The 72,089-nt window shown below is 39.4% G+C and overlaps 1 protein-coding gene and 1 pseudogene across 1 annotated transcript; both read right to left on the reverse strand.

Annotated features, from left to right (window-relative positions):
* Positions 1–16,316: 16,316 nt before the first annotated feature.
* On the reverse strand, positions 16,317–19,779 carry NDHL (inorganic carbon transport protein-like protein). The gene is made up of 5 exons (XM_089987384.1): positions 19,390–19,779; positions 18,408–18,497; positions 18,228–18,332; positions 17,691–17,785; positions 16,317–16,597 (listed from the first exon to the last, which is right to left on the reverse strand). Exons 1-5 carry the CDS (start codon positions 19,696–19,698, stop codon positions 16,483–16,485), a joined length of 714 nt encoding a protein of 237 aa, XP_089843510.1. The 5' UTR covers positions 19,699–19,779; the 3' UTR covers positions 16,317–16,482.
* Positions 19,780–21,717: 1,938 nt separating this feature from the next.
* On the reverse strand, positions 21,718–36,651 carry LOC149816984 (sorting nexin 1-like; annotated as a pseudogene).
* Positions 36,652–72,089: the final 35,438 nt, after the last annotated feature.

Below are 72,089 nucleotides of genomic sequence, written 5' to 3' on the forward strand. Positions count from 1 at the left end.
ACATACCCTTGTCGTTCTTGCCTTCTCTGATACGAAGACTCCCGTGGTCTTCCGTTTATGTGTTTCAACAAACACATCCTTATATGGTACACTGCCTCCTTTTTCTGCTTCCTGCGAAGTTAAATGACAAAAGATTTAGTACACAAGTTTGCAACAATACTTATAAAATTAATATTATATATTGATGAGTTACCATTTTCTTCAGGTGACTCCCAAATGTCTTAGATCCACTTGTGTGTAGATGAGCTTCGGGCATCTTCGATCGATTTTGTGCAGCCTTCGCAGAGCGATTTCTAAATGCATCTCCCGCCCACTTATCGCACATTTCATCCCAATAATCTCTCCTGATAGTAATAGGGTCATGGCCCTTCCACAGTAATGGATCATCTACTACGCCAGATGCTTTTTTTGTTGCAGTCTTCATAGTGTGCAGCATGTCTGCAAATCAATTGGCAGCCACCTTCTGCCACACCTTCCTTGCATCATTTTCTTCCACCGTAGTTGCGAAGCGATTCGAAGCCTACAAATATTTTCAGAAAGTTAGTAAACATTACTTAAATAAATTAAATATGAAACACATTAACTATGAGGAACAACTGTATACCATGAATGAGGACCACAATCTGTCTAACACCTCCTTTGGGTACTCTTTCCATTGAGCAACCGGTCCTGGTAGATGTTGAAGAAGTGAATTCCTAATCTCCCATACTACTTCTTGTGGCTCAAACCTCGTGCTGCACATGAATTGTTACACAGTAAATATCAATATAAAATATTTATAAGATATGCAATAATTGAAAACAAAATACTTACGGTTGATTATCGATATACACTATTCGAATGAGTCTTCTTGTGCCAGCCTGAGAAGACCCTGTTTCCTGTGTTTGTTGTTGACTTGTCTGATCAACTGGTGTAGGTGGGTTGTGTACAGGCGCAACATCATCTGTAAAAAAATACATTAGAAATTCTCAGAATGCGCATTTGAACTAATCAAGCATCCAATTAGTTATATGATATACCTATCACAGGAGCCCGTGAAGATAAAGGCTGGGCCTGACTACTACTGGATGAGCGACCACTATAACCTCCACGAACCATATTCTAACAAATAACATATGTCATACAATACATTCAAATAATTCACATCAAGTATTACAATGCATTCAAGTCATTCACATCAAGTATTACAATGCATTCAAATCATTCACATCAAGCATTGTAATGCATTCAAATCATTCGCATCAAGTATTACAATGCATTCAAATAATTCAAATCATTCACATTAAGTATTGCAATAATTCAAATCATTCGTTGCATAAATTATAATACATTCAAATAATTTAAATCATTCACATCAAGTATTGCAATGCATTCGAATCATTCGTATCAAGTATTACAATACATTCAAATAATTCAAATCATTCACATCAAGTATTACAATGCATTCAAATAATTCGTATCAATTATCACAATACATTCAAATAAAATTTTTAATCATTCACATCAAGTGTTGCAATACAACTCATGCATTCGCATCAAGTATTACAATACATTCAAATAATTCAAATCATGCATTCACATCAAGTATTGCAATGCATTCGAATCATTTGTATCAAGTATTATAATACATTCAAATAAAATTTTTAATCATTCACACCAAGTATTGCAATACAACTCACATCAAGTACTGCAATGCATTTAAATAGAGGTTTATAGTATAAGATTTTGCTCACTAGCTTGAGAATTCTTCTTCGTCACTAGTTTGACTTTCTTCTTCTTCTTCTTCTTTTTCATTGTTTGCCCATCCACTTGGTACATCATTTGGATCACATTCCTCTATGAATGTTTCATCGGCCAATGGAGATATGACATGCATATCATGCGCAACATCGTGACCATAAGCGAAGTCATAGACATCATCTGATTGATAGTAATCGCTGTCTTCAGCTAACTCATCTTCCTGTAACTGATCATACTCGGGGTATAGTTTGGACTTCACCTTGCAAACTGCCCACCATTCATTTCTATCTGACTTCTTTATACTCGGATATGAAGTATAATAAACTTGTTGAGCTTGGGAGGCTAATATGAATGGTTCATATGTTCCAAACCTGGATTTATGATTCACCTCCACAATGCCTGAAGCTTTGTCGAGTCTTGTTGCAGTTGGATCAAACCAATGACACTTGAATAAAGTTACCTTGTTATTCATGCCTAAGTAAGTCAACTCCATTATTTCCTCTATAACACCGTAGTAATCATGTTCATTTTCACCGTAGTTGCTACCCTTGACACACACGCCACTATTTATCGTTGATTTGTTTATACCGTAATCTTTTGTATGGAATCGATAACCATTTACGATATACCCGTTGTAGCATTGCAAAACTTTGGTCGGACCATTTTCTAAATCACATATTCCTTGATCTTTAACATCACCATGGAGAACCTACGCACAGACATAAACAATGATTGTGATCACGATCAATTAAGTAACTTAGTGTTGTTTATAAGTAAAAAATTTATGTTAGCTTCTTTACCAACTGTTTCAACCACTCCACAAACTTAGTTTCACGTTCTTTTTGTACTTCTGCATCAGTGAGATGTGAAACTTCGCTTTGCAACTCCAGATCAAATCGTCTGCAAACCACAAATACTTATATTACCGAGCCATGTATCCACATATAGAACATAAAAGGATTTATAATTGAGTTGCATATACATATACTTACTCGATGTATGGGTCGATCGCTGAGCAATTAAAAAGAATATAGATGTGCGTTGCATCTTGCTCTCGATCTGTCAGTAGCCTTGATCGGCAACTACCAAATGCATGCCCAAGTGGTTGAAATATCGACAGCTTGTCAGCTACAGTTACTTGTTCTCCATCATCGTTACGGGGCGAGCATGTGTAACGTGTTGGAATATGAGGTTCGAAGTACATAGATGAGAAATTTGAAATCTCTTCTAAAGTGTACGCCTCACAAATAGAGCCTTCTACTCTTGCTTTGTTACGAACCTTTTTTTTTAGGTCAAACATGCATCTGACAAGAATATACATTTCAAATTTTAAATATCTATCATTAAAGAAACAAATATAAAAAAACATATACCTTTCAAATAGGTACATCCATCGATATTGCACAGGGCCACCAACCCTTAGTTCATATGGCAGATGTATGATCAAATGTTCCATAACATCGTAAAATGCTGGCGGAAATATCTTTTCTAGCAAACAAACAGTGGTGATGACAGAGTCCTCAAGATTCTTTACATTTGATACTACGACCTCCGATGCGCACAATGTTCTGAAAAATCCACTCAACTCAGACAATACCCCCATATAGGTTTGTCTAACATATCATGGAATGCTAGGGGTATCAATCGTTGCATAAAGATATGACAATCATGGCTCTTTAACCCATATAACTGTCCATCGTCAATCTTCACAGCCCGAGCAATGTTAGAGACATATTCATCTGAAAATCTCAGTTGTTTCAACCATTGACATACATGTTTTATTTGATCAGGTCCGAGCACGTACTTTGCCTTTGGTTTCAGTACTTTGCCCTTATACTCTTTGAGTTCCAATTCTGGTCTTTTACATATTAATTTTAAATCCATACGGGCCTTCGGATTATCCTTCATTTTTCCTTTAATATTCATTACTGTATTGAACACATTATCAAACACATTTTTCTCTACATGCATCACATCCAAATTATGTCGTATCAATAGGGTCGGCCAATACGATAGTTCACAAAAAATAGATTTCTTCGTCCAATTGTGATCCTTCCCAAATCCACAGAAGGGTGTAGGACTGCGGGCATCTGTTAATACATCTGGAAAGTATCGCAATCTTCTTAGAATCTCTATGCCAGACAATCTTGAGGATGGACCTTCTGTTTCAGTTGTGCCTGCTTTAAACGCATTCTTTTGTCGTCGGAACGGATGATCGCTGGGTAGAAATCGATGATGGCACTCAAACCAGCAAGGCTTCCTTCCATGCCTCAATCTAAAAGCTTTGGAATCCTCCATGCAGTACGGACAAGCCAACCTCCCATGTGTGCTCCAACCAGATAGCATACCATATGCAGGGAAGTCACTGATTGTCCATAGAACATCGGCCTTCATGTTGAAATTTTGTTTTTTGTGGGCATTATACGTGGTAACACTGTCATCCCACAATACTTTTAGTTCATCAATCAATGGCCTTAAATATACATCAAGATTTTGGCCAGGTGAGGTCGGACCAAGGATCAACAGAGACAAGAAAAGATTTGGACGTTTCATACACAAGCTTGGTGGAAGGTTGTATGGAGTTACAAATACTGGCTAGCATGAGTATGGAGTTGATCTACCCCCAAATGGATTAAATCCATTTGTACATAGACCGAGTCTAACATTTCGCACTTCCATTGCGAAGTTCTGATGAGTATGATCAAAGTGCTTCCAAGCTTCAGCGTCAACAGGATGCGTGATCTTGTTTTCATCGTGTCGAACTTTATTTGCATGCCATCTCATGTGTTTAGCTATCCTTGAAGACATATACAATTGCTGCAATCTAGGAGTGATAGGAAAGTAGCGGAGCAACTTGTATGAAACTTCATTTGATCTCGTGCTACCATTGCCTCTTGTCTTTGGCTTGAACCGAGGATGCCCACATGACGGGCATGATATGTTGTTTTTCTGCTCCTTGAAATACAACATGCAGTAATTTGGACAAGCATCAATCTTTTTGTAACCCATATCTAGAGCGTTGACCATAACTTTCGCATGATAGAAATTTTGTGGCAATTTCTCATCTTTGGGCAACATACTCTTCACAATCATGCACAAACGATCAAAACATGATTGACTCAAATTATACTCGGACTTCAAATTTATTAGTTGAAGAACTGCAGACAAGATAGTGTGACTCTCACAACCGTTCCAAAGTGGCTCATCAGCATCTCTAAGTAAATCATAAAATCTACTAGCTGCATCGTTTGGTGATTCTTCATCTACGGCAGTTCTTACATCACTAAAACTCATAGCAGAACCCAGTTCTGTTCCTACGGCATCAAATATCAAATCTGTATATAGATTATCGTGCACCACATTCACCCGTGCATCAAAATTGTTTCTAAATTCTTCTCCATGAAACGTCCAGTTTGATAATCACTCATAAAACCCTTCCTATATAGGTGATGTCTAACGCCATGAGGTTCTACAAATCGATTATTCTTACAAATCTTGCAGGGACACCTAATCTGACCTATGGGATCTACTGTACTGACACTTGCCGTTGCAAATTCAATAAAACTGTCAACACCATCCATATATTCATGCGATAACACATTGTCCACTATCCTACGGTACATTCATTCACGGTTTGCAGTCATTTTGTCGTATGATGTTACGAATAGTATCCTAACCAGTTAAAAAAGAACCATCAGAATGCTATGATGAAGAAAATATCAAATTTATCATGCAATATATGATGCAATATATCATGCAACAAGAATTATGATGCATGCATTGATAACTTAATACTTTTATGTGCAAACTATTCATGACATGATACATTCATTTGAAGCATGCTTTCAGTATACAATTTCACATGGAAGACATAATCAAATTGAAAGTAACTACATGCAAGCATGGATACAATCACATCAAACATTGCAATACATCAAAATAATTCATATCAAACAAATGTCAAACATGTACCTGCATCAAACACACTTCAATATCCCACTAACTACTACCATGCCTAGCATGGACTCCGTACTCCAAAAATAAGAACACTTCCATATTCATATATTAAAATCATGCTCAGCATGATCTTCAAACTCCAACAAAGTAGTCCTAGATATCAACAACTAAGTGAGTGTGTGAACAATAAAGTGTTACATTCAATAAATTAAATAACATGTGATGCGCTTGCATCACTTACTCACCACGGGTATTTACCCGATTTGCATTGTTTTTGTCACTTATTTACCACGGGTGGTGGGGCACAAGCGAGTTCCGTTGAAAAATCTGCACAAAAAAACACTGTTTTAAAATTAAGTCACCACGAAAAAAAAAATTGTTCTGGCAAGGGGTCGACTCCCCTACTGTTCTGGCAAGGGGTCGACTCCCCTACTGTTCTGGCAGGGGGTCGACCCCCTTACGGAACATAGGGTTAACCCCCTTACGGAACGTAGGGAGTTAACTGACCCCCTGTTCGGGCAGCGGGTCGACCCCCAGCCTGTTACGGCAGGTGGTTAACCCATTGCCGGGGTCGACCCCCTGCCCGGGTCGACCCCCTGCCGGAAAGGCAGGGGGAAAGGGTTCCCTGCCAGAAAACGCAGAGGGTTAGCCCTCTGCAAGAAACGCAGGGGGTTAACCCCCTGCCGGAAAATGCGGGGGTTAACCCCCTGCCAGAAAACGCGGGGGTTAACCCCCTGTCGAAAAACGCGGGGGTTAACCCCCTCCGTTTTCCGGAAGGGGGTTAACCCCCTGCCGAAAACGGCAGGGGACGCAGGGGGTTAATCCCCTGCGTTTTCCGGCAGAGGGTTAACCCCCTGCCGGAAACGGCAGGGGGTTAACCCCCTGCGTGAAAACGGGGGTTAACCCCCTGCCAGAAACGGCAGGGGGTTAACCCTCTGCATGAACCGGCAGGGGGTTAACCCCCTGCGTGAACCTGGAGGGGGTTAACCCCCTGCCGGAAATGGCAGGGGGGTTAACCCCCTGCGTGAAAACGGGGGTTAACCCCCTGCCGGAAACGGCATGGGGGCGTCCTTTACCTTTCTCCGGGCGGCGAACGGTGGGACCGGCGGATGGTGGGACCGGCGAACAGTGGATCGGCGGGAGCGGGAGCGGCGAACGGCGGGAGCAGCGAAAGAAGAAAAGGAAAAGCTACCTAGGATTAGGGTTATTCGAAAGTTAGCGACGGATTAATTCCGTCGCTAAGCCAACGTAAAATCAAATTTACGAAAATAGCGACGGATGATATTCTTTCGCCACATCCGTCGCTATTTAGCGACGGACTAGATTCCGTCGCGAACATCGTCGGTAAATGGTGTGATCGTAACGACAAAACAATACGTCGCAACATCCGTCGCTAATTAGCGACGGACTAGGCGACGAACTATCTTCCGTCGCTATTTTCATAAGATCCATTAATTATAGCGACGGATGTTTGTCGCTCGCTAATCCGTTGCTAACTAGCGACGAAAAAATTCTGTCGCTAACGTCCGTCGCTAACAACGTATTTTCTTGTAGTGTTACCCAACCATGTAGTTCAATAGAATGTGTTTTTGTCTCTTGTGTTCATGAAGATGGACAACGATAACTACCTATTGTGGTGCTCTCAGATAGAATCGATGATGTATAATTAGGATCTCATCAAGTATATAGATAGATTACACCCAACATCTTGTCAATACGTTATAAAAGGTGAGCTACTTAAAATCAATCTTGAGTTTGTTATTAGGAAATGGGCAGATCAACTTGTATTGAGTTGGATTAAGGCCACGGTCAATGAGGATGTTCTGAGAAAAATCGTACGTCCCATTTGTCAGGGGAGCATGGATTGCTTTAAAACAATCATATGCATCACATTTGAGTGTTTGAATTCTTCAATTGAAACATGATCTTCAAAATATGAAAAAGGAAGAAAAAAGCATGGTGGAATATCTGAATCATATTAAGTTTCTTACGGACATCCTTTGTGTTATCAATGAATTTGTGTCTGGTGCAGATTTGACTCAATTTACTCTGAATGGTCACACCTGAGACTACGAAAGTTGTATTACCATATCCTTCCTCAATAAGCTCCCTAAATTTTTTAAGATTTATGATCTATTTTTGAACCAAGAAAGAGACTTCAAATGTTAAATCCTAAGTCTCCTCAGCAAAATAGTGACTTCTACCATTGTCTTCTTTTCTCAAAAAGTGTGTAGTTGAGGCAGTGGTAGTTGTGGTGATAATGTAAACAAGTTTGTGAGTTTGTCTTATAAATAACATAGAGAAAAAAGTGATAGCAAGAGTTGAAAGTACAAGATGAGACTTTAACCATATCACCATCCAATTTTTTATAGGTAAAAGCAATTAATGCCACCCTTCAATTATGGAGCATGGACATGGGTTACCAAGCCAACTCCTTGCAGACAATACTTGGGCCCATGTTTTGGCTTAATCAGAACTTTTTGTTAAGATGATAGACTCAACATCTGATCCAAGATCCAACGTTGATTCAAGATCCAATGTGAGTACAGAAGCCCACATTAAATCAACTTTCAATATGAAAAGTTCCAAGGATAAGAAGACTCCCGGTGGGAAGAAGTCTCTACCTGATAAACCTTTAGTAAAAATTTTATCTCAGGACTCTAAGGTGATAGAAAATTGTAGAGTCTAATTCACTCATGATTGTAATCATATGAGGTTCAATTAGACTCTGAACCTCCCTCATGTAACTTTTATGTAAAGGAAGAGCTCATCTCCTCTCTTCTCAACATCAATTCAGAGTGAAAGAGGGAGAGACTTTTCATGGATGGAGGTCACACCTAAACCGAATCGCTTAAATCATGTGTGTGTACTTGTGTTTGGTTCCTATATTGTGTGTGTGTGTGTGTGTGTGTGTGTGTGTGTGAATCCTTTTTATGGTATCAAAGCACTATTACCCAACCCTGTAGTTCAATAGAATGTGTTTTCGTCTCTTGTCTTCCTGAAGTTGGACAAAGATAACTACCTATTGTGGTGCTCCCAGATAGAGTCGATGATATATAATCAAGATCTCATCAAGTATATAGATGGATCACACCAAGCATCTTGCCAGTATGTTATAGAAGGTGAGCAACTTAAAATCAGTCCTGAGTTTGCTATTTGGAAACGGGCAGATCAACTCGCATTAAGTTGGATTAAGGCCACAGTCACTGAGGTTGTTCTTAGAAAAATCATGTGCCCCAATTGTCAGGGGAGCATGGATTGCTTTAAAACAATCATATGCATCGCATTTGAGTGTTTGAATTCTTCAGTTGAAACATGATCTTCAAAATATGAAAAAGGAAGAGAAAAGCATGGTGGAATATCTGAATCACATTAGGTTTCTTATGCAAATCCTCTTTGTTATCGATGAATTTGTGTCTGGTGCATATTTGACTTAATTTACTATTAATGGTCTCACCTAAGACTGCAAAAGTTTTATTACCATATCCTCCATCAATAAGCTCCCTAATTTTTTTGAGATTTATGATCTATTGTTGAACCAAGAAAACAGACTTTAAATGTTAAATCCTAAGTCTCCTCAGCAAATAGTGACTTCTACCATTGTCTTCTTTTCTTAAAGAGGATGTGGTTGAGGCAGTGGTAGTTGTGGTGATAAAGTAAACAACTTTGTGAGTGAGTTTATCTTATAAATAACATAGAGAAAAGAGTGATAGCAAGAGTTGAAAGTATAGGACGAGACTTTACCCATATCACCATCCAATTTTTCATAGGTAAAAGCAATGAATGTCACCCTTCAATTATGGAGCATGGGCATGAGTTACCAAGCCAACTCCTTGTAGACAATACTTTGGGCCATGTTTGGGCTTAATGAGAACATTTTGTTAAGATGATAGACTCAAAATCTGATCCAAGATCCAACGTTGATTCAAGATCCAAAGTGAGTACAGAAGCCCACATTAAATTAACTTTCAATGTGAAGAGTTTCAAGGATAAGAAGGATCCTGGTGAGAAAATGTCTCTGCCTGATAAACCTCTAGTAAAATTTTTATCTCAGGGCTTTAAGGTGATAGAAAATTGTACAGTCTAATTCACTCATGATTGCAATCATAAGAGGTTTAATTAGACTTTGAACCTCCTTTATGTAACTTTTATATAAAGGAAGAGATCCTCTCCTCTCTCAACGTCAATTTAGAGAGAGAGAGAGAGATTTTGTGGATGTAGGTCACACCTAGACCGAACCACGCAAATCATGTGTGTGTGTGTAATGTGTTTGGTTCCTATATTATGTGTGTGTGTCCTTTACATGGTATCAAAGCATGTTGATTCTTGCAAGATTTAGGGTCTCTGTAGTGTTTTCTCCTTGCCCAATTGAGATGGTGTTAATCTTGTCCTCTTTGTTTCCCAACCTTATAGTTCAATAGAATGTATTTTTGTCTCTTGTGTTCATGAAGTTGGATAAAGATAACTCTTGTTGTGGCGCTCTCAGATAGAGTTGATGATGTAAATTCAGGATCTCATCAAGTATATAGATGGATTACACCTAGCATCTTGCCAATACGTTATAAAAAGTGAGCTACTTAAAATCAATCCTAAGTTTGTTATTTGGAAATGGGCAGAGTAACTTGCATTGAGTTGGAATAAGGCCATGGTCACTGAGGTTGTTCTGAGAAAAATCGTATGTGTCAAATTTGTCAAGGGGGCATGGATTGCTTTAAAACAATCATATGCAACGCATTTGAGTGTTCAAATTCTTCAGTTAAAACAAGATCTTTAAAATGTGAAAAAGAAAAAAAAATATGGTGGAATATTTGAATCACATTAAGTTTCTTACGGACATCCTCTGTGTTGTCGATGAATTTGTGTCTGGTGCAGATTTGACTCAATTTACTTTGAATTGTCTCACCTGAGACTACGAAATTTTTATTACCATATCCTTCCTCAATAAGATCCCTAAATTTTTTGAGATTTATGATTTATTATTGAACCAAGAAAAGAGACTTCAAATGTTAAATCCTAAGTCTCCTAAGCAAACAGTGACTTCTACCATTGTCTTCTTTTCTCAAAGAGGGGCTAGCCGTTTTAACCTCTTCTTCTAAAATTTTTAAAAATTTTGTACTAAGGATAATTAGGAGCAATCAAGGGCACCCTAATGTGATGAGATGGGCAAATAATTTGTTAGTTTTGTGGTCGCAAAAAACATACAGTTTGTATATGTTATGATATCTCCAAAGCATTTTCAACTGTGGTTGTGATTAGTATGCGGAACTCTGCATAGTACCCAGATACATGTGCTACTCATCTTGTTACATCAGATGAACAAAACATAATTAACAAAAGTGAATATCATGGGACAAATGGATTCATTGTTGGCAGTGGCTCACAATTACCTATTTTCAGTTCAGGTAACATATATTTATAACATGAAAATAAGTTTTTTAAGTTGATTGATGTCCTTTGTGTGCCTTTCATTAATCGTAACCTTTTGTAAGTAGCTCAATTTTCTTGAGATAATAATTGTTTATTTCATTTTGATGCTAATAGATTTTGTGTTAAGAACTTATAGAGTGGGACTACTCTCCTAAGAGGACAAAATAAGGGAAGACTTTACATGTGGCCGAATGGACAACGTAGTCAAGAAAGTCAACCTCTTGGAGTTAGTTTTTCTAAAGTTAATCTTAACAAATTTAGATGTTCTAATGAAATTTGGCACTACATGTTGGGGTATCATGGTTTTAAAGTTTTGAAAAAAATAAAGAATAATAAATCTTTTTTATTTTTTAGCAATAAATTTGATTTATGTTCTTTTGCGGTTTGCAAAATTCATAAGTTGTCATTTGATAAAATAAACTTTTCTACGCAAGCTCCATTAGAGTTGATCCATGCAGATTGTTGGGGTCCCACATCTTTGTCATCCTGTGAAGGGTATCAGTTTTACTTGTTGTTTATTGATGATTTTTAAAATTTACAGATATATTTTCGTTAGTAAAAAAAGTTTGATGCTCTTTTATGTTTCATAAATTTAAAAAATATTATTAAAAAACAAATTCATCAACAAATCGAGATTTTTCATTGTGATGATAGAAGAAAAATTGTTAGTGAAAATTTTATGAGCTTTCTAAACAACTGTCAGATCAAACACTGGATGTCATGTCCTCGCACCCCTTAACAGAATGGTGTAGTAGAGAAAAAGCGCAAACATGTTGTTGAAACAAGGTTGACTTTATTATTTCATGCTTCTTTGAACAAAAAATTTTAGGTAGATGCTTTCAAGATTATACCTTGTTAACAGGCTTTTTACTATAAATATTTGCCAAAAATTGGCATATGAGCTTCTTTTAAATCGTGTTTCAGACTATGAGCATCTAAAAGTTTTTGGTTTACATGCTACCCTTGTTTGGTTACCTATGTTAAGTCCAATCTTGATCCTAAATCTAAGTCTTGCATTTTTATTAGATACAGGTGCAACTATAAAGAATACATATGTTATGATCCTATTACCCAAAAAACTTTTATTTCAAGGCATGTAATATTTGATGAAAGTAAATTTCTTTATATAAAGAAGAGAGAGTCAATCATTTTTCAAGAGGCGTCCCATTGAATCTATAGTCAGAAGAGTCCAACCATAACTAAAATTGCTAAGAGTCTTATCTTATTTGAGAGTCCAACCTTATATGAGACTACTTCAATGAGTCATACCATGAACCCAATCTTGTTACCTAATCCTACTGAGATTGTGTCTCCACTTGAGTCCATCGATGAGTCCTCCCTTAAATTGTCAACTCAATCCAATTATCTCCTTTTTAAGTTTGCGCCTGGTTCTTCAGAGGATTTTGATGTGTTTTACACTTCACCTTCATGATTGAACCAAACGCTTCCTAGAACTCACCACATGGTCACCAGAACCCAGGACGAAACCTTAAAACCCAGATTATTTTTTGGATCCAAATAGTCTATTACTCTCTTAAGTGAAATGAGTCACAAAGAGCAAGAATCGTCCTCTTTTGGTCAAGTTGTTGTTACATCCAAGTGACATTAAATTATGAAAGAAAAATAAAATCCCTCTACCAAAATCAGACTTGGATGATTGTTCCTTCTGATAAAGCATCTAATATGGTTGGGTGTAAGTGAATCGATAAGATTAAGAAGCATGAAGATGGAACAATAGCTAGTTATAAATCTTGTCTTGTTGCCAAAGGGTACAATCAACAGGAGGGGGTCGACTATTTTAAAACCTTCAGCCTTGGTATTAAGTTCACGTCTATCAGGATAGTGTTATCTATTTCAATCAGTTTGGGTTGTTTCATTCATCAGTTAAATGTCAATAATGCCTTTATTTATGATATTTTAAAAGAAGTTTACATGAGTCAACCACCAGGCTTTAAAGATAAGAGACACCCTGACTTTGTGTGTAGACTAAATTATGCTATTTATAAACTGAAACAAGCTCCCCAAACATGGTTTAAGAGGCTTCATGTTTATTTAGAAAAGTTGGGGTTTACTGAATACAAAGTTTATTAGCCTATGTTTATCTTATATAATAATGATTTTCATATGTTTATACTCATACTAGTAATTCATATGATAATGTTAAGTAGATTATTCAAATTTTTGGTGGTGAGTTTTCTATGGATCTGGGTTCCCTATACTATTTTTTTTGCATCTAAGTAGTTCATGAATCATTGAGATTATTCTTACGTCAAAAAAAAATATATCTTGGATCTTTTGCTCAAAACAACCTATAGTTACTCTTGTTGCACCAAATGTTCTCATTTTCAAACATGAGAGAAAATTGTTAAAAGATGTCACTCAGTACAGAAGCATCGTTGGGGTTTTACGGTATGTCACCTTTACCATGCTAGATATAACCTACTCAGTTAATAAAGCTTTCTAATTCATGCATGAACCAACCCAAGATCATTGGACTCACGTAAAATGAATTTTGATATATCTTAAGGGAATCATCAACTTAGGTTTGCAGGTCAAGAAATCAAATTTTCTTTGTCTATCTGCATACTCTGATGTTGACTGGGTAGGGTATCCAGATGTTTGCAAGTCTACAAGTGGCTACTTGATGTTTATGGGAACAAATTTAATATGTTGGCGCTCAACCAAGCAGTGCACCATTGCCCAATCCAGTACAAAACTCGAGTATAAGGCAATTGTAGGTGTTATCTTTGAGCTAGTTTGGCTCAAACAGTTGTTAACAGAGTTGAATGTTTTCAAAAAAACTCTTACTCTTTAGTGTGATAATTTGGGAGCCATATATCTTGTTGTCAATCCTATATTTCATACTCGAACTAAACATATTGTGATTGATTATCACTTCATTCGATAAAAAGTTTCTAAAGGTGAAATTGATGTGCAGTTCATTTCTTCTCAAGATCAATTGGTTGACATCCTCACTAAACCATTGGTACGGCCTAAGTTTAATAATTTCATAAACAAGCTCAATCTCGTGGAGATTGGCTTGAGGGGGCATGTTAAGATGATAGACTCAATATCTAACGTCGATTCAAGATCCAACATGAGTAAAGAAGCCCACATTAAATCAATTTCTAATGCAGAGAGTTCCAAAGATAAGAACTCTTGGTAAGAAGTCCCTGCCTGATAAACCTCTTCTAAAAATTTTATTGCAGAACTCTAAGGTGCATAGGAAATTGTAGGAGTCCAATTCACTCATGATTGTAATTATAAGAGGTTCATTTGGACTCTGAACCTCCCTCATGTAACTTCTATATAAAGCAAGAGGTTCATCTCCTCTCAACATCAATTTAGAGAAAGAGAGATTTCTCATGGATTTAGATCATGCCCAAACCGAATCACATAAATCATGTGTGAGTGTGCACGTGTTTGGTTCCTATATTGTGTGTGTAAATTCTTTGCAGTTTTCATGAATCGAAAGCTCGCCTTTCAAGAAGTTCTTTGTGAAAGATGAAACCGAGACTTCATGAGAAGCTCATTTTTATATATTGGAAAGCTTGATTTTATCAATTATGAAATCACTTCTTTGATGTTGAAGAGGCATAAGAAAAAAAGAAGCTATATTTTTTAAAATTTTATGTTTATTAAACCCACATGTATAATTTTTATTTTGGTAAAAAATATTTAACTAAAAATACAAATTTTACTTATCTTTCATGTCACTTTCTACTTGCTTTTCCTTGTCATTTCTTACTAGCTTTCCTTTATGTGTGCCTAAGCACGTCAAGTTATTTCTTACACTTTATGCTTCAAGGATCGCTTCTCACACCCATTGTTGACTCTGGTAACAAGATGGCGCTTGCATGTTGAGTTGAACGCCAAATGATGGCCACATTTAGGTATATATGCTTGAAGGACCTATATTTTAATCCATCCTGGATTCAAAAAAAAAAAATTGGTGTGTGTGTGTGTGTGGTGGGGGTGGGGGGTGGGGGATAGGCAAGGTGCTAATGTCACAAAGATACGTGGACACGAGGACATGAGAAGCCAATTCGACTAGCAAGTTAAAAAATAAATGAAAAATACGAAAGGACACAATTTTTAATAAATAAAAACTAAATTTTATTATTTTAATATTACAAAATACATTTTTATTGAAATAAAATCTTAAAAATAATAAAAAATGTTCTTCATATGTGTCCATGTCCATGTCCATATGATGTCATCAAAGACACACCACCAAAATGACGTATGGCTGTGACATAGGCAAAGCTGGGTTTGGCAGACCCCTAGCGGTACGTTAACTCCCATGTACACAATTTACATCAAAGAACCAAAAGGGTGCCAATCTAAAGGTTTATCCTTACATGGGCTTTCCTCACTCTTGTCCTGTGGGCCAATTTGGCCAATTTACAAGCCAATTCATTAATGAACTTGGACAGCAAAACTAGGGATGGCAGTGGACCGGCCCAGCCCAGCCCCACTTTGCCTCGCCCTGTTTGGACTGGGGATGTGGATATGAAACAGGGATGGAGGTTAAAATCAAAACTTATGCAGGGATGGACTTACGCATTCCCCTGTCCCATCCCTGATCTTTGTTCGTAAAATAATTAACCCTTCAACAGTTCAACCTTCTTCTTTAGAGATGGCAGTGGACCGTAGAAAATGGGGCCCCGCCCCGTTTGGACCGAGGATGGAGGACATGAAACGGGGATGGAGGTGGGGATGGAAGTTAAAATAAAAACCCATGCAGGGATGGAGGGAAGAATTTTGAGACAGGGCAGGAGTAGAGACCTTGTCCCCCGCATCCGCCCTGGTCAACTGCCATCCCTAATCCAAACCACTTCTCATTAGGCAAGACTCATGAGCCCAGAAATCAATGATTCTGGGACCAGATGGTGGCTGCATCTTCCTACCAATCTTTGATTGATCAATCTAGAAACTTTTTTCTATGTTCACTAATTCTGCCTTGTATGATCAGATCTGCATCTGATCTCAATTCCCATCCAACTATATGACTTTCAAAGCTGCATTCAGATCCAATAAGGGCTAAAGTGGGTGGGATGTGTACCCAAACCCACTTTGAAACAAGCCCAAAGGTTGATGCTTCAATTTGAATACAAACTACCTGTCGGAGTAGAGAACATTTGGTAAACTGTCTGATTAGAGATCATCGGCCAAACACCAGCACCATTCGATACAAATGAAGAAAGAAGCAAAAGATTATATAATTTCTTGATGCAATTTTCCTGTACAGGCATTAAATTTTCTATTGCAAATCCATAAGCAAAATCAAATGCCTGAAGGAGGAAATCAAAAGATATTTAATATCAATATACATCTAATTGAAGCAGTGGATGGCCATCAGGAAGAACTTGTGTCCTTCATTGAGGAGCCAAGTGGTGTGGACCATGGATACTTCATCGACGGATCCCGCGGAAATTGCCTGAAGTTGAGAAATGGTGCCCACAGTAGCAAGCTTCACATGGAAACAATTGGTTAAGAGAATGGCAAGATAAACCAACATACATGCAGAACATAATCTTACTAGACTGTGTTTGTGGACTGAGTTAAACAATCCTGTTCTCATGGGAAGCCTTGAATTTAATGGCATCATCCATGCATGTACAAATACCCTTGAACTTGGTTCAGATGGGAAAACTGACAATCATAAAACACCCTTCTGCATGCCGAGTTGTTTAGAAGGCGCTTTCCATCCCTCGGAGCGAAGGGTGTGGCAGGTAGTACGGGCCCTCTGACTTCCAGCATTGTGTTGTGTGGCTCTCCTGAAGCGAATGAAGGGAAGCTTGAAGCTTGGAAAGCCGATTACCATTAGGCTTACTTCATGGTTGGCCTTATAAAGCTTGCTAAGCTTCACTCCCCTCTTTAGTTGAAGATGTAATAATGCAAATCAGGCTCTGTTTGGGAGCCTTGAATAGGATGTGTGCTGCAGTCTTCACAATGCTGTCTGCTGTTTGAGAGCAGTCGTGCCACCAAAACAGTCATTGGAAATGGAATCGGCAGCCTGAAGACCGCATTTCAACACCATTCACAAGAGAATGTTTTTTACAACATCCTCAACACCACATTTTTGGCAAACCCATATTTTGACAGCACATGAAAATGATGTTTCTATCCCAATTCAAGGCTCCCAAACAAAGCCTTAATTATGCAAATACTAGCATAAAACAGTGTGAAAAGTTCAAAACTTCAAACTGCAACACCAAAACACTAACTTAGAACCTAGATGAAGAGGACAGTTGACCACTCAGGTACTAGACTAGTCCTCGTCTGGTGATCAAAGGACTTTTCAGATTCCAATTCAAACTTTAAGGGAGTTGCTGAATTTAAGAACTCAAGGAGAAGGGGAAGGCCACCAAGATTAAACATGAGAAAGCAAGAGTATACAAATATATGGGAAAATATGGCTACCGTTGACTGTATCATACCCTCCAATTAAAACAACCTGTTCTATCACATATTCTTAAATAAAGTGTAGCCAATATATTCCCCAAACATAAGGGAACTCTCAAAAGGTTAAAGGGGAAGCACATCCTTACCATCCTACTTACCCTGGGAAGAAAAGGAAGACACACAGGAACTGTACATACATCTCCAAGAGCTTTCTTTTATACCACCGCAGCCGAAGCCAATTAAAGATGACAGGCTGCATTAATGCTTTATTAATACAACACCAATCTTCACCATTTGAGGAAACAAACAAGAAGACAAATAATACAGCCGCTTGGGTCAGCCGAGTGGCAGCGAGCTTGGGGAAGGTGCTGACCCTTTTGTCCCAAGTTCGACTCCCACCGAGCATGCAGGTGCCTTTAATCGGTGGCCTCCGTGAGGGCTTGGGTGTTGGTAACCCCATCTCAGTGTTAACCTCGCACGAGGGCAGGCGCATTAAGTGACCCAGTTCACGGTGAGAGTTCCTTGTCATAAAAAAAAACTAAACAGGAGCTCTGCTTGTTTGGTAGGAGCAGCCATCTTGTGTTGGGACGTTGCAGGTTCAAAACCCAATGATAGTTGTATAACTGGTTGGGATCTGCCTAACCCCAGCTTGCCTTTAAAAAAAGAAAAAGAAAACCAACATATAAATTGCTTACCGGCATGATAAATAAGTACCAAAATGCAACACCACCCCAAGATATCCATGTCCAGATCCAGTCTTCTTCAGCAGTCCCAGTCACTGCATGTGCTGGTTGTTCCATCTGCCAAAAGAAAAAAAAAGTGTCATACAAGAAATGGGAAAATTTCACAAGTATAGAGGAGAATAGGTGACTCACAAGGATGAGAAAACATGTAGATTCAAAGAGAGAGCGCAGCTTCTGGAGGGGAAACTTTTCATGGACTCCATCCAGTAATTTATGTGATGACTGCATCACAAGTGATTGCTATGAATTGCAAAGAATACTGCTGGCGCTTATTATGGATAAAATAATATTTTTCACAACAATGCAACAAGTATTAAAAGTGGAACAAAAACTGAGCAGATTAGAGTCAGTTGGGAAATTAACTCAGATGTGGATCTGACTCAATTAGCTAAGTGCATTCTCATGGTATTAATATATGAAAGCAGTAGCCGCAGTACTATCATATGCTCCACATATATTATTTTAGTTGAAGATGAATTATACATCGATCCTCTCTAGTCACCAATCTAATTCCATTTGGACTCCCGTTGCCTATCCCCTTATATATAAGTCATTGGAAACTTCACAAAAGTGGCCGTGTTCTCATATCCACGGCCGTATTCATGTGACACAGGACAAAGTGTGTGCCTCACAGAAAGCAATTCTTGGACAGCCTTATTTCCTGTGACATTTCTCAAGGTTAATATTTGGTGCTATTGAAGGCAAGTATAAACCATTTTTTCAGATTTTTTAGATTTATTTTTGTAGATCAAACCTTATGAATGTGGTATACAAGATTAGTTTAATAGAAAATTGAACTTTGAACCATGTTATTGTGAGATGTAAGCAGGTTTTTTAAGGGGTTTTAAAAAACAGCAGCTTGCAATGCACTAAAATTTTACAACTCTAAAAAATCATATTTTATATCAAAATAACTCGGTCCAAGATCTTGATCCGTGACAAACTGATCAGTCACATGTGGTCAAATTGAGTCAATCAAGCTTGAACCTATTACTTGCCAATGTGGATAAGAATTTAACATTGTGGAGAAACATCAAAAAGTTTCAGAAATGACCAGACTCTCTCTCTCTCTCTCTCTCTCTCTCTCTCTCTCTCTCTCTCTCTCTCTCCACACCTGGAAGAGCAACGTCTGGAACCTCCTCTGCACATCGATATCACGCGGGGATTTCATCTTCCCTGGTGAGGTGGCTCTTCCGCAGCCGTCAGATACGACTACATCGACGCCTCCTGTCGATGCACGCATGGTAGGGGGGAGGTGGGTGCTGCCACCTGGCCTGTGAACCAAAGGCCTGGCTTCCATCTTCCTCCTCCTCTGCTCACTCCAAACACTTTCATGCGTTACCAACCTCACGGCAGCAGGCAGAGGGTGGTGTCGCACGTGCGGGTGGCACGTGGGGTGGATGAGGGACCTTGAGGCCATCATCTGTGACTATGAGAAGCCAGAGAGAGAGAGAGAAAGGGGGTGGGAATGGGATGATGCCATCTCTCACACCCTCCACATGTTGTGGCCTTGAAACAGTGGTAGTGATTTTTTGTCTTTGGAGAAATTTACGTATAGGCGCTAAAGTTATTAAAAAATTGCATTTAACCTCTTAATTTGTAAAACTTTTCATATAGACGCCTGTGTTTTCAAAATATATATATATATATATATGGATGGCAGTGGACCGGGAGAACAACGGGCCCGCCCTACCCCGCCTTACCGTTTGGACCGGGGATGAAGGGCATGAAACGGGGATGCAGGTTAAAATCTATCCCGGTGTGGGGATGGAGGCTGGGTTAAACATAGGCAAGCTAGGGTTAGGCAGACCCCACCAGTTATACAACCATACCATTGGGATTTGAACTTGTAACGTCTCAACACTAGGTGACATGCATTCACTGCTTTACTGGACAACTGGACCCCCGACCCCCTGTGTTGGTCAAAGGAAAAATCTCTTGCTTTTAAAAAGAAAACTAAAAAACATGAGCAAGTAGAAAGCATTTAAGTATAAAATAAAAATATGAAAGATGTAAAAACTGCTTTTATCAGCTAAATATTTAGTTGATATTCATATTTTGAAAATAACGTGATGTTTTTCAAGATTATCATGGCTTCTGAAATTATCATGATAAAACCATGATATTTTCAAAATATTAGAGAAATCTATATGTGAATAATAACCTATAAAATCTGGGTCAGGGTCGGCTTAATTAGTCCGCCTGCAAATTAGACGTGCACAACAAGCTCAAGCAGGCTAGGTTTGCACTGCTTTTAGGCCGGACCCTAGATTACTGGACCATGAAGATACAACCATATGCCATGTGAACTCAAGCAAGTGGGCTCAGCTCATCTTGACCTGATCACCGACACTGGTCAATGAGTGGCATTTCATTAGTCGGCTCGAGCCAAGTACATGCACGATTGTTCAATGGAAACCTTCACGACCAACATGAGGCTCAGCACAAGTCCAGTTGGATAAAAAAAACAAACAGCATGCATTTTCAGCTGTCACAAAGATACAGGTACGACCCAATACGTGATTTGAGCTCAACACTTATATATGTTCAAATTTTTTTCCAAAAATAAGATACATTGACACGGGTTTTTATAAATATTTTAATCAATAAAAACAATTTTTTGATATTTCATATATAAAAATATATTCTTTGTAAAATATTATTAAAAAGTAACAAATTTATTTAAATTTTAAATAAATATCCATACATGTCATTATCATGTCGACATGTCAGAGTGTGTCTGACTCGTGTCCCCCCCCCCCTCCCCCATGTCATTGTGACATAGACTTTCAGATTGGTGTAGGATCATCCGCTTTCATATTGGTGACACTCATCACGGATTGATCGTATGGCCCAAACCTGATCCAGCGACAAATAGGAGCGTGGTCAGGAATTAAGAGATCTCAACTCAACGGCTGTGGTATGTCCCAATCTCGATTCATACCAAATTCGAATGGTAAGATCCGAATTTGGTAACAAAGAAAAAATCCGATTAACTATTCAAGTCAGACCCATAAGGTCCAATTAACGACTCCCATTAGGACCCGCAGTTTTTTTAATTAAAAAATAACATATTATTTTACATGTCTGATCAGGGTTTGCTTTATGTTATCCTTACAGGGTCCAGGTAAGCCTATGGTAGATCCCTGATCTGTCCTGACCCGGACCTGGTAACAGAACCACAGAGTCGGATCCAGGTCCAGATAAGATCCCATCCGTTGACAATACAAGGTCCATCCTGAAAAAAACAGGCATGATAGAGTGCACAATGACATTCATGTAAGTGGTATAGACTGCACTGCAGAGAGAGAGAAAGAGAGAGAGAGCACCGTAATCATATGAATAAAACAACCACAAAAAAAAAAAAAATCTTAGAACTACACTTTATAAAAAAACAAAAGAAATGAAAAGGAAAGGAGAGGAAGGGAAACATAAATAAAAATCATCGATGTGAGGCAGAGTAGGCATCGAGTTTAGGGAGCAAGCCACGCCAAGCATCAGCAATCTCATTGGCAAGCTGGGCTTGCCCTTGGCAAACTCATGAAATGGAAAGCCCATATCAATCGTCTTCTCCTCTTGGAACCTCACTATCTCCTCACTCTCTGCTTTCAACTGGATCGCATTCAACAACCAGAAACAATGAGAGAGAGAGAGAGGTAATGTGTGTGAGAGAGAGCGCAAGCAAGATATTTTCACATAATAAGATGGCTAATTTTTCCATTTGAACAAAGAAAGCAAAAGGGACTTCTGTGGCACAGCAACAAATAGCACATGAATAAGACTGCAAAAATTCTGGGAAAAACCAAACATACATTGCTTTAATGCAGACAAATCCAAATCTACTTCACAGGAGAAAACTTGAAATCCGTAATGGTCTCACACTAAAAGTAACAATCAAGCAATAAAAAAGTTTGAAAAGGGTTCCTAGTTATGAATATTAAGAATAATACAGTTTGATAACATACCTTTGACTTTGAGTCCAATATTTCAAAAAAGTAGTTTTTTATTCTTTAAGTTCAAGAAAAATAGTTTCAGGTCTTTCTGAGTCCAATATTTCAAAAAAATAGTTTTCTATTCTTTAAGCTAAATAATAATGAATGTGATTCTTTTTCTGCACTTTGACAGATGTGTCACACGTATATCATAGGCCTGATAAAATTTTCTATTTGTTGATTAGCCTCCAGTAACCAACCACCCATTGGTGACCAAGTTTCCTAGACAAGCCAGCGAAAGCAATCAGAGAGAGTGGTGTAGGAAATTTTGTTTCAAACAGTGCTAAGCCATGTTCCAGTTCCAAAGTTCTGGAGCTCGCAATGGAATATTAAAAAGAAAAAAATATGTATAATCAAGATGTCATCAGAACTTACTTCCTTGCATTCTATTTCTGCTTCTGCTACCTTTTCAGATCGCATCAGCATCAGCCTCTTGACTGTTACACGAACGAAAATGCAAAATAAAATGTTTTTAAAACGAGTAGATACCAGTCATAGAAGTTCAAATGCATTTGCCCCTCAAAGCTTTTAGTTTGCAGTACCATGACACATTGCAGAAAAACCTGAAGTAACCATGAAACCGTACAGGTTAATCTCCTTCAGCTTGGCCGTTTCTGCCAATTCACATTGTTGTCTGCAAGCATTTGCTTTGTTGTTGGAAAAAAGAAGCGCAAACCGAATGCAACCACTTTTCAAACGGAGGCGATGGCAACAAAGTACCTAGAAGAAGAACACTTCTATATCTTGCACATAACACATAGAATAACTCCTTCCACCCAAGCTCCAAAATAAAATCCTTATCATTTAAGGGATACCACAAAAATATATATACTTTGATTCACAAGAACAAGAGATAATAAAGAAAATAAAAAACACAATAAGAGAGAGGTACACACCAATTTTAACGTGAAAAACCCTCTCAAAATAAGAGGTAAAAACCACGAGGGTTGAGAGCAACTCAACAACAACTCTACTATGTGATATAAAGAATGGCTACAAAGGGTATACACAATGCCTACCCACAACAAGCCCATAAATCACCACAATAGATAAACATCAAAGCAAATAAAGAGGTGGAAGTTGAATAATATCACATAATCAATAGTGATGACCTTCCCACAACAAAAGCCCTCTTTTTCTTATCCTAATCTTTACGAAACAAGAAGGGAATAAAAAGAAGATAAGAATACCAACCAAAGTTTTTTTTCTAAATTTCTCCTTCTCTCCCACTCTCTTTCTCACAATCTTGTGGAAGCCCCACACCAAACAAAAGGAAGAAACCCTCTTCCCTCTCTTTCTTTTTCTCTTTTCTTTAAAAAGCAAAAAAAAACAAAGGGACTCTCCAAGCATACCATCGTGCCCTCTTTTTACCTTTTTCTTTCTTTTTCACTTTTTCAACTTTAGTCCCTCACTTCTTGTTATTTTTCTCCTTTTTCAAGCCTTAAAAAAAACACGTATGGTGAAGTGTCTCTTCACCTTCCTTGGACCGGGTCCTCCACATGGAGGGAACCCAAATCCAACATATCTCCCCCTCACCGACTATGTGGAGGACTTCGCCAAACCGGCGATAGAGCAACATACTTCAAGCTTACCATGAGGCAATTCCTTGGTCATCATATCTGCAAACATAGTCTTCCTTTCCTTTCCTTTCTTTTCAAACCCTTCAGGTTGCACCATATATATCTCTTCCTCAAGATCACCATGGAGAAAGATTGTCTTCACATCCATCTGCTCAACTTCCAAATCAAGACTTGCTACCAAGCTCAAAGCAACTCTGATAGAAGACATTTTAACAACTGGCGAAAAGATCTCTTCAAGGTCAATACCTTTCTTCTGACTAAAACCTTTTACAACCAACCTAGCTTTATATTGTGGGTGTGACGAGTTCTCATCTCGCTTCACTCTAAAAACCCAATGATTCTTCAAAGCCCTTTTACCTTTAGGCAATTGTACAAGCTCAAAAGTATGGTTATCATAAAGAGATTGCATCTCATCTTTTATTGCTTCAATCCACTTCTCTTTCTGCACATCTTGCATAGCTTCATCACAGCTCTCAGGTTCTCCACCATTAGTCAACAAGACATACTCATGTGCAGGATATCTAGTGGATGGTTGTCTCTCTCTAGTAGATCTGCGAAGTGGCTCTGCAGCTGAAGAGGAACATGTCTTATGTTGCTCAACATCATCACCATCAGACATATCTGACTTGTCAACATTTTGTTGTGAATCTTCAACATCCTCATGTGTGTCATCTTCAACTGAATTTGAAAAAGATGACAAAGGAACAAGATCTATATCAATCAAGCTGTCACTGCTCTGAGATTTTTCCTTCACCACTTTTTTAATGTCTTCAATGGTTTGGTCTTCAACAAAGACAACATCTCTGCTTCTAACAAGCTTCTTTTCAATAGGATAATACAACATGTACCCAAACTCATGTTGACTATATCCTAAGAATATACATTGCCGTGTCTTTGCTTCCAACTTTGTCCTTTCATCTTTAGGAACATGCACAAAAGCTTTGCACCCAAAAACACACAAATGGTCATAAGAAACATTTTTTCTAAACCAAACTCTGTCAGGAACATCACCATCTAAAAGAACATGAGGAGATAAGTTAATAACATGAGCCATTGTGCATAATGCTTCACCCCAAAAAGGTCTTGACAACTTTGCCTCTGACAACAAACATCTAACTCTTTCAACAATAGTTCTATTCATTCTCTCAGCTACACCATTCAACTGAGTCTTAGAAGGAGTCTTTTGATGCCTTATACCATGTATCTTATAATACTCATCAAATGATCCCAAATATTCACCTCCATTGTTAGTTCGAATGCACTTCAACTTCTTCTTTGTCTGTCTCTCAACAAGAGCATGAAATTGCTTGAATGCATCAAACACTTGGTCTTTTCTCTTCAAAGCATAGACCCACAACTTTCTTGAATGATCATCAATAAAAGTCACAAAATAAAGTGCACTTCTAAGTGAACTCTCTTTCAAAGGACCACAAACATCTTAGTGAACCAATTCTAAAATTTCCTTCTTTCTTGATGGAGGATGACTCTTGAAAGATACCCTCCTTTGTTTTCAAACCAAACAATGAGTACATTTTTTCAACTTCTCTTTCTTCAATCCAAGAAGTAGATTCTTCTTTATCAAACATTCAATGCCCTTTTCGCTCATATGACTCAACCTCTTGTGTCACAATTCAACTGACTTCTCATTTTCAGTCACATTCAAGACATCTTTTGAAATCAACGTCTGCAAAACATACAAATTGTTTCCCTTCTTTCTACGAGCCATAACCAATGAGCCTCTAGTGAGCTTCCACTGTCCATCATTGAATGTACTTCAAGCAAACATCTGACACATGTGTAACATCTTTAAGCATCAACATAGTTCCATTGGTGGTTTGCAAATTTACATCACCAACACCAGCAACTTTAGACAAACCATCATTGCCCATTCTCAACACTCCAAAGTCACCTAGAGTATAAGTAGCAAATAACTCTCTATTTGAAGTAACATGGAGAGAGGCATCACTGCCTATCACCCAACTAGTATCATGACTAGTCAAGTTCACCACATCATCATCATAGACAACAACTAACTCAGTCGAAGTAGTCACTGTGACACAATCATCATTCTCATTATTCTTCTTTTCTTGCTTTTCACAATTCTTGTTCTCTCTCTTCAACTGAAAATAATATTTCTTAATGTGCCCTTTTTTTTTGCAATGATGACACTCTATATTCTTGTATCTTGATCTCGATTTGTTTCAGCTTTTATCTCTACCCTTCTTACCCTTAAATTTACTTCTCCCTCTATTTTCAGTGACAAATGCCTCTGACTGTGGAGAATAGCCTTGAGATTTCCTTCTCATCTCTTCATCGAGGACACTGGCTTTAACAAGCTTCATAGAAACAACATCATTAGAAGCGGAGTTGGTGAGTGAGACCCTAAATATCGCCCAAGAATTTGGTAGAGTAACAAGCATTCAAAGCCCTACAACTTCATCTTTAAATTTAATACTCATGCCAGACAACTGATTAATAAGCCCTTGAAACTCATTCAAGTGGTCGGCTATAGAGCTCTCTTCTTTATGCTCGAGTTGCATCATCCGTCTAAGCAAATACAATTTATTGTTGTCGGTCTTTGAAGTATACAAATTTTCAAGCTTAGTCTACAATGTCCTTGCATGATTCTCATGTTGAGTATGATTGTAGACATTTTCATCAACAAATTGCCGAATAAAATCACACACTTACTCATGCTCAAATTCTCATTTTTCATCACTTTTAGATTCGGGTTTTTGAGTAGCAAACACAGGAAGATGCATAGCCTTAACAAACAAAAGATCTTTCATCTTGTTCTTCCATAAATTGTAATTTATGTCATTTAAACTAATCAACTGACTTGTGCTTATATCTATTCTTGAACTTGAGGCTCTGATACCACTGATGTTGGGAAAAAGAAGCGCAAACCGAATGCAATCACTTTTCAAACAAAGGCGATGACAACAAAGTACCTAGAAGAAGAACACTTTTATGTCTTGCACATAACACATAGAATAACTCCTTCCACCCAAGCTCCAAAATAAAACCCTTATCATCCAAGGGATACCATAAATATATATATATATATATATATATATATATATATATATATATATATATATATATATATATATATATATATATATATATATATATACTTTGATTCACAAAAGCAAGAGATAATACAGAAAATAAAGAACACAATAAGAGATAGGCACGCACCAATTTTAACGTGGAAAACCCTCTCAAAATAAGAGGTAAAAATCACGGAGTTGAGAGCAACCCAACAACAACTCCACTATGTGATATAAAGAATGACTATAAAGGGCATACATAATGCCTACCCACAATAAGCCCACAAATCAACACAATAGAGAAACATCAAAGCAAATAAAGAGGTGAAAGTGGAAGAATATCACCTAATCAATAGTGATGACCTTCCCACAACAAAAGCCCTCTTTCTCTTGCCCTAATCTTTACGAAACAAGAAGGGAATAAAAATAAGATAAGAACACTAATCAAAGCTTTTCTTATTACTTTCTCCTTCTCTGCCACTCTCTTTCTCTCTTTCTCACAATCTTGTGGAAGCCCCACACCAAACAAAAGGAAGAAACCCTCTTCCCTCTCTTTCTTTCTCTCTTTCCTTCAAAGAGCAAAAGAAAACCAAAGGGACTCTCCAAGCATACCATCGTGCCCTCTTTTTACCTTTTTCTTTCTTTTTCACTTTTTCAAGTTTGGTCCCTCACTTTTTGCTATTTTTCTTCTTTTTCAAGCCTTAAAAAAACACGTATGGTGAAGTGTCTCTTCACCTTCCTTGGACCGGGTCCTCTACATGGAGGGAAACCAAATCCAACATTTGTCTGCCATGGTAGCCTGTTAAAATAAAGTAATATAAAATTATGGTTTCTATCTGCCTGAAATTATGGGACAGTAATTTAGCTATTCATTTTCATGGACAAAATGAAGACTATAAGACACCTTTATAGACTGCATTGCACACACATAATCTTTCAAAGGTTCTTCAAAATTCATCAGCATGTTGTCGGCCTTCATTGAATTAAAATATCATATCAGAGTTTAACACAGTATACTAGTGACAGGAAATGGGCTTAGCTTTTAAACAAAAGTTGTAAAATTATTTTACCAAAATTTCTCTCACCACCTTCTGGAGTTTATATGACAACATTTCTGCTTTTGTGCCAAAGTCGGAAAATGCTTTACCAAGAGAATTTCCCTCACAAATGCCTAAGAGCTCGACTGTTTTTCCGAAGTCAGACATGGACCGGCCCAATTCTGTAAAAATAGTAAAACAATACAATTTATAGATATTAAATTAGCTTGAACATCGATGTCGAAATCCAAAAAGGGAGACAGGCAATGTCGATGGGAAAATAGGATACAACAAATAGATCACTTATAGAAGACACCAATTTTCGCTCAAACTGTTGAATACCGTTGTGCCTCTACATGAGAGGAAAGGCATGCTTTTGTGCCTCTGCTAAGCGTTCTTCTAGCTCAAAGATATATTGCTTCAGTTTCTCATACTCGGGGTCAGACTCTTCAATAGGCTTTTCCTTTTCAAGCACAACATCAGTTACCTTGGATTGGACCTCCTGTTGTATACAAATATTCAACCACATTCAGAATAGCACCAAATCAATGTTATAGGCAATTTCATTCATACAAGAAGGCACCCCAAGTAAAAGTTTAACATTCATCCAAAGGAAAACAACAAAACAATGAAAGAAATTCCTCTAGACCATGAAAAGACTATGATATTCGTTATGCAAGTATGGTACACATTTAAATCAAGGTTCACATGAAAAAAGGGATTCATTTCATCAATAGGGTAAAATGGCCCCATCAATAACTAATCCATCCTAAGCCTTATTCATTGTTCATTTCCATTTATCAAAAAATAAGAAACAAGTAAACTATTCCAACTGAACATGAGCCAATAATGCAAGAGGGAATACACCCAGCCATTTAACATTGTCCCAAGAGAGGAACTCTCTTTGGAATCTAACATGCAAAGGTAAAAAGAATCATAAGAATCCTTCAAAAAATTGAGAGCTTTCGCTAAATCTTGTAACCACCAACCACCATCCCTCAACTGCATACATTTCTCCAATTCCATCTTCATCAATTTTGCCAAAATAAGGTCCCAAATATTAATCCACTTGAAAGAGCACTGGACTCCGGTGAGCACTGACCAGACCAATCAAGGAGCTTGCAAAGGAAAGCATAATCAATCCCAAGATTTCTGATCAAAGGACTGAACAGCTCACAGCCCCTTGCTTGAAGGTAGGGCCGTGAAACGAGATGAGCAGCTCATGGCTTGGCTCGTAAGGTGAGTTGACTCGGGAATCGCCAGAGTCGACCCGGATCAGACCCCAACTGGGTCATGATTCAGGACTGTCGATCCAACCCATTAAATATATTTTTTATCATGTATTTTATTATTTTAATGCATAATTCTTGTATAAAGTCACTTGTTACGAAGAATCTAATATTGTTCAATGAAAAAAGTTAATAATCATGTATAATTATTTGTGTTTGTAACTTATCTATTGACATATTAGCTTGAAGTCTAGTTATTTCGATGTCTTAGACATGTGCTTACACTATAAAATATAGAGTCCTAACTCGTCGAAATCACCGAGTCAACCCGCTGACTCAATGACCCAATAGGGGTATGATCCGAGCCCGAGTCACAAGTTTGCCAACTATGGTTTGAAGTCGTGAAATAGGCCCGGTAGGCCAAACAGGCTCAATGATAGTTCCCTCAGCTTGTATAGGCACTAACTAGTAATAAATATATTATACATATATTTTATACCATAAAATATAGATGGTTGAAGTGTTTCCTTACCAGCAATATTTTTATTATTCAAATTATATGGTCTACAACTTTGAAACAATGCATTTATTTTGTAAATTAGTGAGTTTGAGACTGGGCTTAGAGTTCAAATGTAACGACCCTAACTCATCTCCATTGAAAAGTGAAATTTTTTTTTTAACAATTGCATAAACCAAAACCCAAGTATCTGGAGCCTCATAGACTTAACCAAATTTCAAACCACAAGGGATCTTACATTGAACCAACAATCAGATAACTAACTTTATCAATCAATAATCAAAGTTTAAGAACAGAATTAAATTAATGTATAAAATCATAGAGCCACATTGTCTAAGAATATCATAAGTAGTCACGCAATATCGTAGGCTCTTTGTGGCATTCGTCCTCATCACTGAGCTTCAGATCCTGTGAACAACATAAGTAGTCATGCAATATCGTAGGCTACTTTTTCAGTTTATTTAGTTTGTATTGAACTAGTCAATATAAAGAGAGTCGTTGGACTCCCGATGGCTCTAAATAGAGTCGTTGGAAGCCCAACGACTCTCTATTTTCCCTTTCTTTTGTGTATAAATATGGGGCATTGCCCCTCACTAAATGTAAGCATTTTAGTGTAGATTACAATCAATAAACTCATTATCTTTTTGTTGTTCTTAAACCCATTTAGTGGATATTTTTATATGAACCCGTTTTATGGTTCTTTTGAGTGTTCATTTCGGTATTTTTAGTGGAACACTTTGACTATCCATTGTTGGTGATTTAGTGAACATCTTTGAAAGAGCTCATATTCTTGAAGTTTCAAATCAAACCCAATAAAGTTAGTTAGCATAAAAAATTAGTGTAATCATATGCACAACAATATGGCAATTGATACAATTGTATGCAATACATGACGTCTTATGACAATTTTCACAAACTTGAATAAGCAAATAATGAGTTATGCTCAATATATATAAGCACTCTACATAGAGGTGAAGGGATTATGAGGTTTGAGAATCATTCAAAAGATCATAAATCCACCAACGAGAAACAAGTACACTAACACATCAAATACTAAAGGTCAATAAGTCTCATTAAAGAGATAAGAACACATATGATAAGAGGTTAGAGCTAAATCATATGAGGCAATTGAAGACAATCATATAGAGATTCCCAAAGAGTTTTAAAAAAACTTAAGTGCACTAGTATACAACTACACAAATACAAAACCACTAGTGGGTGGGATGCAAAGAGCCAACTAAGGGCTACATACAATCTTCACAAGAGACATAAAAATAATATAGATATTTTCATAAAATACTCCCAAAGAACCTTAAAGATCCACACATATATGATCACATCAAATAAGCGATTTTTCTTATAATATCATATTCTTTAATAAGCATGATGTAGAATATCATTACACAAGGTAGAAATCACAAAAGATAAACATATTTATTATATAATAACAAGTCATGCTTATGCCATTCAATAAAGATGTTTTAAGGCATATGCTAAAAAGAAAATCTTAATCTAACATGTGTCATTTGAAAATAAACAATATTGTTCAAATATATATGAAATAATATAAAAAAAGGTCTTATTAAAAATCGATCACAATAAAAGTTCATGCTTAATCACATCATAATATATTAAAAATTCCAAAGATAGTCCATACATACATTAAGAAATATGAATTTTTAGTATTTTGCAAGACACATAATATTTTAAGAAGCCACATATTCAACTTGAGTGGATAACTACAAAGGTGTTTTCTAAAGAACACACTCACAATACCCACAAAGAGAACCAAAAAGAGGTGTTCTAAAATAACATAATCACAAATCCCACAAATGGGATACACAATAAGGCATAATATAAAAATATATTTTTATTCAAATGAAGTGAGTGTGCAAAACCATATATATCTTTGCAAAATATAGATTTTCATTGCACGTATCCATAATCTTAGACATATATATATATCAAAACACAACAATTTTTATATCAAAAAATATTTATTTTCAACATAATTGCTTTTAAAACTTACCATACATATGAAAAACAAGAAGCCAAAGATATATAACGGAATGCAAAATCTTTGAATCCATGTCATTCATTAATATGAATCCTTTCCAAGACCCTGATGTCTTGCTCTGATCAATGTTTTAAAGCCTGGTGACTCATCACTCGGTTTGTCCTTGAGTAACTCATGACTCGACCGGGTCATGTTAACTTTAGATTTTATATAAGGTATATAAATGTATGTATATATTATCTATGGTTTATATTATTTTATCAATATATTATATATAATTTACATTATATGATATTTTTTATATATTTAATATAGAATTTTATTAATACATGTATAATTATATTTTATGTATAGTATATAATATTTATATTATATTTTATATAATATATGTAATTATATATAAAATATAGTATATATGTATATATATGCATGACTCACCTATGATCGGTCGAGTTTTGTTAAACCCAAGTCACACTTATTTTTTGACCCGGTGACTTGGCGATCCAAGCCAATTTAACCGAGTCACCAGGTCAACCGAACGAGTTTTTAAACTATGGCTCTGATACCATGTCACAAAATGGTATGGATTCCAATGCACTCCACGATGAACTCTAGGAATCAAAACATTATATATTTGGACACAAACTTAAGAGCTAAAAGGACACACGTGAGAATGTGAATAAATAACTCTATTCATAATGGACATTAAAAATATAAAAGAAAAACTACATTGGTGAATGAATAACTTTATTCATAATGGACACTAAAATTACAAAAAAGAATACATTTAAACCCCACTACAAATGCACTCAAGACACGAGCCGAATACTACCTATCACTCTCAACCGAACACATACACGCAACCCAATTTATAGAGGAGAAAGAATGGTGTAAAACCATAGAGAAGAAATGAATGAGAGAGGAAGTCATCTCTCCTTAAAGAATGAGAGAGCTCCCAATGGTTAGAATTCTAGCCTTTGGAAGCAAGTCAAAGCTAGTTTAACTTGACCCTCAACATATATATATATATATATATATATATTATTATAATATATATAAAATATTTGTTATTATATATATTAAACAATACATATATATACTTATATAACAAAATGATACATTCATCTTGAAAGTATATATATGTGTATTTGATTTTTAGCTGATTTGTATATATAATAGGTTATGCCCATTAGGAGTATTTTGGTCTTTTTTATTAATTTATAATAGGTGGGGACCATTAGGGGCATTTTTGCACTTTTTTTTTGTATTTTACTTCTTTGTTGTATCCATTGGGATTAGCCCAACGGCTAGTTGGCTAGCCATTCGTGTTGTGTATTTCCTATGAATATGACTTCTCTCCCATACTATTGTTATGCTTTTCTTAAGCATTATTTGTGAATAAATCCATTTTTTTTTATGTTGTTTTGCTCTCTTGTGCTTACCTATTAGCGGCTATGTGTGAGTGTATTTGGAACTCTTGTATTTGCCCCTAAGTGACTTGTGTATTGTCCCTCTGGATTATTGCATGTTCACGTGTTTCTATTGCATGTTCACGTGTTTCTTGATTGGCCCTTAGTAGTCATGTCGTTGTACTCTCTCTTGTTTTATTACATGTGTATGTATGTGTGTGTGCATGATAGGTGGCCATGACAGATCAACGTTGCCATTATCATTGCGAATTGGCCTCATTTTTTAATCGGCCAAAAATCGAGATGAAACCAACATGATCCGACTTATTTTTAATAATTTGTAAAATGGTTTACATTAAATTTTTAATTTTTTAATTTTTAATATTATTTTAATATTTGTGTGAGTTGTGTCATTTTCTGGTTAAAAGTTTGCTGATTCAGTTATATTCATCTCCGAATTGGAAATGGCCGATTATGGGTCCTACACTATTCTTACAACATTGGTCCGGATGAGTTTTTATCCTTTTCCTTTTTGTTGTTTTTCATGAAACTAACCTTTGCATTGAACACGCGTTAATAGCCAAGACACATAGGGCACTAATGAGTTTCAGAATCTTAAATCTTATTTTTTCTGTTACTTATTCATTGTAGAATATTAAGATGTTGCCTTATTCACGTGGTCCAGCTAGGACACCATACATATAATTTACGGTCTGACATTCTTTTAGGTAAATCTTGTTTTAAATTCATAAGTAAATAATATCATAGTAATTCCTACGACCTATATCTAATTTGTGTCCAGTGGATTTACGTACATGTACAATATTTTACTTCTTTGGTAACAGCTTTTTCATAGTCTTGCATGGAATTTTTTTTGGGTACTCTTTCAACGATGTGCCTCTCAAGATAAACCAGTCATCCTTCTAGAACCATTTCAAATTAATTCAAAGGGATGTTTATGTTTTCACGTTTACTATTTTGGGTTTATTCATGAAACCCTTTGTGGCTTGAAGAATGCTGAATAATGAGAATTAGACATAGGGATGGCAGTGGGCCGGGGCGGGGCGGGGTCTCCACCCCTGCCCCGTTTCAAAATCCAAACCTTCATCCCCGCACGGGGATGGATTTCAACCTCCACCCCCGCCTCCATCCCCGTTTCATATCCTCCATTTCTGGTCCAAACGGGGGCTAGGTGGGGCAGGGGCCCGTTTCCCCTTAGTCTATAAGGAATTGGGGACGGGACGGGGCGGGGCGAGGCGGGGATTGAGACGGAGATGGGGCAGGGCAGGGAAAAGCTTAAGTCCATCCCCGCCTCCATCTCCGCACGGGGATAAATTTTAACCTTCATCCCCGCCTCCATCCCCGTTTCATGCCCTTCATCCCAGGTCCAAACGGGGTGAGGCGGGGCGGAGCCCCGTTGTCCCCCGGTCCACTGCCATCCCTAATTAGACATGGATTTGCCTGCATTTGCTCCATGTCAACTCATCTTTTCAGTCAAGGGTTTCTCACACCACAATCCATCCCTGTATTGCTTGTCATTTTATTGCGACCATGTGCTCCTAAGATAGTCTGAGAAATTTCTGCCTATGCTGTAATAGAAGGTAGTGACTGTTAAGGAAACCAGAGCCGTAGTGAGAGCAAGCCTTTATAGGGCAATTGTCACTAATAGAAGGTAGTGACTGTTAGGGCAATGAATAAGATGAAGTGGGTGAAACTCAGTGGCGATCTGAACATCCACAAGGCTGTGCACATCTGTCTAGGTGGGTTGGTTTATAGCATTTAAGTTTGAAGGATGTTATGAGTTCGATACTCAGGGTGCCATCCCTTGCCTTATGGCCAAAGCAGCAGGCTCCCGGGTGGGCAAGAGAGGCAGACAAGTGGTTTTAACCGTTTGAGGGTAGGCCATATGGCAGAGTGTATATCTCTCCCAAGCCACAACACCTATACCAGTGTTCCCCTTGATAAAAAGCTTAAAAAATAAAGGACGTCTGAATCAACTGATGTTGAAGAATCAGTGGATGAGTTATGTCCATGTTGCTGCTTCCAACTCGGGCTCCCAAACAGAGCCTAAAATGCATTGAGGAACTTCTACTGGACATCTAGGGGTCAAGAACCTTTCCAGTGTGTGTTATAAGAGCAGTACTGAATGGAGATAATCTAGATATGGCTCCTATCTATGTTGGAAATGAATATGCATAAGTTGTGTGTTAATAATCTTTCTGACATTTTTTTATAGTTCAAAAGTGATATTCACATCATTTGATGATATCAAGGGTCTTTCATGCATGTTCCGTAATACAGTAAAGTGTATCTTTAGAAAAAATTAATATGCAAATTAAGGTTCTACCTGTTTTATCTGTTTAATCACATGGTATGACATTTTTTGAGATATTAAAGTGTATACTCTGGTTCAAGCTGCTGATGGGTCGGGTCGTTAGCAGGAAGCAGTGCACTATTTTCACTGGATCTCAAGTAAAGGGTGATAAGTCGAATTGGAGGTTAATATTTTGCCAGTGCATATTCCTTGCTTTCCGTACCTATCAATCCAGGCCAACCTGCATACTAAACTCCTAAACCTTTCATTTAAAATGGAGACAGGAGACAATCACAATCCCACGTGCACATTTAACAAAATGTTACTCTAGTTGTTCGAATTTATCTTTACCATCAAGTTGTCTGTGCATGACCTCTGTGGTAGTCTGTTCATGTACACTTGCTCGTGTTGAAATATGTATCTGCTTTCAAATAAGTTCAGAAATAAGTTCAGAATACGATATACTAAGCTAAGCTTTGTAATTTCCATTGGTTTTTATTATTCTTTACGTCTTTTGGAAATACTAGAAATTTTTTGAACTGCTAGTTAGAAAGCTAATATTGTTCAGTTCACAGCACATAGTGAGCCTCTTTAGATAGTAGTTCTCAACCTCTGGATTTTTCATCATTTGCATCTTTTTCCTCTGGTTATGTGCACGACATGCCTATGCACTGGGATGGCTATGGCAAGTGAGCATGATCCACGAATAGACCCATTTGACTGATGGCTGTTGATTCTTTGGTAAGAAGCTGTTTTCTTCACATCTGATGGCAAATCCTTTTAGCTCACATACACTCAGATGGGTCATTGAGATAAATAGCTAAAGTTATCGCCATGCTAATTAACTGTGGTACTTGAAAGACCTGTGAAATTCTCTTCAAATGGGTGTGATAATGAAATTTGTTGTAACATCTGTGTAGATTCACCTTTTCCTTTCTAAATCATGGCATTGTTTTATGTATAAAGTTGGTTGGTCGCATTGCTGGATCCTTACCATTAAAGTCAAATGAGTATGCCTATGATGCTTTTCTCTAGCGAGGACCACACATTCTCCAAAATAATTAAACCATTTTTTAGTTTCCACGCCATTTTTCAACTTTTTCTTTTATTGGTTTCTTAGACATGAATTTCATCAGTGCATAGTACATACCAGTCTTGAAGTCTTCAAACTGCATGCCCTGACCACCTCGCTTGATATTCCTGATAGCAGATGAGGCCACATCTCCATCCTTATTTTAAGCGGAAAATGACCCTGTATGGGTAATTTGACCTGATTTCCTAAAAAATCCTAGAATTTTTTATATTCTCTTGATGTTCAAAATCACAAATATCCGATATCATTAAAACCTTTGTTTATCCTTTGCAATTGTGAATTTAGGCCTTAATTTTGCCATAAAATTGTACCGCCCATCGGCTATCTCCAACACTCACTTAAATACATAATCACAGGGCCTTTTATGTGAATTTAGACCTCACAAAGATCGCATAAATTCATTTGTGAAATTTCGGTGAAACTGAAACCACCAAAATCGTAAATATCTTATTGTTTCGCATATAATAAAATATATATCATAAATATATTTGTGAAACACCTTTCACAAATATCTTACTCTTTTGCGTATACTTTCCGAAATCGTATAAATTTATGTGTAAACACTTACCACAAATTTCATAAATAGTTTACTTTTTTCCATATATTGCATGCTCTTACATGAAGTTATTTATGAATATCCAAATATTGCAAATATTATACTTAAATATTTATGAAACTATGACAAATATGAGATATTTCTTATTTTTTGTAAATTTCTTGAATCATATATAAATTTGTGGTCCCCAACCTATGACAAATATATGGTCCCCAACCTGCTTATTTTCACATAATATAGAAGTTTTTTGTATTTTCTTTCCAACCAGTGGTTGTCAACTTGCTTCCCTTTCTATAACTAATTTAAGCAACTATTTTCAACTCATTTGTGTATATCATACTTTTTTGCATATACGTTTTGAAATCTTGTGAAGTATATTTGTGAAAATCCTATTGATCGGCAAAAATCAAACAGTTTTGCAAAATTGTTTCTCCATGTATAGACAAATAAATATGATTAACATAGAACTAAATACAGTTGTTTATACAAAATCAAATAACTTGAAGTTTAACAATTACAAAGTTGCATTCAACACATGAGCTTCATTACAAAGTTATAGTCAAAGTTTAAATTAATTCATTCAATTACAAAGTTTGACTTGATCCATATAATTATAAATGTAAGTTTAACTTGATATATTACAAAGGTGTATAATTGTCCACAACTCAACTAGCTGAACAAACTCTTTTGGCACCTTTCTAACTGATGCTCTACCTTTTTATTGTTTTTCGCACTCTTGGAAACTCTTTCCTTCATGTGCGTGTAGAACTTTATCATACGATTTTTTATATTTGTAACATCTTGCTGAAAATAACCTTTTATTAGCAAACAACTAACTACAACGAACATCTCAAGCTAGTCAACAACTGACATATAAACACATACTTGTGTGAAGTTCAATCTACAATTTTTGTTTAAATACTTAATATATTGTATAACAAATATATCACAGTCAAACCTATAAAACAGGAAAATACCTAGTAAAAAATATGTACATGTACAAAATAAGTTAACAAACAAATGCAAAGTAATTATTCATTCTTTTGTTGAGGAATATCCTCTACGTCGTCCAATTTTTGTAATAGTCAAACCCAAATTGCGCTAAAAAAATCAATTTGCAACATATATGCACGAAAAAAAGATAACAAACATACATAAAAATTAGATAATAGACATACACAAAAAAACAAGAACATTATTGAGTAGGTTATATTATTGTACTATTTGTTTGAGATTTTTATTTGCTAAATATGTGTTCGGAGGTACAACCTAAAGTCTTTTTCCTTCATGTCCATTTTCCAAATAACCCAATGCTTGTTGCCCCAGTTGAAAAGAATTAAGAGCTGCAATATAAATCTAGTGTAACATCGTTGTATACATGAAAATTTATTTGTAAGTATGCAAAGTTATGTAGACAGTGTCAAGAAAATGATACAACAAATCATTACTCTCCAAGTAGTTAATCGCCCCACCTCGCTGCCCTTTAGTTGTGACTATTTATTATGAACAAACAAGGTTTACCTGTTAGTTTCTATTAATCGATAGTAAAACAATATAAACATCGCTTTTATAACTCACAAAGAAATATGAGGTAAGGTAAAGGGTCTTTGGCAAGTTGTCTATTTTCCTATCCTTGTTGTAAGCCACTTGGAGTCTTTGTACAAATCTTTCTAGATGCTACATAGTAAATTCATTATGATAACAAAAGAACAAACAAAATTATGTGCAAACATAACAAAAAAATAAACAAATTAATATGTAAAACTAACACTTACGTCACTTGCCGAAAGAGTTTATTTTCCAAATTCATACTCTTTCAACTATGGGGTGTTCGTTTCTATAGTTTTTCCTTTTTCATTAACATATTCTTAACTACAAAATAAATTTTATACGATTAATATCAAATATACACACATAATTCTGGATATTGCTCATACCTCATGTACGACTGGTTGTTTCTTTCTCTTCAAAAGTTTGGGCCCTTTGAATCCCTTTCTTTTGTAAGAACGTCTACAGTCATACATCTTGAACTACCGAGATATGCACATAAAGAAATAATTAATTAAAAAACATTAGATATACACATAAAGAAGTAATTAATTAAAAAACACTAAATATACATACAAATAAGCATTTTATTAAACAACACTGTATATATATACATATTGTTATTAGTGGTGTCACATGTTGTGATCAACCTTACCACATACACTTCACTTGTATGGCACAATATCTTTGTGTTTAGGGATGACAGTGGATCATGGGGAAGTGGGGCTCCGCCCCGCCTCGACCAATTTGGACCGGGGATGGAAGACATAAAATGGGAAATGGACTGCGGATAGATGTTAAAATCAAAACCAATGTGGGGATGGATTTACTCTTTCCCCTGGATAAAAAGTGGCCTCACCCTATCCCATCCCCGATCTTTGTTAAAGAAGTTACTATTATACCCTTATACGTATTATAAAATACTATATATATATATATATATATTCCTAATGCTAACATAAAAGTCTTTCTTGAATCTCTTATCTCTCTTTCTTCTCCTTCCTCTAATGAGCCATGTGAGCTCCCATTTCTATCCTCTTCCTTCTCTCCTTCCTCTAACGACGGAAGGACCAGTGAAATATGGCTTTGCCCTGCCTCGCCCCGTTTGGAATAGAAGACATGAAATGAGGAATGGATCGGGGATGGAGGTTAAAATCAAAACCCATGTGAGGATGGAGGGAAAATTTTTGAAATAGGGCGGGGGTGGAGACCTTGTCCTCCACCCTTGCCTCGGTCCACTTTCATCCTGATCTGTGTTTTGTTCTCTACCATTAACCTTAGGTTGCCTTGTTTTGCAAACCAATTTTAGTGGATAGACAGCTATAAGAGTAGGTAGAGCGATGTGTGAGACATTATCCGCCATTGAAAAGAAAGAATATTAATTATATGCAGCTCGATATGATTCAACTTTGAAGAACTTGTCGTAGTAGTCCTCTGATAGGTTTCCCTCATACAAAATGTATGTGATCGCTTGTTTGCAAAGAATTTTGCTAACCTGCCACTCTTTACAAGTGCACAAGCACTTCTAAAGATCAACACTGTAACTGTGAGATCAATCACAGGCTTTGTACCATTGTTGGAGGGAACGCACTACTTGCACACATATTTGTTGTGCCTTTTTTTTTAGTTCTTCTGGTTTTTCTTTTACCTTCGGCACCACAATTTCTGTCATATGTTGTCTTATAATCTTTCTTTTCTCAAACAATTTTAACAATATGAAACAAAGTTTTTTAATAAGTAAAATTAGAGGTTTGTCAAGTATGATGAGAATCCATGAATTAAACCTATCCATTATAATAGATGTTAAGAAGCTATATCTTTTCGCTTGAAAGTGATAGTTAATCAAATGTTTCGGATCCACGTCAATGACAATATAATTGTATGCATATGTGCTTTGTTCTTTAACTTTGTCTTGTCGGCTCATAGTATTGATCTTTGTGATGAAATATTTTCAATAGTATTTATAGTTATTGAGAAGGAGTCTAAAGATTCATGGCCTTGATTTTTAGAGGTATTAAAGCATAGATTCATACACTTCGATGAGTTTGGAGAGAGAGGAGTATTGACAGTTATCTCAAATAGGCATACAAATTTAAAGTATATTGTCCTCTATACATGGCCTACATGTCATGTTGGATTTTGCATAAAACATTTGATGAAGAACTTTTTAAAAAAACTTGGCGAGAATGATAAAAACATGTACTTAAATCAATCTTTTTGATCGGTCTTAATATACCCTAGTGATCATCAGTAAGCATTCATCAGATGATCCAAATAGGCAAGAAGCATCTTGAAGGATTGTTCAAATAAATCATATAATGCAACCTTAGTGTGTTCTTGTCCACGCTATTCTTTTTTTTTAACCTTCATACCTTCCTCACGATTGATGTCATTCATGATTTCTCTTAGAGTTTTTTTTGGGTTATCGTGCATGTATTTGTGAATAACACTTAAAATCCAATTAGAAGATACTTTTTCCACTACACAAGGTTGTCTAGTGATTCACCACATGTATGCTCGCTATCATACATTTTTACTTAAAAGAAACATGCTCTGTGTACCTTTGTGCAATGAATCTTCCAGTAGCAATCAATTGTCATATGAGTGTTCTTCCTCGTGCATACGACAATAACTTTGTTATTGCATCTCTTTAAGAATTTTGCTTTATATTTATTCATGATCACATGATGTTTCAAAAACGCATGGCAGTGTTATAGATCATTAAACCTTATGCCCAAAGCAATTTCTTGATCGTGTTGGTAGCCATTGGAATTGTTCATAATTATTAAGTCTTTCATTATGAAATTGCTCATGCAAATCAGATGTATTTGCTTTAATATTTTTTTATTGATCTTCATTGTATGAGAACCCATTGAACGAGAACCAAGGGTACACATTCTCCAATGTCATTAGTGAATCGCTTTTACCTACCCTTATTTGTCCAATGTCTTCGTCATCTTCTATTGACATGGTATACTCATCATCATCAATATCATTTGATTTTGTACTGTCAATATGATCGTTGTTATCACTAATTGATTGTTTGGTTGAAATAACTAAATCAAAATCCATTGTATTTATTGTTTCATTTGCTTTTATGTATGTATCATTCCTGCATTTTTAATATTCAAGATTAACTATCAAAATATCACATTCATCATCACACCTACATCTTAACCATAAATTACACTAAAATTATAACTTGTACCTAATATTGTTGTATGCTCGAGAATGATGCATGTCATTCAAATTATTGCGACGAAGATCATTGACACTTTTTTTTTCATGTACAACATCAATATTGTTCACTATTTGAGGCAGTTGGATAATCGATAAAGGACTTAGCTCGATAGATGGTGCTTGAGATATATGCACATTCTTCATGAGATTCACATCATTTCATTGATCAACTACTCCTTGTCTAACTGCTTCTTCATTAACTTTGGATACTTCTAAGTAAACATCACTATTGATTAACATCAATTTTACATCATCATCATCATCAACATCTATCTACATTTCTTGGTTATTTGGAGAATAACTATACCGGAGGCTCAATAAGTCTACCGCATATTCGTTTTATGAGACATCAAAGCCGCAACTTCTTTAAAGGTAATATTTTTTAAAACTAGTATATATTTTCAATTAGTATAATCAGACTTATGGTAGTGTACTTTAGCTCTTTCAGACGCCATCATTGACTACCTACAACAACCTTGATAGTGTATTTTAGCCTTTTCAATGTTTGTGCACAGTGAACCCTAGCCCCATTACACCAATATAAGAACAACAAATATTAACTAAAGGACAAGCAAACAATCATAAATTATCTATAATAATATATAAATTTCTATAAAAAAACTGTAAACATAATAAACTCTAAATGTTAAATCCGTTGGTTAGGAACGTCAATGACAACACAAGGAAACATATAAAAAACATCCATAGCAACAACAAAACGCAAATATGCTTGAGGATATTAAATGGTCATGAGCTGGATTCGTTCACACCTCTGATTGTAAGTTGTCATATTAAACAGAAATACACATGGGGATACCCACGTATGTATTGTATGAAACTCACCTTTCAAACTTGTAAATAAAAAAGCCGAAGAACAAGGATGATACATCAATCTCTTTAGAATGCAAGAATCATCGTAAGGGTTCTATAAAGAAGTTCTTTGCAGACACAAACGAGAAGAAGAAACACTCGAACAAAAATGAGTATATATATTATTCGACAAAATCGTATATAATAAAAATTTTATAAATATTTAAGTAGCATATTTGCGATTTTGTTGATTCCCTTTAAGTGAAGTTTCGCACATAAATTTATATTTCAGGAAGTATATATGAAATAGTAGGATATTTGTAAGAGGTGTTTCATAAATATATTTATGCAAAATATTTTATTATAAGCAAAATAGTAGGATATTTGTGATTTTGGTGGTTTTAGTTTCACTGGAATTTTGCAAATAAATTTATGTGATGTTCGAAAGGTTTAAATTCTCATAAAAAAATATGATTTTGTATATAGGTGGGTCGATCCACGATCACCCAAATCGCATCGTGTTTCCTCCGCGTCCTCGGCAAACCGACGATGAAGTCCATCGTGATGTCCTCCCACTTCCATTGTGGAATCACCATCTGTTGCATCACTCCGCGTGGTCGTTGGTGCTCGATCTTAACCTGTTGGCAAGTCAAGCACTTCGAAACGCACTCAGCTACGTCCCGCTTCATTCCACTCCACCAATATCTGCGCTGCAAATCTTTGTACATCTTTGTGCCGCCCGGGTGAATCGTGTACTTGGACTTGTGGGCCTCAGCGAGAATCTCATCTCTCAAAATAGGGTCTTCTGGCACCCAGAGACGATGCTTACGCCATACACCTCCTTCCTCACTCAATCGGAAGGGAGTATCGGCCCGTTGCGCTAGAGCCTTCAGCTTTTCGTATTGCGCATCAATCTTCTGACTGACAAAGATCTTTGACAATAGCTCAGGTTGAGCTACCATGCTGGAAAGACTGATCGAAACCGGAGTGACCGCAAACGGTTCCCACGATATCAGATCCTTGATCAGCTTCCACCCCGCAAATAACAAATTAACAGAAACGCTGGGAGACTTGCGGCTCAGAGCGTCGGCCACAACGTTCGCTTTTCTTGGGTGGTAGGACAAGGTAAAGTCGTAATCCTTGAGGAATTCTAGCCAACGTCGCTGCCTCATATTCAGCTCTTTCTGCGAGAACAAATATTTTAGGCTCTTATGATATGTAAAAGCCTCAAACTGCTCCCCATACAAATAGTGCCGCCATATCTTCAATGCGAAGACCACCGCCGCTAACTCCAAATCATGAGTCGGATAATTCTTCTCATGTAATTTAAGTTGGCGCGATGCATAGGCGATCACTCTATCGTTCTGCATTAAGACGCAACCCAAACCTATCCCGGAAGCATCGGTGTAAATCACGAAGCCGCCTTGACCCGAAGGTAAGGCCAAAATAGGAGCAGTCGTAAGACGTTCCTTCAACATCTGAAAACTGCTCTCGCACATGTCGTCCCACATGAACTTAGCTTCTTTCTTCAGGAGCTGCGTCAAGGGTAGAGAGATCTTAGAAAAGTCCTGGATAAATCTTCGGTAATACCCAGCTAATCCAAGAAAACTCCGAATGTCACGAACATTCCTCAGCTGCTGCCAACTAAGTACAGCCTCGACTTTCGCTGGATCCACGGACACACCTTCCTTGGAGATGACATGTCCCAAAAACATGATCTCCTTGAGCCAAAACTCGCACTTAGACTACTTAGCGAACAACCGCTACTTTCGCAAAGTTTCGAGAATAACTCTAAAGTGCTCACGATGTTGCTCCCAGCTATCTGAATACACCAAGATGTCGTCGATGAACACGATCACGAAGGTGTCCAAGAAGGGTTTGAACACCCTATTCATGAGATCCATGAACGCTGCAGGAGCGTTAGTGAGTCCGAAGGGCATGACCGTAAATTCGTAATGCCCATACCTGGTCCAGAAGGCCGTCTTGGAGATATCATCTCCCTTAATTCTGAGTTGATGGTACCCAGATCTAAGGCCGATCTTTGAGAAGATCTTGGCCCTCTGCAACTGATCGAACAGATCCTCGATGCATGGCAACGGGTACTTATTCTTTATTGTCGCCTGGTTAACCATCTGATAATCAATGCACAATCGCAATGATTCGTCCTTCTTTTTCACGAACAAGACGGGAGCTCCCCAAGGCGAGACACTGGGGTGAATGAATCCCTGATCCATCAACTCCTGCAACTGCTTCTTGAGCTCTCCGAGCTTGGCTGGCGCCATCCGATATGGAGCTTTAGAAATTGGCGTAGTACCCGGCAGCAACTCGATGCTGAACTGCACCTCGCGAGGTGGAGGAAGGCCTGGCAGTTCCTTCGGGAAGACGTCTGGAAAATCTTGAACAATCTCCAAGTCTCCCATCGGGACTCGCGTCGGCTCGGACTGGATGACACTGACCAAAAAGGCAATGCATCCCTTCCTCAGGTAGCTCTGCGCCTTCAGCGACGAAATCAACTTGCTCGCCCGAACAGGTTTCACAATCTTAAATTCCATCTTGGGCAATCCTGGTGGAGATAAAACAATCATGCTATCTCGGCAGAAAATCTTGGCATGATACTTGTGCAGCCAATTCATGCCTAGGATGACGTCAAATTCTGTCATCACTAGCAGGATAGCACAAGCCGGTAAATGCCAATCTGCCAAGACTACGTCCAACTCTGGTACGTAGGCCGCATAAATGGTGTTTTTCCCAATCGAGTTATACACTTCAAGGGTATTATGCAAGGGTTTTACAGGTATGTGCAAAAACTCGGCAAAATTTACCGAAATAAAAGAGTGTGTGGCACCACAATCAAAAAGCACAAAAGCCGCTTGGTTAGCGACAAAAAGGGTACCTTGCACTAGGTCGCCCTTGGTCAACTGCTCGGCCTTGGCTAAGTAGACGCGTCCTGGCGCCCTCCTTTAACCGCTCGCCTGCGGTTGTGGCGTCTGATACTGCTACTGCGGTTGTGGTGGCTGAGGGAGCAAAGGTGCTCCGCTAGTCTGCCTGGAATCATCAGCCGCCTTTTTGCGACAATCACGGGCATAGTGGCCCATCTTGCCACAATACAGGCATCCGCCTGTGTCATACGGGCATGTCTGCCCAATGTGAGATTGCCTGCATCTGGGGCATACGTTGTCAGCCTGCTGCCCGGCTAGAGGGTTGCCCTGTGGCCGCTGACGCTTCGAAGGAGGATATCGCTTCCTTCCTCTTTCGCTCTTTACAGGAAGGAACGGTCGTTTGCCTGGGTCACCGGAAGGTGTCTTCGGCTCACCACCCGTAGCGGGTGGCCTCTTGCTCTGAGTACTCTTAGTGCGCTCCCAGGCTTCACTCATAACGGTGGCGGCAGCAACTGCTGCAGAGAAGGTCGAGGGCATGCTTGTTAGGACCCGATGCATAAGTCCCTCCTTCATCCCCCGAACAAACTTTCCTGCTCGCTCACGATCATCCGGGAACAGGTTGGGGCAGTAGGGTTCCAAACTTTGGAATTTGATGATGTAATCCGTCAAACTCGAATTGCCCTGGCAGAGCTCCAAGAACTCCACCTTCTTCTTCTCCCTTGCGTGAGGCGGGAAGTAGTTCTCCAAGAAAGCCTTTCTGAAAGCTTCCCAAGGAATGGGTGAAATTCTCGAAAACTGCACACCCCGAGCCATGTCCCACCAACTACGGGCATTTCCCTTCAGCCTGAAGGTCCCGAATAGCGTCTTCTTGTCATCGGGCACTGACAAGACCTCGAACACTCGTTTCATCTCCTTCACTCTGTTATCGGCCATGTCTGGGTCAGGCTTGTCGTCGAAGGTCGGGGGGTCAAGCTTCAGAAATTTCTCATACATCACTGCGATATGCGGGATCGGCTCAGGAACGGGCGCTGGTTCCCTTTGGGAACGAATCTGGTCTCGCATAGCCGCTGCCAGGGAACCTAGGGAATCCATCACGAATCCCCGCTGATCTGACCATTCGTCAGCAGACCCTTCGTTTGAGTTCCTTGCCATCCTTGGAGTAAACAAGGAATACCAATAATTAGAAATTTTAGGAAGCTCAAAACAAGCAAAAACATAAGTACTATTCATGTTTAACATGAGTAGTTTATGTAACCCCAGCAATGCTGGTACAGAAGCAAAACGTGTCAAGCCACTTAACTTAACAATGCAACGTGCACCTACTAAGCAAGAGGAAAAGTATACTCAGCGCGATGTGGATGCTCAATGGTCAAGGATCCTTGCTTCCCTTAGCTCTGATACCAAGTTGTAACACCCTAAAATTTCAAACTTGCCAACCTTTCAGAAAAACGGATAAGAGACTAAAAAGGAATCTCTTCATCTTAGAGATATTTTACGAAATCAGCGGAAGACTATACTTTTGCTAAGTTCAGAAAGGCAAGCTGACAACTTTGGGCGTGTTAGCTAAAAGAACCAAAACGCACAACCCATGTTACTTGCAAACACTTGGAAAAGCCACTTTCATTTAAAAAGTTCTCCAAATAGTACAAAATTCGGATATCCCAAGGAAAATCCGTTACAAAACCCCAAACAACAGGACGCGAGCTAAGAGCAAGAAGAAGAGCGTCTTGAAGCCATCTTGCCATCGCACCATCGCCTGTGGTGTACCTAATCATCACCTGTACCCATAGAATGGGTTAGTTTCACGAAAAAACTAGTAGGTACACAAGAGAGACTACAAGGAACTGAATTATGTAGATTTAATTCAGTAGGTTACACAGTTTAAAGCAGATATGCAGTTAAACAGGTAAGCAATGCACACAGGTAACTAGTGCAAACGAATAAGTAGTGCAAGCGAACAAGTAGTGCAAGCGAGTCAGTAGTGCAAGCGAATCAGTAGTGCAAGCGAGTCAGTAGTGCAAGCGAATCAGTAGTGCAAGCGAGTCAGTAGTGCAAGCGAATCAGTAGTGCAAGCGAATCAGTAGTGCAAGTGAGTCAAACGACCCTACGACCAGTGTAGACAGACCTTATGTTTCGATAATTACTAACCTGCGGGTACGCGCAGGCAAAATATAGAAACAACTGAAACTAGTTCGGGCGTCTGTTATTCTATGTATTTTCAATAACCCGAATAGCTAGTTGAGTCCGCTCCAAAGGGACGGCTTTAGCCGAGAGAGGATTCCCCAAAGGAGGCAGTGCCACGGATGCATCCAACTTCTGCAGAAGTGTTGAGCTAACTATTGTAGCCCCTTTCCCCTAAATCCAATGACTGGGGAAGCTGGATCGTTGCCCGTAGGGTGGTTGTTAACAACCTGTCCATTAGAGTTTGTACCGCTCTGTCCTCTCCCTTGACAGACACATAGAAGCGAATAGGTACGTTAGGGGTTGCTTAACTAACGACCCATTCTATGATGTGGTCTTTAAATCACTCGAGCATCTTGCCTGTGAAGGCGAATGTGAGGCCATTTATGTGATTACAGCATTGTGCATTGTGCATTGATCGAGGTCGCACGACCGTCTCATCCGATCATCGCAGTACTAGACGTGTCGTGCACGACTACAAGTACTCTAGGATGAAGGGGGTATAGTTCCTCAACAGAAGCTTCAACAGGAGTGTTTCACAAAGATGTAAAGTTTATCTACTTTACTTTATCCTTTGAAACAGCAGTACCTTGTGCCAACATTATGCATGTGATTATCTCGAATCACATCCGCTATCGGGGTATCTACATGTCTCGCATGACTCGATACCGGCCTCGATAGACGGGATACGGGTTTCTCAACAGAACACCCGCTAAGAAGTTCGCTCGCTCCCGACAAAACTCTTGTCGCAAGAGGGAGAATGGTAAATGCCCCTTGCATCCTCCACGAGGATGACTTTAAGGCATCCGCAAAGAGCAAGAACCTGCACGTCATCTGCAATAGCAAGAGTCTAGGCGCAAAGCGCGACGGCAAGTAAAAGTTGTAAGCAGGAGTGCAACGCGAAACCTCGACGCGATGCGCGACAGCAAGTAAAGACTGTCAGGAGGTAAAGGGCAAGGATCACGAAACAGCGTCCTTGAGTTAAATGCGTACTAGTATATATATTTCTATATATATATATATATATATATATATATATATATATATATATATATATATATATATATATATATATATATATATATATATATATATATATATATATTTATTTATTTATTTATTTAATGGTCCCTTTTTAGTTAATTGAACTTAATTCAATTGTCCAAGTCTTTTGTGCAATCTTCCCCTACCTTGGAGGGTTACGAGCTTGCTGACGTCTGCGGACGTACACGATTGACGGCTCGGGTCGCGGAGCGCGAGTGGGATCTGTCGTAGCTGCAAATATGCGATATTAATATACAAACCCAGACAAAAGCAAAAGCAAGGCAAAGACTCGACTTCTATAATACATAGGGTTGGGGCCAACCATCCCAAATGACTCAAAAAAAAGGATAAAGCAAGGCCAAATGAGCCTTGCCGCCTAAAGGGGGATGTAGTCAATGCGAGCAGATGACTCACGTTTACTAGAAATTCCTCGTTGGAGACCAACAATTGTAATGATCTGTCCCCATCACGATGTAGCTTCCAAAGATTTCCCGGGCCTGTTGGCCAAGGGTATAGGCCTGCGCACAAAGGGCAAGGGGCCATCGGCCCCTGTTGGCAAACAAAAAAAAGGCAGGGGCCATTGGCCTCTGCTGGCACATCAAAAAGGCAGGGGCCATCGGCCCCTGCTGGCATATCAAAAAGGCAGGGGCCATCGGCCCCTGCTACCACAATCAAAAAAGGCAGGGGTCATCGGCCCCTGCTGGAATATCAAGAAGGGGGCAGGGAGGAGGGGCTCGGCCGCTTCCCTGCCATAGCAGAGAACAGAGAGGAGGGGCTCGGCCCCTCCCCTACCGTAACGGACGCAAAGAGGGGGGTGTCATGCTCCACCCCTGCTAAAAGGGGGCACAGGGAGGGGGTTTGTCCCCTCCCGTGGTCACACAGAGAAGTGAGGGAGAGAGAGAGAAGAAACTGAGAGGGAAAAAGGGAAGCAGTGGCGTACCAGGTGGTTTTCGGGGGAAGCTCGCCGGAGAGAAAGGAGGGGTCGCCGACGTCGGTGGCGGCGGCTGTCGAGAGTCACCGGCGTCGCTGGCGGTGGATGAGCGAGAGAGGGAGTTGGGAAGAGACGAGAGGGCGAGAGGCGGTGAGGGGGTTTCGTAACCCTCCTCCCGCCTGCCTCGCTGTCTTAAAAGACAGCGAGAGGCGGTGGTCTGGGTCGGGTCCAGGTCGGATCCGGATCCGGCCCGAACCAAAAAAAAAAATTTTTTTTGTTACATCCTACCCTCCTTAAAATAATTTCGTCCGCAAAATTTTTATTGCATAAATTGGTCAAAATACAAGTCAGGGTATTTATCTCTGACATCAGACTCAGGCTCCCATGTACAGTCATTAATTCCATGGTGTTGCCAACGTACTTTTACAAGAGAAATCGTCTTCGATCTGAGCACTTGGTCTCGACGATCAACGATTGCCACTGGTCTTTCCTCGAACGTCAAGTATTTTTGGATATCCACATCATCATAATGAATGATGTGTGATGGGTCGTGAACGTATCTTCTCAGCATAGATACGTGAAAGACGTTGTGGATCTGAGCGTACTGAGGAGGCAGCGCAATGCGGTAAGCCGCCTCGCCGATCCGATCCAGGATCTCAAAAGGTCCGACGAATCGCGGACTCAGTTTTCCCTTCTTCCCGAACCGAAAAACGCTCTTTGTAGGAGAGACCTTAACAAAAACCATATCTCCCATTGAGAACACGATCTCTCTACGTCGACGATCGGCGTAACACTTCTGCCGACTCTGCGTGGTACACAGACATTCCCTGATCATCTGCACTTGTTGAGTATAGTGCTGTAGCACTATAGGTGAATCTAGCATCCATTCACCAACCTCATCCCAGTAAACAGGTGATCGACAAGGCTTCCCGTATAAGGCTTCGTACGGGGCCATACCGATACTCGCATGATAACTATTATTGTACGCGAATTCCGCCAACCCTGTATGAGAGTCTCATTCTCCCTTCCAATCTAACATGCACGCTCGCAGCATGTCTTCCAAAGTCTGAATCGTCCGTTCAGATTGTCCGTCGGTCTGAGGGTGGAAGGCGGTGCTAAATTTTAGCTTTGTGCCCAAAGCCAACTGCAACTGCCCCCAAAACCTGGAGGTGAACCTCGGGTCACGATCGAAGATGATTGACACGGGAACACCGTGCAATCTCACAATCTCCCTGACATAAAGGTCTGCCAAGCTGTCCAGTGACTGACTGAGTCGTATAGGGAGGAAATGCGCTGATTTAGTGAGTCGATCCACGATCACCCAAATCGCATCGTGTTTCCTCCGCGTCCTCGGCAAACCGACTATGAAGTTCATCGTGATGTCCTCCCACTTCCATTGTGGAATCACCATTTGTTGCATCACTCCGCCTGGTCGTTGGTGCTCGATCTTAACCTGTTGGCAAGTCAAGCACTTCGAAACGCACTCGGCTACGTCCCGCTTCATTCCACTCCACCAATATCTACGCTGCAAATCTTTGTACATCTTTGTGCCGCCCGGGTGAATCGTGTACTTGGACTTGTGGGCCTCAGCGAGAATCTCATCTCTCAAAATAGGGTCTTCTGGCACCCAGAGAAGATCCTTACGCCATACACCTCCTTCTTCACTCAATCGGAAGGGGGTATCGGCCCGCTGCGCTAGAGCCTTCAGCTTTTCGTACTGCGCATTGATCTTCTGACTGACAAAGATCTTTGACAATAGCTCAAGTTGAGCTACCATGCTGGAAAGACTAATCGAAACCAGAGTGACCGCAAACGATTCCCACGATATCAGATCCTCGATCAGCTTCCACCCCGCAAATAACAAATTAACAGAAACGTTGGGAGACTTGCGGCTCAGAGCGTCGGCCACAACGTTCGCTTTTCTTGGGTGGTAGGACAAGGTAAAGTCGTAATCCTTGAGGAATTCTAGCCAACGTCGCTGCCTCATATTCAGCTCTTTCTACGAGAACAAATATTTTAGGCTCTTATGATCTGTAAAAGCCTCAAACTGGTCCACATACAAATAGTGTCGTCATATCTTCAATGTGAAGACCACCGCCGCTAACTCCAAATCATGAGTCGGATAATTCTTCTCATGTAATTTAAGTTGGCATGATGCATAGGCGATCACTCTATCATTCTGCATTAAGACGCAGCCCAAACCTGTCCCGGAAGCATTGGTGTAAATCAAGAAGCCGCCTTGACCCGAAGGTAAGGCCAAAATAGGAGCAGTCGTAAGACGTTCCTTCAACATCTGAAAACTGCTCTCGCACATGTCGTCCCACACGAACTTAGCTTCTTTCTTCAGGAGCTGCGTCAAGGGTAGAGAGATCTTAGAAAAGTCCTGGATAAATCTTCGGTAATACCCAGCTAATCCAAGAAAACTCCAAATGTCACGAACATTCCTCGGCTGCTGCCAACTGAGTACAGCCTCGACTTTCGCTGGATCCACGGACACACCTTCCTTGGAGATGACATGTCCCAAAAGCATGATCTCCTTGAGCCAAAACTCGCACTTAGAGTACTTAGCGAACAACCGCTCTTTTCGCAAGGTTTCGAGAATAACTCTCAAGTGCTCACGATGTTGCTCCCAGCTATTTGAATACACCAAGATGTCGTCGATGAACACGATCACGAAGGTGTCCAAGAAGGGTTTGAACACCCTATTCATGAGATCCATGAACGTTGCAGGAGCGTTAGTGAGTCCGAAGGGCATGACCGTAAATTCGTAATGCCCATACCTGGTCCGGAAGGCCGTCTTGGAGATATCATCTCCCTTAATTCTGAGTTGATGGTACTTAAATCTAAGGTCGATCTTTGAGAAGATCTTGGCCCTCTGCAACTGATCGAACAGATCCTCGATGCGTGGCAACGGGTACTTACTCTTTATAGTCGCCTGGTTAAGCATCTGATAATCAATGCACAACCGCAATGATCCGTTCTTCTTTTTCACGAACAAGACGGGAGCTCCCCAAGGTGAGACACTGGGATGAATGAATCCCTGATCCATCAACTCCTGCAACTGCTTCTTGAGCTCTCCGAGCTCGGCTGGCGTCATCCGATATGGAGCCTTAGAAATTGGCGTAGTACCCGGCAGCAACTCGATGCTGAACTGCACCTCGCGAGGTGGAGGAAGGCCTGGCAGTTCCTCCGGGGAGACGTCTGGAAAATCTTGAACAATCTCCAAGTCTCCCATCGGGACTCGCGTCGGCTCGGACTGGATGACACTGACTAAAAAGGCAGTGCATCCCTTCCTCAGGTAGCTCTGCGCCTTCAGCGACGAAATCAACTTGCTCGCCCGAACGGGTTTCACAATCTTAAATTCCATCTTGGGCAATCCTGGTGGAGATAAAACAATCCTGCTATTTCGGCAGAAAATCTTGGCATGATACTTGTGCAGCCAATCCATGCCTAGGATGACGTCAAATTCCGTCATCAGTAGCAGGATAGCACAAGCCGGTAAATGTCGATCTGCCAAGACTACGTCCAACTCTGGTACGTAGGTCGCACAAATGGTGTTTTTTCCCAATCGGGTTATACACTTTAAGGGTATTATGCAAGGGTTTTTGTGATCATCGCAAAATTTTTCCTCTCTTTATGGTTTCTCTCCCTTCCTTCTTTTTTCCTTTTCTAACCTCTATTTTCCTCCTTTTTGAAGGGAGAAGAATAAAAGAAAGAAAAGAAAAAGAGAAGAGAAAGAAAGAGAGAAGAGGAACTATTTTGCGCGGTCTCACTTAACCTTAATTTGAAAACATTTAGAAATTTAACTCGCCTCCGTTTTGAAAATATTGCGGGAAAATGGAGAGACGGGATTCGCTCGTCGGTACGAGGTTCGACCGTTCCTAGCGCCTTTACGGAGGGTAATCGAACCAATGATCGAATCTATGCCTTTTGCTTTGCCTAAATATAATCTAAGAATTTATTCTAACTCTAAATGCACAAAGAATCATGCTTGTGCAATGCGAGGATGTATGCTCTTTTCAAAGATGTTTTGGAAATTTTCAAGTATTCTGAGATGAACTTGGTAAGGGAATGAAGAAATATTTGAATTTAACTTAGAACTTGAGATAGATCAGAGAAGTTCTAAGTTTTCAGAGTTGGGAAATAAATATTAATTTTGAAGAGAAAGATTTGAAGCTTTGAAATGAAAGAAAATGGAATTTTAAAGTCAGAAATGAACTTTGAATTTAATCATGGATTTAGGAGAAGAAGATGAAATTTGAAAGTGTAATCTTAAGATTTGAAATCAGGACAAGCTTGAGAGATCCAAATGATATAGAAAGTAGAAATGGATTCAGACGAGATCTGAAAAAGGAATTGGATTTGAAATCTAGAATTTAGGAATGGAATTGGATCTTAAAATGGATTTAAAATTTGAAATCTGAGATCCGGTGTAAATTTGGGTTCTGGATCCTAAGATGGATTTGGATCTGAAGTCTGAGATCCAATGTATAGTTGGACTTTGGATCCTAAGATGGATTTGGATCTTGAAGTCTAAAATCCAATTGAGTTTAGACTTTGGATCCTAAGATGGATTTGGATCTTGAAGTCTGAAATCCAATATAGAGTTGGACTTTGGATCCTAAGATGGATTTGGATCTTGAAGTCTGAAATCCAATTGAGATTTGAGATTCGAGATAGGATTGAATCCGAGTTCTGGAGCTCTAAGTGGGATTGGATCCGAAGTCTAAGATCCAAAAGTTGAATTCTGGATCCTAAATGGAATTGGATCAGAAGTCTAAGATCCAAAAGTTGAATTCTGGATCCTAAATGCAATTGGATCCGAGATCTGAGATCCAAAGGTGGAACTGGATTCTGGATCCTAAAATGGAATTGGATCTTAAAGTCTAAGATCCAAAGTGGAGTTGGATTCTGGACCCTAGGATGGATTTTGGATCTGAAGTCTGAGATCCAAGGTAGAATTGGGCTCTGGATCCTAAAGGTGGAACTGGATCCAAGATCTGGGATCCAAGATGAGATTGGGTTCTAACTTTAGGATTTGGAATTTCAAAATTGATTTGAGAAGTTGAACTTGAAAAATGAATTTCAAAGTCAAATTGGACTTCGAATTTGAAGATTTAAATTTGAAATCTAAAAAATGAATCAAGAATTTCAAAGTTAAATTGAACTTTGAATTCGATTGGAATTTTGAATGAATTTGAATTTTCAAAGTCAGATTAGACTCTGAGAATAAGATAGAATAGATGAATTGAAATAGAGTTTGAAGAAGGGTATTCAAGATCACTTGGGTTTTTTTTTAAAAAGAATTTTGAAGATATGATGCAATTCTATCCTATATGATGAATGAATTTAAAGAATTTTGAAATTGAATTTTTGAAAAGCTATTTCATTCTTTAAATGAATTAAAATAAGATTGAATATATAATACATCCTTGACTATGGTCATTGAATGTATTATATAATAATCTATATTTAAATTCAGGTGAAGAATGAAACACATTTGGTGCTTTCATAGAATTTAAAATGAAATTAACTCTCAATATACCCTGACTATGGCCATTGGTATATATTTTGAGTTAATTTTAAGTTAAATTCTAATAAAAGAAGAAGATATTTAAGGAAAATATGATGAATTTTGAAAATGGATCTAGTGTGGATCCAGTGTTATTTCATAAAAGATAAAAATACTAAGTCTTGTTTACACCCCGACTATGGCCGTTGGTGTAAATCATCAACTTAGGATTAATTACCTCTTATGAAGTGGTGCACGTGACATTCGTGTTTCACCATTGTGAGATTTTTTTGAAAATAAAGGAAAAAAATATGGGAACAAGTAATTCATGATATTCATAATGCTCATTCATTCTGATCTAAGACTGGGAATGGAAATTCTCATTAGTATCTAGTTATTACAGTTCTGAAATTTGAAATTACAATTCCTATACTAAGAGGAGAAATATCCCTTCTATGCATTTCCTGCGATGAGATGGGGTGACCATATAACAAAATGTCAAAAATGGAAAGACAAATGGAAAATACAAGACCCTACTCATACTAATGAAAAGGTGCCTATGGATTAACCTAATATGGGGTGCCTACCTTAAAAGAGATGCCCGTATTCTTGAAGGAAATGCAATGCACATACCTAAAGGCCATGCTTAAGCCTTATGAAGAGAAAAAAAAAGAAACTCACCTATGCCGATATGATGTAAAGGGGAGGTGTCCATGTGATATGTTAACTAATGAAGACCTATGTTGAATATCCTAAATCATTTGAAAAGGGGCCTATCCTATGCAAGACTTAGTGTTGAATAACTGAAATTTAGGTACTACCTATATATTTACATTGAACAGGATGCGGTAAAAGATGAAGAAATGGAAATCCCCTGCAAATGACCGATGCACCTGTCGATGTGCAAATGATAATGTAGCTGCATAAATGTAATTACTCATAGCCTCAACAAAATATCAGTAGGAAAACCCTTGTTTGTTTGTTGAGACCCCTCTGTCAAAAGGTCCTTCTAGATCAAAAGAGAAAATGGCTTTGATGTTACAGATCCATAGAAAATTGCCAAACCATCTTATATTAAAACTTTCAGTCACAGGCCTACGATGGTCAGTGCATACAGAAAAACATTGTAAAGGCAAGCCACTGACAGGAAGGGAATGTGCAGGAGGCATCTCCTGTGAAGAAAGGTTGCATGATATGTTGTAAACAGAGAACAAACTACTGTGTAGACATAACAGGGGCAGGGAATGCAATAGTAGCAATAAAATGTACAAGTAATCGGTAACTGATTAATGGAATGTGAGTGAAAAACATATACAGTGAGGTGAGGCTACAACAACCTAAAAAAAAAAAAATTTGTTGTATGCATCTGATAAACTATTCATGATTTATCAATGAAGCAAGCCATAATCTTAATATGATGAATCTCAAAATTCCGTTGCTTTCTACTATTAAAGTTACGAAGGGATATTTACCAAAATGGTACGAGCTTCGTCAATGTCTCCTCATCAAGATTTCAAAAGCACAACAATTGAACAATATTTCAGTTTGATAATGCTCGAAAATAGATAAATGACTAAGTAAAAAAAAAACTGATGAGAATGTTAGGGATATAATCATTCAGATCAATGTCGTCCACCTGGTTCCTCTGAAGCATTTACTGTAAAAGGAGCTCTTTGCCATGTCAAATCATACTTTTTTAGGTAGATTGAATGCCAAATCATACTATTTTAGATGGCTTTCACAGGAGATGCAAGGATAGATCTAATGTCAGAGAGTGTAACTAAAAGAAAAAAAAAACAACTCAACCGATGTTATCTTAGATAGATTTACAATGCTAACTACGAACATTAAAATGCAGATGTTACTTAACGAACACAGCCACCCATGAGGAAGTTCTGTAAGCATACTGCAAATGGATTACAGAGGATGATGAGGCTGCCAATCAGACCAAACGACATAGCATAGCCGTGGATCCTAATGCAACAGAGGTAACGACTCACGCTGGAATCATAAAGCAATACCGGCAGGATCCGATATTTACAACAAATTTCGCAAACCAGAATTAAGTGCTATGATACAGAGAGATGAGAAACTCATGAAATGTCAATGATGAAATGAATATTTATACTGGGACTAGGCACACACTTAGGCTATAACTAGATCCAGGGAGATAGGTTTATCTCATCACCAGGCATAAGTCTGTAATGAGTATTCAAACTCACCAGATGGTAAGGGCTGGAGGAACACATGAGCAGGGATTTAGACTATCATGAAGCATAAATCCATGCCAGGACGGTTTTTATGTATACTAGTGACCCATCTTAGAGCAAATGTTAACGGAAGATAGATGAAATAAAGGGGGAAACGGGATCCTACGAATGACCAGTCAATGGATCTGGTGGTGATCCAGAACAGAACACTTCCTTTAGCGGAGAGGCTTACGATCAGTAAGATGCCTCTATGCTGGAAAGAGGTCCAGAGATCGTAATAAAAAAAATAAAAATAAAAATAATACTGAAGATGGAACAGAGACAACGCTCTTTAACAGGGTTACAACAAGACCAAACGACGACCATGGTAATCAAAGCAGGGAATAAAAAAAACAAAGGAAAGAGAAAAAGAAGAAGAGAGAAAAAAAAAAGGGGGGGGAGAAATAAATCAAATAACTCAATAAAAGATGGAGAATCTAATGATCAAAACGCAGTCCCGTCACCAAAGCAAAAGTAAACTAAAATCGCCAAAGATATAAGGATTTGACTCGCAGTGAGAAAATATGGCAAAATTACAAGGAGAACGTGAGATCGATGGGAAATCTCCTCCGGCTGAACCCGATCTGATGCGAGATCAGATCGGGTGCCATTGAGGAGCCGATAAAATTTCAGAGGTGAAAGACTGGAAGGCACAATGTACTGAAGCATAGAGCATAAAATGAAAACATAGAAAATTATTCGTAAAGGATACTATATTTGATAAAATGAATAGAAATTAGCATCAAATGGATAAACGAGTGTTAGAATCATTCGTTCTGTTTGTTGTCGCACGAGAGAGGGGTTGGTACTGCTATAAGCAGCCCAGTTCCTTCGAGGGTGCTTTAATAGGCTCAAAATAGGAAAATCAAAAAGAAATATCGAGGAAAAACAAAGACGAATGCAGTAAAAGACAGAAGAAATGAATGATGCGAAAGAAAAGGAGGGGATGAGGCACCTACCTTTGACTGCGGTGGGTTAACTTCTTTCAGGGCACTGCAGAGGAGTTCCTTGCAGGGGAAGGGGATCCTTCTTCAGCTCTTCGTCCGGGACGGCTCCAGGGGAGGAAGAGGTGGTGTCTTGCTTGATACGGGGATCGTAAAATGGCGCAGAAGGAAATGGATGACGGATGTAATCGATGGAGGGAATTCTTCGATCGGATGCAGGCGTTCATGGGATCCTTGAAGAGGCCTCGGTGCTTCTTTTTTAAAGAGGGAAAAGAAGGGTCTGGAGGTGGTAGAAGACGGTTGCGGATTAATGGCTGCGATGAGCCGAAGAGGGGATTGGGAAGGAGATGGAGATTTGTTGGAGATCGATGGTTGAGGAAGGGTGGTTGGTGATGAACGGGAGATGGAGAGAAGGTTGCACATGGGGGGGGCTTGAGAGGGTTCTGGCGAGAGAGGGAGGAAACCCGGATGGGGGCGGCGCCCTCCTTACAAAAGCTATTCAGAAATCCCCTAAAAAAAAAAAAATTGCAAAAGGGGTTTTTAGAAAAAGGATGTTTTCAAAAAAAAGAGGCTTTTGAAACTATATATATATATATATATATATATATATATATATATATATATATATATATATATATATATATATATATATATATATATATATATATATATTCTTTATTTTCTGATTTGTTTTTTGTTATTTTTGGCAATAAGATTCTAAAACCTAAGCAGTATGAGAGATGAAACTAAATTATTTTTTTTTGATAAAAATTTATAAAAAGAGAAGTTTTTGAAAGTTTTTGTTTGATTTCTTCAGAAAATGGGTTTGGACCCAAGTTTTTGAGAAAATATTCGAGTCTTAAACCTCAAATTGAGGAATGTAACACGATGGATCCAAACGGATACCGGACAAAGTGTCTGAGCTTTTCAAAAAGTTATTTTTGATAATTTTGAGAATTTGATTTAAAATTAGATAATGAAGCTCAGATTTGGATTTTGATGTAGATCCGGATCCGAAATTGAGTCAGATATGTAAAATGAATTTAATTTCAACGAAATTTGAGAAACAAAATGGAATTTAGATTTAAAACCGACTCAATTACCCAAGGAATGGGGGAAAAGGGCAAAAAGGGGATATTTACAACATTTGAAAAATTTGGCGTGTTCACAGATGCCCCTCTTTGCTACTAAGCCGGTTGAAAGCCGAGCTTAGTGGCAAAGCAACACTCCAAATTTTGAAAAATGCCCCAGTCAGCCAATCTGAACTGGGTGTGGAAGAATTTATTTTGAAAACACGGCTTTTCAGGCTTAAAACCTTATCCTGAATGGTCCTGGGGGGATTAAATCCTCGACAATGATACGATTGAATGATAGAAATGAGGAAATCGTGATGGGACTTTGGGTAAAAATCCCAGGGATGGTGGAAGATAAGAATTTTGATCAAGTCTCATGGGTGAGACAAGATCAGCCCTTTGGAATGACTCAGGTTTAGCCCTTAACCTGGATGGGACGAAGATAGATCAAGATAATTTGGATGGGGAAAGGAAACATAAACGGACCTCGATGGGACATTTTGAGAGAAATGTCTCATGAGATGAAACTCAAGGATGATCCTTTCCTGGATGGATGTACAAAGAGCACGGATTTCTTTGTGGGGAAAACCATGATGGGATGGGAAGGATTACCTCATCTAGACGAGGCTCAGGTTTAACCCAAACCTGAAAGGAAGGTACCTCGTAGAGCGAGGCTCAGGCTTCACCCTTATCCTGAGAGGGACGACCATACAGAATCTTCGAGTGAAGAAACCGTGATGGGACAACAAATGCATCGCCGAAGCGAGATTCAGGTTTAACCCTTGATCTGAGTGGAGATGATGCGGAATCTTCGAATGGAGAAATCGTGATGGGACTAGAAAGGATATCTAGTCAAAGCGGGACTCAGGTTTAACCCTAACCTGAACGGAAGATACTACATGGAGCGAGGTTCAGGCTTAACCCTTAACCTGAAAGGGACGACCATACGGAATCCTCGGATGAAGAAACCATAATGGGACCTTCAGAATTTGGACGAACAAATCTGAAAGGGGTTTGCGAGAAGAGAAAAACAAGGGATTCCCTAAAGCTTGGAAAAGGGATGATCTTGGGCGCCTCATTGCTGAGACTAAAATCAGCTTTCTAAAGACAGACGACCTCTCGCAGAAGGTTTGGGTGATACCTCGAGGAGCGAGGTAACAGGTTTAATCCTTAGCCTGAATGGATACAGAATCCTCGAGGAGCGAGGAAAACTGTGATGGGCCTCTAGACTTTGCACAACAAGTCCAAGAGTGGTTTTTGCAAAAGGATGCGGATGGGATTCCCTAAAGCTTGAAAAGGGGTTGTTCATGGGCGCCTCATTGCTGAGACTGAAAATAGCTTTTGACAATAACAGATCTTTTGCAAAAAGTTCAGGTTTAACCCTTATCCTGAGCGGGAACTGTCTATGACGGGACAGTGGGGAGCGCAGGGAAGTGTGCAGATCTGAGAGCGCTCAGATCAGACGGAAGGAAAAGGCTTTTCAGCCCTAAGGAGGGATGACGTCAGGGTACGTCAAAACGACCATCAAGTTCACACTTCATGTTGGGATAATGAGAAAATATTGCCAATAAGATGTCAAAAATTATAGCTGATTCAGAATGATTGAATTGTGTTCATGTGTGTGAAAATATCACTTCTTTCTACCTAGAGTATTCGCTCCAATTTGGGCTAACTCTGTAGAATCAAGAGTCAAACTCAATTTTGTTACTCTTGAGCTTCTTTAAGGAAGATATCAATTTCCTTGATATGAAAAGAGAGGAAATATTCTTAGTTTCATAAAAGCAAATGAATGGAATGATATTGATAGAAGAATTTCACATAGATAAAGATGATTCTTAGCAGTTTCGGGCAGTTTGATATCCTGGGCATTTCCCATGATGATCTGTTTGCACTCTTTTGAACCATGGAGCTTTTCGGGTTCTTTTGCATCCTCCTTCATTTTGGAGATGTCCTGACTTTTCTCTCTTTCCCGAGGAAGGGTACGTCACAAACTCCTTCATCTTGGAGATGCTCTGATCCTTCTTTTTCTTTCTCAGGAATTATGACATTGGTTCTTGGGTTGAAATCTCTAAATGATAGCAGAAATCAAATATCTTTTAGGGTTTGTCGGTAGGTTCATCGCATCCGCCTTCATCTCGATGGTGATCTGAACTTTCCCTGGAAGGATCCGTCACAAACTCTGTCATCTTGGAGATGTTTCAAATCTTCTTTGGCCCCGGGGGTCTACTCGCTTAATTTGCCTTCATCTTGACAACAATTGTGAGATCCCTTTTGCGGATATTTGATTGCAGCTTAGATGACTGAGGATATATGGATTGGGTAGGTTCTTTTTACTGCCCAGGATATTTCCACTATCTTACCGCCAGAAGAATAATCTTTAAGAATGCACCACAGCTATGATCAATATCAGTTCACTTATGGCTTTTCAACATCATTGAATTTTCCTTTGCCGGTCATATCGAGGATTTTTTCTTCATCCTCTTGGTTGACCAACAGAAAAAGCTTGAATTTAGTTCTTATTTCGCAAGAGTCTTGCTCTTTTGGAAATAATACTAAAGGTAGCCTGAGATAATTCTTTTATGTGATGAAAATTTTGAGATCAACAATGACTTTTTGATAGCAAATTGGCAAAAGTATTCTATAAATCCCTGATGAAAGAAATCGCTTGATATCGAATTGACATGTCCGTGACAAAATTCTCCTCTCTTTTTCCCCAAAAAGAGAGACTCAGGCTTAAGCCCTTACCTGAATGGGAAGTTGGAAATACTCCTCTCTTCCCTGAAAGAGGAGGTGTTTGCAAAATGGAACTTTCGAAGAAATTAAGTTTTCGTCAAAACTCCCTATCTCTAGGCTTCTCTTATGGAAAGGCGGCCGAAAAACAAAGTTGAGAAAGTATCACAGAGGAGCGAGTCCATCACACTCTCCCTAGAAGAGGGTCCTCTGCGAAAGAATTTGGCCAAAGATGAGAAAAACAAAGGGCTACAAAAGAAATGAGCTTTCGTCGAAGCTCTCTCTGGAAAGAGAGTTCTTTTGTGTAAAGTTGGTTGTTGTTTTGCAAACTATTCGCGAAGAAAACGAGTCCCTTCAAACTCTCCCTGGATGAGAGTTCTCGCGAACGAAAGATGGCTGCATGCGAAAGGAACGAGCTCCCTCGAACTCTCTCTGAAGCGGGTCCTTCGCAAGAGAAAAAGATTGATTTTTGATAAAATGATGACCCGAAGGTTGAAATTGAGAATTTAGAGCTTGAATGACGAGGATTGGTTAGTACAAAGACTGAACCGGGAGGGCTAACTGATCAGTCAGCCGGACACTAGCACGAGTGTTAGATGCACCAGCACGAACACTGGATTTCAAAAAATGCCCCAGTACGAGCGCTCGGTTTTCGAAAAATGCACCCCAGTACGAGCACTGGGTTTCAAAAATGCCCTAGTACGAGCGCTGGGCTTCGAAAGATGCATACCAGTAGGAGCACTAGTTTTCGAAAATGCATACCGGTACGAGTACTGGTTTTTGAATGGAGAGTTGAAAACGAGACCGACATTCGAAGAAACTTGAGAATTTAAGCGAGAATGATTGTCGGTGCTTCAGGATTATCCCTTATCCTGAAGGGGAAGACCTCGGACAACGAGGGTCAGGTTTTTCCCTTAACCTGAGGGGGGAAAACAAAAGAATACCTCATGGGAAAGAGGCATCAGGTTTATCCCTTAACCTGAAGGGGGTTTTAAGGAATAAAATTTTAGTAAAATTGATAAAAATTGATAAAACTTGATGAAATTTTGACAAATTGATAAAATTTGAAAAGAGAATGAAATGAACGCAATTTAATAAAGATAACCATTGTTAGCAAAGAGTTGGTAAGGTTTTTAGGAAAAGGATTTGTCTGATCCTGCCTGCATCGTGATAAAAGAAGATAAGTATAGATCAAAATAAAATGCCCCAGTATCTGGGAGAAGAATGTGAGAAGAATATTGCTTTATTTGAAAAAGACTTTTGAGGAGTACAAAAGGCTATAACGAACAATTTAAGTGTAAAATCTTTTCAAATGCAAAGCATTAATAGGATCGGGTAATTCCACTCCATCTGCATTTATCAGACGATAGGAATTGTGGGGCAGCGCTTCCTTAACCACATAAGGGCCTTCCCAATTGGGTGACCACTTGCCCTTCGGCCGATGCTTGAGATGAGTTGTTGATCTGAGCACAAGGTCATTGACTCGGAATCTTCTCTCAATAACTGATTTGGCGTAGTGCCGAGCTATCCTCTAACGATAGGCCTGAGCATGCTCTGCTGCCTTGAGTCTTTTCTCGTCTAATAGATCAAGCTGTACCAATCTCTGCTGCTGATACTGATCAAGCGGAAGCTCGATGAGTGACGCAAACTTGAGTGTGGGCTTCTGAACGTGGAGAGGTAATACTACCTCGGTTCCGTAGACGAGCTCTGAAGGAGTGGCATTGGTTGGAGTCCGAATAGTGGTTCGGTACGCCCAAAGTGCATCGTGCATCTTCTCATGCCAATCACGACCTGTTTCCACTGTTCTTTCCAGAATGCGGATCAAAATCTTGTTGGTGGCCTCAGCCTGGCCATTCCCTTGGGGATAGTAAGAAGCTGAGAAGTGGTGATGAATCTCGAACTTCGGCAGAAGGTCTTCATCTTCTCATTCTTGAAATGGCTGCCATTGTCTGACACAATATCGTGTGGGACGCCGAAACGGCAAAAAAGATGCTTATGAATAAACGAGACCACATGTTGGCCTTCTACTGTTCGCAGGGTGATAACTTCGACCCATTTGGTGAAGTATTTTGTAGCTGCGAGGAAGTATCGGTGGCCATTAGAAGCCGAAGGAGTGATCGGACCGACTACATCAAAGGCCCACATTAAAAAGGGCCAAGGAGAGACCACGGATTGCAAATATGCGGCTGGCGCATGAATGGAAGGTGCGTGCATTTGACACTTGACGCATTTCCTTACAAATTGATGGCAATCCTGCTGCATGGTTTTCCAGTAGTACCATGCCTGAATAATCTGCTTGACGAGTGTCTGGTAGCCGATGTGACCACCACAAATTCCCTCGTGTGCCTCTTGGATAACTTCCATGGCTTCGTCTTTATCTAAGCATCTAGCATACTCAGAACTGAACCCACGGCGATAAAGAGTATCGGCCAGGAGAAAATAACGGGTTGGCATGCGCTGAATCGCGTGTTGCTCCTTTCTTGGCATTTCTGCTGGGAATTCACCAGTTTCGATAAAGCTGTTGATGTCTTGGTACCAAGGCTTCTCTTTCTGAGTGGCTTGGTTCACTTGCTCAACTGGAATGTAGGCAGGTTGATCAAGTCTGCCGATCTCGAAGGAACGACAGGACTTACTATCTTTAAATGACAAAATAGAACCCAAACAGGTCAGGCCATCGGCTATATGATTGTATTCCCTCTTGACATGATTGAGTTGAAATTCTTCAAAGTTGCATATGAGAGCCAAGGCAATCTTTTGATAAGGGATTAATTTTGAATCCTTGACTTGCCATTCAGCATTAACTTGACTGACAACAAGTAATGAGTCGCCAAAGGCATGTATTCTCTTGACATCAAAGCTTTGCAAAATTTTGTGGCCTTGTATTAGAGCTTCATACTCGGCCATGTTGTGAGTGCATTGAAAATTGAGTTTGAGGGAATAAGGGAGCATCTCCTTTTCAGGAGTGATCAACAAGATCCCAATCCCTATACCAGACATATTTCGGGCTCCATCAAAGAATAGAGTCCAAATTGGGAATTCTTGAATACTGCAAATACGATCGTCAGGGAAATCATCTTCCGCTTTGATCTCTTCTGCTAACGGGAAATCTACCAACTGATCTGTGATGGACTGACCCTTGACTGACTTCTGAGAAACATATTCCAGGTCATATTGCATTAGGAGGACTTGCCATTTCGCAATCCTTCCGGTAAGGAAAGGCTGCTCAAGGATGTATTTGAGAGGGTTAAGTCTCGACAGGATTTTGATTTCTGATGCCATTAGATAATGTCTCAGCTTCTGACACATCCACACTAAGGCTAGACATGTCTTTTCCATCTGAGAATATCTCTTCTCGTAATCGATGAAAGTCTTGCTGATGTAGTAGATGGCATGCTCTATCCGGCTGCCTTCCTCATACTGCGCAAGAAATCCGCCACAAGCATTGTGGTTGACAGAAATATATAAAAGGAGTGGTTTTCCGAGTTCTGGCGGCTTCAGAACAGGTGGGTTGAGAAGATACTGCTTGATGCGCTCAAATGAGAGCTGGCATTCTGGTCCCCATTCAAATTTCACTTCTTTTCTCAGCAAGTGATTGAAAGGCTCGCATCTCATGGCCAAATTAGAGATAAAACGCCGAATTGACTAAATACGACCTTGAAGGCTTCGCAGCTCTTTAAGATTGGTGGGAGGCGGCATATCAATGATCGCCTTTGCCTTGGCAGGATCCACCTCTATGCCTTTCCTGTTGATCATGTAGCCAAGCAGCTTGCCAGACTCCACTCCGAAGACGCATTTCTGTGGATTGAGCCTCGGCTTGTAGAGAATAAGTCTTTCAAAGACTTGGCCAAGAGCATCAAGATGATCTTCTCCTTCTTTTGATTTGACCAGGATGTCATCCACATAGGCATCCATGTTCTTGTGCATCTGATCATGAAAGATCACTGCCATAGCCCTCTGGTAGGTTGCCCCGGCATTCTTGAGTCCAAACGGCATGACTGTATAGCAAAAGGTACCCCAAGGCGTGGTGAAAGAAGTTTTGGATTGGTCACGAGCGGCCAATTTGATTTGATTGTAGCCTGAGTATCCATCCATGAAGGAGAACATGGCATGGCATGCCGTGCTATCGATCAGAAGATCAATGTTGGGGAGTGGATAATCATCCTTTGGGGTGGCTTTGTTCAGATCTTTGAAATCAGTACAAATCCGAACTTTGCCATTCTTTTTGGGAACCGCTACGATGTTCGCCAACCAGTCTGGATATTCAATGGTCTGAATGAATCCTGCCTTTAACAATTCTTCAAGTCCTTCTTTGACTTGCGGTGCCACCCGAGGATCCATTTTTCTTAGTTTCTGCTTGATCGGTTTGCAATCCGGCTTCAACACAAGGCGATGCTCGACTAACTTGGAGTCTAAGCCTGGCATATCCTCATAAGTCCAAGCGAAGACTTCTTGATGCTGTTTGAGGAAGTAGATGAGCTTTTCCTTCTCATCTAAACTTAGACTGGAACCAATTTTGAGGATTCTTGGATCGTCTTTCGAACCGATGTTGACATCCTCCGTTGGATTTTGAACCAATGGCGATGGTTCATCTTGCTTCTGAATGCTGGCAAATTCTGGCAAATCTTGAATTGTTGAGTCGAATTCTGCCAACTCTTCAATTTGCTTTGTCATTTTGCTGACTTCTGCCCCTGCCTTTGTTTTGCAGATTCTGGCCGGTTTATTTTGAAAAAGGTTGGTATTGATGACGAGCTTTTTGAACGATTTAGGAGCCATGATCCCGGCAATCAAATCTGAAAGCGAAAAGAAGGCCTTTGAAAAAAGGTAAAAATGTTCGAAAAATAGCCTTTTGTACAGAAACAGAGAATGACAACATAGACAAGGATATAAGCAGAGAATTTGTGTACACCAAGATGAACAGAGAAAACAAACTTTTCATTGATTAAGCAAACTTTGATATTTACAAGTGATTGTTTAAAGCAAAGAAAGAAACCGGGGCGGATCTTGCCCTTACAAGATGACAAAAAGAAAGGAAAAAGCAGAAAACACTGGCATTGTCTTCTTTACTGGGCTCCTTTGACGAAGGTGGTCTTTCTGTCGGATGACTGACCTGTGAAACCCAAGCCTGTACCGGTGACATGCTGAGCGGGGACGATCGGCTCCAAGATGTCGTCTTCATTTCTGCCCAAACCCCTGAAGGGCTGATAACTGTGCTTCATTAGAAGATCAAATCCTTTCCTTGTTTTTGAGAATTGAGGAAAAAGCGGATGATCCCGAAAGGAGGTGCAGTCGAGGGGCCCACCTAACTTGAAGAAGTGGGGTCCCTGCCACTGGGCTACCATCGTTACGCTTTCTGTCGACTGAACTTCTTTCAATTTCAGCATATCCAGACTTTCACTCAGATTGATCTCATCGACTTCCCTGATGCTTGGGATGTCGGCAGTGAAAGTAGGACGGGGGATCATGGGTTGTGGGAGTCGTTCTTCCGGATCCTCTCCTAGGACCGTGGTGATCATGCCTCTGTTCGACCATTTTACGCACTGGTGCAAGGTTGATGGGACAGCATTGGCATTGTGAATCCAAGTTAGCCCAAGTAGCAGATTGTATGTAGGTGGCACATTCACTACATGGAAGAGCACAGTATGCACTGAATAATTAATGAAGATTTCAAGAAATATTTTCCCCTTGGCTGTCTGCCCATGGTTATCAAAACCGTAAATCGTGATCGGATCCGGGGTATATTCTTCTTCTTTTAAACCCAACGCCTTGGCCGTCATCTCAGGACAGATATTGAGGTTGCTGCTTCCATCGACGAGCACATGAGGAACTATCATTCCCCTGGTTCGCACCACTATATATAGGGCATTGTTATGAAAAGAATGAGGTTTTGGCAAATCCTCATCAGAAAAGGTGATTGGTGCGTTCGTCATGGCCTGATTGACGATTTGAGCCATGTCTTGCGGAGTCGTGCTAGGCTTGACTTTGATCTTTCTGAGCAGATCTTCTAGCACTTGCTGGTGCTCTGGGGAAGTATGGGTCAGGTCCAGGATAGAAATGTTGGACAAAGCAGTGATTGGTTTCTGAACTGTCCCTGAAGCTTCTTCTTTCTTTGAAGCTGCCTTGATAAAGCGCTTCGGGATTATGGGGACTATCTTGTCAATTTCTGTCGTTGCCTTTGTTGGCTCCTGGCCTGGTTTCTTACTGCTGGAGAATGCAGTAATTCCCACCCTCTTGGCGGAAGACTGCGCTTGACGGAGGACGAGGACCTGATGCTGATCCTGGATGTCTTGGCTGGAACATGGCTGGATACTGCCTTGGAGAGAGAATGCCTGCTTCGTGATGACCGAAGCTGAATGTTTAGGAAATGGCTTGGACAATATTTCTGGCTGCTGCTCATCCTCGTCCTCAATCAGCATGTTTTTGTCAATACAATCTTGAATGATATTTTTGAGGACAAAACAGTGTTCGGTGTCGTGTCCGACAGTCCGATGGAACTTGCAGAATTTATCAGTTCATTTACCCATAGCGACGGGAGGATCTGCCACCTTGGGAAGTTTGATCATTTCTTTCGACATCATATATTCTAAGATGTCTTCGCGGGACTGCTCTAAAGCTGAAAATTCCCGGTCATAACTCCAACCTTCGTGCTTCGGCTTTTCTGACTGCTTTGCTTCTGGCTGAGGCACTGATTGGACAGGCTGTGGCTTAACAAATTTTTCCTTCTGGGCTGCAGAGTTTGTTCTTTCGGCCCTGGAGTGCCCTGAGTTTTTGTTGCGATTTTTCTTGTTCTTCTTTCTGCCAGAGCTACTGCTGTTGTCTGAAAAATCTGTGGAATAAGCAGCATGAGCCTTTTTCTTCTGCTCAGGGTTTCCTCGGACGAAAGGGTAACCTTCATATAGGCCATTATTCAGGCCGGTCTCGAGCCACTCGGCTCTCTCAATCAGTTTGATGAATGATTTGGCGGGCGAAGTAGAAATGAGGTTCCTCAGAGGCTGGGCAAAATTATTCAGAATAATCTGCAGGGCGTGCTCCTCTGGGATGGGAACTTTCATTCTGTTACAGGTGCTTCTCCATCTGTGGATAAATTCGTTGGCTTTCTCATTCTTCATCTGTTTTAAATTGTACAGATGATTGAGGGTTGGTGCAGCCTCCATGTTGAACATGAAGCGTTCAATGAACAAGTTCACGACCTTATCGAACTCTCATAGTTCGATAGGATTAATGTGGTCTGCATACCACCTGACCGCTACCCCTTCAAGGCTGCAAGGAAAGCATATGAATAACGCCTGATTGTCTTTCCTGAAACGGCCGCATTCGGCATAAAAAGTGGCCAAATGAGCCTTGGGGTTGCTGGTTCCATCAAATTTTAGAAACTTCCGAGGGAGATTCTCGAGATTGTCATCCCCGTCCAGGCCATTATAAAAATCTTCACCAGAATAGGTTTGTTTTCCCTTGCTCTTGGCTTGGATATCCTTGATGGCCCGATTCATTTCTTTCATCTGCTCTAGCATCGGATCACTAATCGGAATGGGTTTGTTGATTGATTCGGGCTCTGCAGCGGTCTTTACAAACTGCGGTGGAGGATTCTGATGATAAACAAACTGCTCTTCCTCTTTTGATTCTTCTTCTGCAGACTCCGTGTCTTCAGAAGTGGTGTCGGGCTGTACTTTCTTTCTAATAATCCTGACTGGTTTCTTCACAGCCTTCTTCTTTGGCTTGCTTTTTGGAGCAACTTCTTTCTGACTGGCGTCGGCCTACTCGGACATCATTCTGGTCATCATTCTTTTGAACAGATTATACATGGCAGGATCTATATCATCTGCTTGGTTCTGTCCCCTGACTGATTTGGGAGCATCCATCCCTTTGGCCTCACTATCGCTGTGTTGAGGAATTGTTTCTTTTCCTGCCCTTGTCACAACCATTTTGCCAATGCCAGTGATTTCTGTAGAAGTAAAAGGAATGGTTAGGATTCGAAGGAAATTTTTGAAAATGCGATTTTTGAGGAAAAGACATGAAAGAAGAATTTGATAGTCAATTTAGATAAGTTATCTCATCACCAGGGATTGGGTCATCACAAATTTTTGTGATGATTGTGTCACCCTTTTGTGGCAACAAAATGTGCCTTATGACCTAGGCGAGGTCGTCTATCATGACGAGAGATAATCGAAGAAAGAATATACAAAAATGGGTCTCATTACTGGGGATGAATTTGTAACTACATGAAACAAAAAAAATAAGATTTGGCCATAAAAAAAGCTTTTTATCAGAACAAAAGTTTGTATTTTCATTAATGACAAAATTTAAATACAAAGAGAAGGTGGGTAGACAGTTTGCCACCATTCTCGATACTCTGATGATACATTAGGACCGGGAAATATAGACAAAGGAATAAAGGAATCCCAAGTGTATTTGGCTACGTGGTATGCTCCAGACCACTGATTCGACCGTAGATCGAACTCTGGCATGCGGCCTGTCGAGAAGCGGGTATTGACACGAATTTGCCGCTGCGAGAACTGTCGAAGACACCTCTCTGGCTGATAGTCTACGCAGAAGAAGGGGCCAAGCAGTTTGTAGCGCTTGTCACGAGCATAGGTGTATCGAGGAACGATCTCTTTTCTGTCGAAGAAGTCCCAAACGATTTCCTCCTGATGCAGCTTCTCGATCAAAGCTCGGCACTGAATGGCTGACTTCGGCTGCTTGTTGCTGAATCTGAAAGAACTGGTTTTTGATGGCACATGTCGCAAGAACCACAACTGTAAGGCATACGTGCACCCTTCTACCAAAATGGTTTCTCCGAGGGCGAATCGAGCTAAACCTCTGTAGAGAAAAGCTAGAGCTGCCATGGAGACTGAAAGCTGGCGGGTCTGCTTGCTTCCCCATCTTTGAAAAAGTTGGGCGACTCTGACATCGACGAAATTCTGACCATCCTGAAAGAATGTTAATCCTACTGTGCATAGGACCATGGCATGCTGGATTCTTTCTTTTGCTGCCCGGGACAGGGTATCGACTTCTTCATAGGCTCCATACTTGTGATAGAGTTCGAACAGATCGATGAACTAACTTCCGTTAATCTCTGTGAGAGGCCAAGATCTGCTCCCTGTAGCTCTGGCCAATGCTTCTCGAACATCTACCCCTTTGACATTGATCAAGAACTGCTGCTCGACCGGGTCGTCTGGCTGACCGGCTGGCTCTGGCAATCCCATGATGTCACTGAATTCGTCCATTAGCAGAGTCATCTCTCCCCATGGAAACCAGAATGTGCAGGTTCGTGGATTCCACCGCTCTGCCATAGCTTGAATCAGACTGCCGTTGATGGTTTGCTTGCCAACTGCCGACGCCATCTCCAATCCACAATCATCCAAGTGGTCTGGGAACATACGCGAGAAGGCGGTGAACCAAGAATAGTACCACCGAGGGAAGAAGGTACGAGACTGGATGACCTGATGATCTGAGGTTCCATCCCTTATTTGATAGAAGACATGATCCCAAGGAAAGATAGCATCGGGAGATTCGGATGCCATCGAAATGATACTGAGGCAAAAAGAAGAAGATAATCAGATAGAGTGCAGGACTTACGGACAGATTTTGATGAAAGAAGATGAGAGATACAACTCCTGAAAATTTTTTGAAAGACCAAGGGGCTTAGAAAAAGACTTTCCAGGGTTTTTAAGAAAATTTTTGACACACAAAAGAGAAAAGAATGTAGGTAAAGGAAAAATATACACCTGGTGTTTTTAAAAAATAGAGAAAAATTTGAATAGTATACACCCAGGGTTTTTAAAAAAAAAGTTCAACATATATAGGAGAATACAATAAAAAATTACACAATCATAGCTGCACAAACAAGGATGCGCACACAGCACTCCCTAAAGGTTGACT

This window comes from Nuphar pumila, chromosome 14 (assembly GCF_984573655.1).
Source record: "Nuphar pumila chromosome 14, dmNupPumi1.hap1.1, whole genome shotgun sequence".
Taxonomy (NCBI): domain Eukaryota; kingdom Viridiplantae; phylum Streptophyta; class Magnoliopsida; order Nymphaeales; family Nymphaeaceae; genus Nuphar; species Nuphar pumila.

Excerpts from the sequence above, each read along its gene's own strand:
- NDHL (XM_089987384.1), bottom strand. The coding sequence starts at position 19,698 with ATGATGGCCTCAAGGTCCCTCATCCACCCCACGTGCCACCCGCACGTG. Across the intron at positions 18,498-19,389 it reads TCCAGACGTTGCTCTTCCAG|TCATCACATAAATTACTGGA; the intron begins GTGTGGAGAGAG and ends CTTGTGATGCAG. Across the intron at positions 17,786-18,227 it reads GGTACTTATTTATCATGCCG|CCTGTCATCTTTAATTGGCT; the intron begins GTAAGCAATTTA and ends GCATTAATGCAG.